At 43.7% G+C, this 72,089-nt stretch overlaps 1 protein-coding gene across 1 annotated transcript; it reads right to left on the bottom strand.

The window, feature by feature from the left end:
* Positions 1-25,807: 25,807 nt before the first annotated feature.
* Positions 25,808-69,141, bottom strand: TMEM143 (transmembrane protein 143). Its single transcript, XM_044278072.1, has 8 exons — positions 69,067-69,141; positions 65,500-65,714; positions 39,926-40,033; positions 39,225-39,422; positions 35,237-35,373; positions 34,733-35,012; positions 32,021-32,210; positions 25,808-26,648 (listed from the first exon to the last, which is right to left on the bottom strand). The coding sequence occupies exons 2-8, from the start codon at positions 65,692-65,694 to the stop codon at positions 26,476-26,478; spliced, it is 1,281 nt and encodes a 426-aa protein (XP_044134007.1). The 5' UTR covers positions 65,695-65,714; positions 69,067-69,141; the 3' UTR covers positions 25,808-26,475.
* Between the last annotated feature and the right edge of the window lie 2,948 nt (positions 69,142-72,089).

Here is a 72,089-nt window from a genome sequence, read left to right as displayed (position 1 = left end):
GTAAAACTATAACTCCCAGCATGCCCAGAAAAACCTACAGCCATCAGCAGGGCATGGTGGGAATTGCAGTTTTACAACATCTGGTGGGCCGCAGTTTTAGGATGCCTGCTTAGTGTCTCCAAAGTCTGAGAGCCATACATATTGGGCATCGTCGCGTGCGTAAAAGTCGTCGCTATAAAAATAACTTTTGACCAAACGCCTCGGATGAACGGTGTTAAAAATATAAAAAAAAACTGTGCCAAAACAACAATTTTTGGGCAAAATTTCCATTTGAATCCTTTTTGCCGGTAATAAAGCAAGGGTTAACAGCCAAACAAAACTCAATATTTATTGCCCCGATTCTGTAGTTTGCAGAAACACCCCATATGTGGTCGTAAATGGCTATATAGCCGCACGGCAGGGCATAGAACGAAGGGAACTCCATACGGTTTCTGGAAGGCAGATTTTGATGGACAGTTTTTTTTTTTGACACCATGTCCCATTAGAAGCCCCCCCTGATGTAGCCTAGACTAGAAACTCCAAAAAAGTGACCCCATCTAAGAAACTACACCCCTCAAGGTATTCAAAAGTTACTTTACAAACTATGTTAACCCTTTAGGTGTTCCACAAACTAAATAGCGAATGTAGAAACAATTTTAGAATTTTTTTGTTACATTGCCTCAAAAAAGAGTAATATAGAGCAACCAAAAATCATATTTACCCCTAAAATAGTCCCAAAACAACAACCCCCTTATCCCGTAGTTTCCTAGATGGGGTCACTTTTATGGAGTTTCTACTCTAGGGGTGCATCAGGGGGCTTGAAAGGGTACATGGTGTAAATAAACCAGTCCAGCAAAATCTGCCTTCCAAAAACCATATGGCGTTCCCCTTATTCTATGTCCTGCCGTTTAGCCAAATAGTAGTTTCTGCAGACTACAGAATCAGGGCAACTCATTTTGAGTTTTGTTTGGCTGTTAACCCATTTTTTCCAGTAATAAAGTAAGGGTTAAATTGGAAAATTTTCCAAAAAATAGAAATTTCAAAATTGTTTCTCCATTTGCCATTAACTCTTGTGGAACACCTAAAGGGTTAACAAAGTTTGTAAACCCAGTTTTGAATACCTTGAGGGGTGTACTTTCTTAGATGGAGTCACTTTTTTGAAATTTCTATTCTAGGGGTGCAACAGGGGGCTTCAAATGGGACATGGTATAAACAAAACCAGTCCTGCAAAATCTGCCTTCCAAAACCCATATGGTGTTCCCCTCCTTCTATGTGCTCCTGTTCGGCCAAACAGTAGTTTACAACCACATATGGGGTGTTTCTGCAAACTACAGAATCAGGGCAACCCATTTTGAGTTTTGTTTGGCAGTTAACCCTTGTTTTACTCCTGGAAAAAATTGATTATATTGGAAAATTTTCCAAAAAATAGACATTTCAAAATTGTTTCTCCATCTGCCATTAACTCTTGTGAAACACCTAAAGGGTTAACAAAGTTTGTAAACCCAGTTTTGAATACCTTGAGGGGTGTACTTTCTTAGATGGAGTCACTTTTTTGAAATTTCTATTCTAGGGGTGCAACAGGGGGCTTGAAATGGGACATGGTATAAACAAAACCAGTCCTGCAAAATCTGCCTTCCAAAACCCATATGGTGTTCCCCTCCTTCTATGTGCTCCTGTTCGGCCAAACAGTAGTTTACAACCACATATGGGGTGTTTCTGCAAACAACAGAATCAGGGGAACCCATTTTGAGTTTTGTTTGGCAGTTAACCCTTGTTTTACTCCTGGAAAAAATTGATTATATTGGAAAATTTTCCAAAACATAGACATTTCAAAATTGTTTCTCCATCTGCCATTAACTCTTGTGGAACACCTAAAGGGTTAACAAAGTTTCTAAACCCAGTTTTGAATACCTTGAGGGGTGTACTTTCTTAGATGGAGTCACTTTTTTGAAATTTCTATTCTAGGGGTGCAACAAGGGGCTTGAAATGGGACATGGTATAAACAAAACCAGTCCTGCAAAATCTGCCTTCCAAAACCCATATGGTGTTCCCCTCCTTCTATGTGCTCCCGTTCGCCAAACAGTAGTTTACGACCACATATGGGGTGTTTCTGCAAACTACAGAATCAGGGCAACCCATTTTGAGTTTTGTTTGGCAGTTAACCCTTGTTTTACTCCTGGAAAAAATTGATTATATTGGAAAATTTTCCAAAAAATAGAAATTTCGAAATTGTTTCTCCATCTGCCATTAACTCTTGTGGAACACCTAAAGGGTTAATAAAGTTTGAAAAAACAGTTTTGAATACCTTGAGGGGTGTAGTTTCTAGAATGGGGTCATTTTTGGGAGGTTGCTATTATCTAAGCCCCACAATATGACTTCAAACCTGAACTGGTCTATAAAAAGTGGGATTTTGAAGATTTCAGAAAAATTTCAAAATTTGCTTCTAAACTTCTAAGCCTTGTAACATCCCCAAAAAATAAAATATCATTCCCAAAATGCTACAAACATGAAGTAGTCATATGGGGAATGTAAAATCATCACAATTTTTGGGGGTATTACTATGTATTACAGAAGTATAGAAACTGAAACTTTGAAATTTGCTAATTTTTCGAAATTTTTGGTAAAAATTGTATTTTTTTATGCAAAAAAATTCACTTTTTTGACCCAATTTTAGCAGTGTTATGAAGTACAATATGTGACGAAAAAACAATCTCAGAACGGCCTGGGTAAGTCAAAGCGTTTTAAAGTTATGAGCACTTAAATTGACACTGGTCAGATTTGCAAAAAATGGCCAAGTCCTTAAGGTGAAATAGGGCTGAGTCCTTAAGGGGTTAAGTGTCCGAACGAGCTACTGCACTTGCCCCTTCTTGGGGGAATAATGGTTTGCTAGGGTGATTGAGGTGTCTAAAATTTTGCCTTTGACAAATAAATAGCGACCCTCCGAGTCAGCAATAGTGGAGGCATGCTTAAACGACAGTTGCTTATGTACAGCAATACTAACACCTCTGCTGGCGGAGGTGTGCGCACTATGAAACCATTGAGAGACTTGTCTAGGAGGTAGCTTAGGGATCTTACCCAATTTGAAGTTAGATTCTTGGAAGAAGGCGATGGAGACTTTATCTCTAGAAAGAAGTGAGACTATTTGGGATATTTTCCGTGGCTCGTTCAGACCTCTTGCCTACAAGGAAGAAACTATAATAAATGCCATAGCATCAACATAAAAGACAATGATAATGCACCATAATCTCTTACATTTATAGGTATACAAAATGTGGGAGGGAGAGAACAGTGGGGGTAGAAAAGAAAGAAAGGGTCTTGAAGAGACTTAGATTTGGAGGGGGGATAAACTATAAGTCGGGTGGTTGATGACCAAAACATAAAACAAAGCACATGCTCAAAACCTCATCTAAATGGGAAAGGAAGAAACAGTATGCCACACTAATTTTGGTTGATTAGCAGTGGGTCTCGGAACATCATCAGGAGATTGGCCATTGTCGGCTGTGTCCACAGTGAGGCCTGGTCTTCTGAGGCATCGATTGAGTGACCCGTTTACACAGAAGAATGGGTGACAGTTATTAGCAAGGAGGCCATGTAAGTATGTCTGAGGGTTCTGAGATACTGAGAAGGAACATTTATGGGAGTGTAGGTGTAAACTCACTCAGGTTTTAGGTTTCAGCAGGCAGTCTTGTTTGGTCTTGTCGGCTCTTCCCGGGGAGATCCGATGCCAGGCTTCTTGGTGAGGTGGAACAGGAAGCGGGTCTCCTTGGTCTGCAGGCATCCAGGAGGGTATATCAATAGGGGAGATTCCCAGTGGCCCCCATGCAGCTTTCAGGTCAGCAGGAGATTTGTCTCCCGTTCTTTTTAACAGCAAGGCAGAAAGGATAAAGCCAGCGAAATGGGGTAGCTGAGATCTTGAGTGCTTCTAGTAGTGGTCGCATTATACAACGTTTGGCTAGGGTGGTTGGCGCCAAGCCTTGAAAGAACAAGATATCCGCACATTCATGTTTGAGTTGTGTAGCTTCTCTGCTAGCTTTCATGAGGTCTGCGGTGTCTATATAGCTTAGAATACCACAGATGGTGTCGCGAGGCGGTTCAGTAGGCTTTGGCTTTGGTCTCAGGGCCCGGTGGATTCTTTCTATTACAATCCTCGCTGCCCTCTCTGGGCTTAGTAGGGAGGTGAATATCTCCTGTGCTGCCCTGGGCAGAGCTTCTGGAGTCACTGACTCCGGGAGGCCCCGGATCCTCAAATTGCGCCTGCGACTGTGGTTCTCCTGGTCCTCCAGATGGAGGAGAGCGTCGTTGATCAGCGCTTTGTGAACTTGTAAAACATCCCCTGTTTTTTCCCCATATGCTAAAATGGCTTCTTGAGCATTTTCTGGGGAGATGACTTTGTGGCCTAGGTGGCGTCGTCCTTCTTTAATGTCCACTAGGTCACTAGGTCTGTTTTTAATGGAGAAAGAGCTGAATCGAGTACCTCTTGGAGGACAGATTTGGAGATAGGAGAGCTTCTTCGGATTGATTTGTGCTCTGATGTTACTGAAGCGCTACCCGCCTCCGAAAGTTCATCTACGTCTGAGTGTTAGGATGCGCACTTCGCCATCTTGGACACGCCGGCGTCTCGGGCTTGCGGCTGTTTCTTAAGAAAATTTTCCATATCCGGTTGTTTTGTTCGAACCGGAGTGGACTCAGCCTGGTCCTTGGGTCTTTCTTTCCCAACTTTTCCCATTTGTGCACGGATGGAGCTTATTAGGGGGTAAAAACGCTAGTTCAGTCGAGGAGTCCTGAATCAGGCAGCCATTCAGCAGCGCGGTCAGGCTCCACCCCCCAATCTGAAGGCTCTTATGCGTTTTTTAGGGTTTACCAACTATTACCTAAAATTTATTAAGAATTATTCGACAATAGTAAAACCCTTAACGTATATGACTAAGAAAGGGACGGATGTCTCTGTATGGTCTGATTCAGCATTGCAAGCCTTTTCTGCGATTAAGGAATGCTCCCATATTGGTGCAGCCAGATGTGTCACAACCGTTTATTGTGGAAGTGGACGCATCCGAGGTGGGGGTAGGATCAGTTTTGTCACAGGGCCCATCACCTGGCAAATGGCAATCATGTGCATTTTTCTCAAAAAAATATCCCCCGCTCAGAAAAATTATAATGTGGGTAACAGAGAGTTGCTGGCCATTAAATTGGCTTTTGAGGAATTACATCATTGGTTGGAAGGGGCGATTCATCCGATCACGGTATTCATTGATCACAAAACTGGCTTATCTGGAGTCGGCGAAACAACTGAACCTAAGACAAGCTAGATGGGCCCTGTTTTTCACCAGATTCAATTTCACTGTCACCTATCGTCCTGGGATTAAGAACGTCAAGGCGGACGCCTTGTCACATAGTTTCCCTGGAGGTGGTGATTTTAAAAACCCGAGTCCTATATTGTCTAAAGGGGTGGTGATTAGTGTTGGCCACGAATATTCGAATAGCGAATATTAATCGCTAATATCGGCACTTCAAGAATTCATAAATATTTAGAATATAGTGATATATATTCGTAGTTTTGAATATTCTCAATTTTTTTAATCAGTAACCTACCTTCTTGCTTGTGGGCCAATGAGAAGGCTGCAATGTCTTTGTCTGAGCTTAGCAACATCCCTAGCAACCAATAGGAAAGTTGCCTACCCCTTACTATATAAGAACCTCCCCAGCAGCCCTTGTATGCAGTGTTTTGCAAATCTGAGAGAGACAGCAGTGTTATTGCTGTGCTCTCTGCTTTCCTGTGTTGTTACATTAGATAGTTAGTTAGGCTACTTTCACACTAGCGTTCGATCGGATCCGTTCTGAACGGATCCGATCATAATAATGCAGACGGAGGCTCCATTCAGAACGGATCCGTCTGCATTATTTTTAGCATATAACAGCTAAGTGTGAAAATAGCCTCGTACGGATCCGTCCAGACTTTCAATGTAAAGTCAATGGGGGACGGATCCGCCTGAAGATTGAGCCATATTGTGGCATCTTCAAACGGATCCGTCCCCATTGACTTACATTGTAAGTCTGGGCGGATCCGCACGGATCCGCACGCCTCCGCACGGCCAGGCGGACACCCGAACGCTGCAAGCAGCGTTCAGCTGTCCGCCTGTCCGTGCGGAGGCGAGCGGAGCGGAGGCTGAACGCCGCCAGACTGATGCAGTCTGAGCGGATCCGCTCCATTCAGACTGCATCAGGGCTGGACGGCTGCGTTCGGGTCCGCTCGTGAGCTCCTTCAAACGGAGCTCACGAGCAGACCGACGAACGCTAGTGTGAAAGTAGCCTTAGTTAGCTTATATATATATATATATATATATATATATATATAATACAGATAGTTAGTGGGAGATAGTCAGTGTAAGTTAGATAGTGATATAGTGTAGCTGATTGGTATTGCGCCAAAACATTTGCATCATTAGTGCCGATTTCGCAATCGCAAATATATTGGAGCAGTCTATACGCATATAAAGCTATTGTAATGTTCTGCCGTGCCAACTATTTTCTCCAGTCTCAGGAAACTTCTAGCAGCTTGAAAAATGTAGCTATAGTGACCCACGCCTGTATTTCGCGCGCATTACGCGAATATTACATTGCAGATTTTTCGTGATCAAGAAAATGATCTCGAATTTGCGAATATATGACGAATATTCTACCAAATATTCGCAAAATATAGCAAATTTAAATATTGACCCTGCCGCTCATCACTAGTGGTGATATCCGCCCTATACCCTGACCTTGAGGTGAAGGTGTTAGAGGCTCAGGGATACGCACCAGACTTGTGTCCCTCTGGGAAACTAATTTTGCCACTGGAATTGTGTCACAAGATGTTGGAGGAACATCATTGTACGGTTCTTACTGGACATCCTGGGAGTATGTCCACTGCCAACCTCATATCTTGTAGATTTTGGTGGCCGGGGCGGCGTAAGTGTGTTAAGGACTATGTGTCAGCCTGTACTACCTGTGCACGTGCCAAGGTGACACATACTCGACCTTCTGGATCTTTACTTCCGTTACCCATTCCATCCAGACCATGGACTCATGTATCCATGGACTTTATCACTGATCTACCTAATTCTTCTGGAAAGACAGTTATTATGGTGGTAGTTGATCGCTTTAGTAAAATGGCACATTTTATTGTATTACCAGGCCTTTCCCTAATGCTGAAACCCTTGCACAGGTATTTGTTGACCCTCTGACGTGGTCTCGGATCGCAGCACTCAGTTTGTTTTCAGGTTCTGGAAGGCGATCTGTACTCGTTTGGGAATTCAACTGTCCTTTTCTTCGGCTTTTCATCCTCAGTCGAACAGACAGATGGAGCGCACTAATCAGAGTCTGGAGACTTACTTGAGATGTTTTGTATTTGAGAACCAGGAGGAGTGGTCTTCCTTTTTGTCTTTGGCAGAGTTTGCCATAAACAATCGTAGTCAGGAGTCCACTGGTGAGTCGTCGTTTTTTTGGGCCTATGGGTTTCACCCGCAGTTTGGCACATTTTCTGGTTCTAATACTTCTGGTATCCCTGAGGAACATTTTTCGTAATGATTATTATCGATATGGCGAAAAATTCTAAATAACTTGAAAAATACGGGCAACAAATATAAACGTGTGGCTGACAGGAAACGTATGAATGTTCCAGACCTAAGTGTAGGTGATTCTGTGTGGCTGTCCACAAGAAACATTAAGTTGAAGGTACCTTCCTGGAAGTTGGGTCCAAGGTTTATTGGCCCATATAAGATCACGGCCATTATTAATCCTGTAGCTTTTCGTCTTGAGCTTCCTCAGGCCCTGAAAATTCATAATGTGTTCAATAGGTCTGTCTTTGTTGAAAAAATATGTTGAACTTTTACAGCCATCTTCCATGCCACCCGCTCTGGTCATGGTGGACGGTAATTTGGAATTCGAGATCGTAAAAATAGTTGACTCTCAAGTTCTCAGTGGATCCCTTCAATATCTTGTCCACTGGAGAGGTTATGGACCAGAGGAGAGGATGTGGGTGCCGGCATCTGACGTTAATGCCAACCGTTTAGTGAATGCGTTTCATAGATCTCACCCGGATAAGGTCGGTCCTGGGTGCCTGGAGGTCACCCGTAGAAGGAGGGGTACAGTCACGGACGTTCCCGTGGCAGGTACCAGGAGATCAGAGAGACTGGAAACACATGGGTTAAATTGACAAGTTCCTTGTGGATCTTATTGTGTCTGTGTTTTGGTGATTCCACACCCCTTGCTTCAGGTGTTGCTTGTTGGCAATTTACCCCCATAAGTAGCCGCCTCTCACTCTTGGCAGTGCGGTTTATAGATTTTCTTCCCGTCTTCAAACTAGCTGGTCGGTTGTACTCTGTGGTGCTTCTGGAGTTGCCAGTTTTCTACTTTAAGCTAAGTCTTGTCTTTTCTTATTGTACTTTGTTTGTTATATTCCCTGTTGTTTGTATCTGGGCCTGAGACAGAGACTTCCATTCGTCCTTCTGGGGAGGAATGGATTGTCTCTGGTCCTAACCTTATTCCAGGGCCTTATAGGGAAATAAGGGCCTAGGTATCCAGCATATGAATATTCCTACCTTCATGTCTATTCATATTTATAGGTAGTTAGGGCCCGGATTAGGGTTGTTTAGGAGGTGACCTGTTCCTTCCCTAGTTTCCAGGCCCAGTTACTGTTCCCCTTCCCTCCTGTGTTCAGTGTGGCGTCCCCCCCCCCCCCACACCCCACTGATCATGATGACATCGGCCAGTCTAGCCCTAGTCCAATTCTATAATAGATCACAGAAGTGTCCTCCAGATTGGTATGTTTTCTAGTATTCATCATCCCCATGGTTTGGGGCTGGTAGATCCCCTGCCTTAATTTGAGTAAGTCCGGACAGATCTCTCCATGTGGCAGAGTGTGTTTTTCTGATTTGTTCTAATGCCCTATAGAAGGGCATGGGATGTTGCTCAGGGTCTGGGAGTGAGTTCACCAGATTAGTGGCTTGCGTAGGGTTAAAGGTCACATATCTACCCTGCTGGTTCATTTCAGGGGGAGGCTTGGGAGTCTGGACTTGTCTAGCCAGGAGATCTACTTGTCCAGCTAACCTGTCCATCATTCTATCTCTCTCCCTCTCCCACTCTGCACTTTGTGCTCTCTCAGTTTCTCCCCCTGCCTTCTTCTTTTCCTGTATGCTGTGTCTCAGGAGGGGGTTGTCTTCAGAGTCTGAATCCGTAGAAGGTTTTGATTCCTCCTTCCCCTGCTTGTTCCTATTCTTCCCCATCATAATGGGCACAGGGAGGGGTGCAGCAGGGTGGGTGACTAGCCCCCCTGGCAAGTGATAGATGCCGTCCGGATTTAAAACAGGATACAGGGGGGCTATGGGCTTTAGCATTTTCCCCTCAGTCTGACTGACTGAGTTCTCACAGGGCTGTGTTGTCTCCTGAAATGCTATTGGAGGAGGGGAAAGGAAACTCAGAGGGATCTGTTTGCCACTTTGTGGCAGGGCAGAGGACCGTTTGTACTGGGGTGTGAGTATCTACAGGTCGGGGCTGCATCGTCACAGAGGTCCTCCCACTTCTGAGGGGGTAGGATCGTGGGGCACCACAAGCAAGACAAGTATCACGGGAGTCAGGGTTTTGCTGTCACAGATACACTTTCTGACCTTTATCCCATCTTTCTGCCCCCCCCCCCCCCGTAGCCCCTAATCGATTTGCAGTCCGCTGCCAAGCCTGTGCAGCACGCAATAATCCTTTGTCAATCAACTTTCCGTTACACTGTCTCAAAACACATTTCCACAGTTCAACATTTAGTTCTCCATTTGCATCACATCCTGCAATTTTCATTAACTTCTTGCAATTCTTCACATACTTGTTTCCTTTTTCACAGGCTACTAATTGGGGGACAGTATATTCACTGCCTTGCAAAGACTGTGACTGTCCCATCTCACTATGATTCAGACAAACCAAACAAAACAAACAGACTCACGTGACGTCCCACTCCCTCTGACTGAGAAACTAGTCTACCTTTCTCTGGTGAGACCGTGTTCAAAACTGGTGCTCCGCGTCCGGTCTGCCATGGCCCAGATCCACTATACTGAGTCCGTACCTCCTTCCAATACCAAATCAGGTGGATATTTTCTACCTCCGTAACACAGGGTTCCTCCGCACCTCTCTCTGATGTCAGATCAGCCAGTCTTTATTAGTAATTCTATCTCTCAGTGCCTGACGGGCTCTCCACGTCTGGTCTGCCAGGACAGCACTGCCCGTTCTCACAAGGAAGTTATGTTATCGTGTTCTCAAGTCAGGAGGAGTACACTACACAGACCACACAACGTTATATATAATTTCACAACAGAGAAATCCTTTCCTCACTTCTCATACCGAGGTTCTAGGACCGAGAAATTTCAATCAAGATGTAAGAGTCAATCAAGATGCAACATCGTCCAGCAGACGCAACCCCAGCCACGTGACGAAAACAATGCAACCTAGAGCTAGGCAAGATAAACAAGTTTTCTTACCTTCTTTTTGGGACCGCCGTTCCCCTCCTCCAGTGCGTTCGTCAAATTCCTGGGATTGTTTTAGGTCAGCTACCGGTGTTACGGGAGGCTAATATTACATTATTTCTGGCCCCACGTTGGGCGCCAAAATTGTTAAAGTCACCCTAAACAGGGTAATTAGGGTTTGCTCTGTTGTTCCAAATTTAAATGGTATTTCCAGTATATGTGCACGCACAGAAGAAATCACACTGACTCATGGTATGGTCAAAGTATCTTCTCAACTTTATTGAGGAAAAGCTGACATTATATAGGGTAGAAAATATAGAACAGGAACAAGTGGGGGGAATGTAGAGTGGCGTATACAGGTCCTTCTAAAAAAATTAGCATATTGTGATAAAGTTCATTATTTTCTGTAATGTACTGATAAACATTAGACTTTCATATATTTTAGATTCATTACACACCAACTGAAGTAGTTCAAGCCTTTTATTGTTTTAATATTGATGATTTTGGCATACAGCTCATGAAAACCCAAATTTCCTATCTAAAAAAATTAGCATATTTCATCCGACCAATAAAAGAAAAGTGTTTTTAATACAAAAAAAGTCAACCTTCAAATAATGATGTTCAGTTCTGCACTCAATACTTGGTGGGGAATCCTTTTGCAGAAATGACTGCTTCAATGCGGCGTGGCATGGAGGCAATCAGCCTGTGGCACTGCTGAGGTGTTATGGAGGCCCAGGATGCTTCGATGCGGCGTGGCATGGAGGCAATCAGCCTGTGGCACTGCTGAGGTGTTATGGAGGCCCAGGAGGCTTCCATAGCGGCCTTAAGCTCATCCAGAGTGTTGGGTCTTGCGTCTCTCAACTTTCTCTTCCCAATATCCCACAGATTCTCTATGGGGTTCAGGTCAGGAGAGTTGGCAGGCCAATTGAGCACAGTAATACCATGGTCAGTAAACCAGTTACCAGTGGTTTTGGCGCTGTGAGCAGGTGCCAGGTCGTGCTGAAAAATGAAATCTCCATAAAGCTTTTCAGCAGATGGAAGCATGAAGTGCTCCAAAATCTCCTGATAGCTAGCTGCATTGACCCTGCCCTTGATAAAACACAGTGGACCAACACCAGCAGCTGACATGGCACCCCAGACCATCACTGACTGTGGGTACTTGACACTGGACTTCAGGCATTTTGGCATTTCCCTCTCCCCAGTCTTCCTCCAGACTCTGGCACCTTGATTTCCGAATGACATGCAACAGTCCAGTGCTGCTTCTCTGTAGCCCAGGTCAGGCGCTTCTGCCGCTGTTTCTGGGGAATGCGGCACCTGTAGCCCATTTCCTGCACACGCCTGTACACGGTGGCTCTGGATGTTTCTACTCCAGACTCAGTCCACTGCTTCCGCAGGTCCCCCAAGGTCTGGAATCGGTCCTTCTCCACAATCTTCCTCAGGGTCCGGTCACCTCTTCTCGTTGTGCAGCGTTTTCTGCCACACTTTTTCCTTCCCACAGACTTCCCACTGAGGTGCCTTGATACAGCACTCTGGGAACAGCCTATTCGGTCAGACATTTGTTTCTGTGTCTTACCCTCTTGCTTGAGGGTGTCAATGATGGCCTTCTGGACAGCAGTCAGGTCGGCAGTCTTACCCATGATTGCGGTTTGGAGTAATGAACCAGGCTGGGAGTTTTTAAAAGCCTCAGGAATCTTTTGCAGGTGTTTAGAGTTAATTAGTTGATTCAGATGATTAGGTTAATAGCTCGTTTAGAGAACCTTTTCATGATATGCTAATTTTTTGAGATAGGAATTTTGGGTTTTCATGAGCTGTATGCCAAAATCATCAATATTAAAACAATAAAAGGCTTGAACTACTTCAGTTGGTGTGTAATGAATCTAAAATATATGAAAGTCTAATGTTTATGAGTACATTACAGAAAATAATGAACTTTATCACAATATGCTAATTTTTTTAGAAGGACCTGTATTAGTAAGTGGCTTGTCTACGTGATAAATGTGACTTGCTTGATTGACAGCTATCCCTGTATACACAGTTATAGATGGAAGGCTTTCAATCACTGTTAGAACAGCCAGCCCAGAATAAGCAAGAATTTAAATGAATAAATTACAAGTTATACTGAATGTTTTCCCACAAAACTAGATATCAATCTGCTCAGTTCTTGCTGCTCTATAACATGCTGACTGCAAATTATTTGGCATTTTCATGGTTTCAGGGGTTTTCTGGTTTGCCTCAATATCCTTTAAAATAATTAATTATGAAGATAACTATAATTTTGTAATTTATCTTTATTGTTCTGTGCACGTGACCATGCTCCTCTTTCTTATTTCCTGTGTTATGTCCATACAGGTTCAGTGATAGGGGAATGTCTATGTAACTAACTGGTGGGAGGAGCTATAAGCTAGCTGGGCGTTAAGGGAAGTGATAGGGGAGTGTCTATGTAATTAGCTGGTGGGAGGAGCTATAAGCTAGCTGGGCGTTAAGGGCAGTGATAGGGGAGTGTCTATGTAACTAGCTGGTGGGAGGAGCTATAAACTAGCTGGGTGATGTTAGGGGCAGTGCTGGAGCTGTGGCAGAGGAAGAAGTGGTGCATCATGGGTTTGGTTGGAAACAGGAACAGGAAGTGCTACATACAAGATATAAACAAACCAGAGAAATTTGTCTACATGGTGAAAACAGGTCAGGAAAGTCCAAGCTGAAAAATAAAAAACATGGAAAGATTTACATAATATTAAGCAACTATGGATGTAGTAGGGTTAAGACTCATGCTTTATGAGATGTGTTAACTAAACTAAAGTTAACTAAACGAGTAAAGCAATTGCTTTTCAATGGCTTTTGTTTCAAGATAACGCAATGAGATAATGCAATTTAAGTTAAGGGTTTGAGTGTTACCCCTGCTACATCTGTACATAACCATATCTGTTAAAAACCATAGTTAATCCCTTTGGAGTAAAAAAAAAAAAAAAAAAAAAAAAAAAAAACTTTTAATAAAATTTTCCCCCATGGACTAGTCTGTGTGGTCATAAAAAATCCAAATATTATGTAGATGTATTTGGCAGCAAGTCATTTTGATCTGTATGTGCTATAGACCTAATAACCTTAGTCAACCTTGAAGCCAACAGTCTCGCTGATAGTCTAGCATACATAATAATCATGGGGAATCCTGTAAAGAATTAATAAAAACATTCTAAACATGCAAGCATATCATGTGCAGGCTCAATGCTAGAAATGTACAGTGCCGGGTTAAAAGGTTCATGTTTGGAACCCCCTACCCCCATTGGCATTTGCTCCTGTAGGGTATGCTGTCATTTTAGTATTCTGTGAGGATGTGTATGAAGTTATTACCTGCAGCTTCCGGTCTCCCTCCTGTAAACCTCTGGAGAGATGGGTTCATGGGCACCTCTGCTGCCAATGGCTGCCCTCAGCAGTGACGTGTCCCCAAATGGTATGTAATCCAGAAGTGATGAGCTACTTGGAGGCACGTGACTGCTGGGATCAGTCACTGGCTGCTGCTGTGCACATTACCCCGTCCGTCCTTTAGTGTCAGCATGGGGACCAGAGGACTGCAGAAGGAAGCCAGAACAGAGCGGTGGGGAGCAGGTGAGTATAAGGTTCAAATTTAAAAAAATTTACAAAAAGCTGGAAAACCCCCTTTAGGGTCCATTCACACGTCCGCAAAATGGTTCTGCATTCGTTCCGCAATTTTGAGGAACAGGTGCTGACCCATTCATTTTCAATGGGGCCGGAATGAGATGTTCGCATCTGCATTTGCGGATCCGCACTTCCGTTCTGCAAAAAAAATAGAACATGTCCTATAAATTTTCTATGAGAGTGCCGGCGATGTGCGGTCCGCAAAATGAGGAACGCACATTGCCTGTGTCCGTGTTTTGCGGATCCGCAATTTTCAGATCCGCAAAACACATACGGACATGTGAATGGACCCTAAAGGGGTTTTCTGGGATGTTGATACTGATGACCTATACTCGTGATCATGGGGATCCGACCCCTGCAGATCAACTGTTTGAGAAGGCAGAGCACCACGGCCTTCTCCGTGCTTACCAAGCACAGAGCCATACATAGCATAGTGGCTGTGATTGGTATCGTGCTCAGCCCCTTTGAAGTGAACGGGGCTGAGCGCGATACCACGCACAGACACGTCACAATGTACAGCTCTGTGCTTAGTATGCTGTGAGAATGCCACAGCGCTCACCGGAGCGCCAGTGCGTTCTCAATCAGCTGATCAGTGGGGGTGCCCGGTGTCGGATCCCCACCGATCAGATCCTGATGTATTAAAATCCGGGAAAATCCAACTCCCTGTTTGGCCTCATGCACACGACCGTTGTGTGCATACGTGGCCGTTGTGCCGTTTTCCGCTTTTTTTCACGGACCCATTGACTTTCAATGGGTCCGTGGAAAAATCGGAAAATGCACCGTTTTGCAGCCGAGACCGTGATCCGTGTATCCTGTCCGTCAAAAAAATACGACCTGTCGTATTTTTTTGACGGACAACTGTTCACGGACCCATTCAAGTCAATCGGTCCGTGAAAGAACACGATGCACACAAGATTGGCATCCGTGTCCGTGATCCGTGGCCGTAGGTTACTTTCATACAGACGGATCCGAAGATCCGTCTGCATTAAAGCTTTTTCAGAGCAATGCGCTGCACAGACCTGTCACTTACCAGTAGGAGGAGCTCCCGGCCGGACACAGACATCGCAGCAGCCAGCAGGTAAGTATGATGCTTCTACTATTGCTAAGTAACCATGGCAACCAGGACTGCAGTAGTGTCCTGGTTGCCATGGTTACCGATCGGAGCCCTAGCGATTAAACTGGGACTCCGATCGGAACTCCGCTGCCACCAATGATCGGGGGGGGGGCAGAGGGGAGGCCGCACACTGCCACCAATGTTATTAATGCAATAGAGGGAGGGAGGGTGGTCGGGGGAGGCCGCACACTGCCACCAATGTTATAAATGCAATAGAGGGAGGGAGGGGGGCCGGGGGAGGCCGCACACTGGCCACCAATGATATTCAAACTGGGGAGGGGGGGTCTGCCCCCTGCTGCCTGGCAGCCCCTGATCTCTTACAGGGGGCTATGATACGCACAATTAACCCCTTCAGGTGCGGCACCTGAGGGGTTAATTGTGCTGATCACGGCCCCCTGTAAGAGATCAGGTGCTGCCAGCAGGGGGCAGTCATGTGCACAGTTTGTAGTATATTCTAACTAGAAGCGTCCCCATCACCATGGGAACGCTTCTGTGTTAGAATATACTGTTGGATATGAGTTTTCACGATGTAACTCATATCCGACAGTATATTCTAACATAGAGGCGTTCCCATGGTGAAGGGGACACTTCAAGTTAAAATATACCATCGGATTGGAGAAAACTCCGATCCGATGGGATAAAAGAGACTCCAGACTTTACATTGAAAGTCAATGGGGACGGATCCGTTTGCAATTGCACCATATTGTGTCAACGTCAAATGGATCCGTCCCCATTGACTTGCATTGTAATTCAGGACGGATCCGTTTGGCTCTGCACGGCCAGGCGGACACCAAAACGACTTTTTTTTCATGTCCGTGAATCCTCCAAAAATCAAGGAAGACCCACGGACGAAAAAACTGTCACAGATCACGGACCTACGGACCCCGTTTTTGCGGACCGTAAAAAAAAACAGTCGTGTGCATGAGGCCTTTGCCGGGGAAATCCTACGCCTGCGCCGTCCTGTTCAGTATTCAACCCAGTGAGGGAAGGACGCTGGGCGGCTGCCGACTTCCTCACTGCACCTGCGCCGAATACATCGCAGTGAGGAAGCCGGCAGTCAGCGAGCATCCTTCTCTCACTGCGCCTGCACCGAATACTGAACAGGACGGCGCAGGCGTGAGATTTCCCCGGCAGACAGGGCCAGCAGGAAGAGACTACTGCTGGCCTGGCCCTGTCAATCAAGAGTAGAAGGAAGTGGAAAGAGGTGGATGAACAGAGCCTCTAGGAGCAGGTGCAACACTCCCCCTGCTCTTAGAGGCTAATTAAGATATAATAAAAGTTATATTTGCACAAAAACAGTCGCACACTGAAAAAAATAATAGCAGAGTTAAATTCAGGTGACATTTCACATGTATAATGTCAGCCTGTTTAATAGTGAAAAGTGTGGTGACAGAAACCCTTTAATGAAATAGTTCTATGATAAGGATTAATTAGTGTGGCATAATGACTCATCACATACTACAGATAATTTTTTATTTCTCCAAAATATATTAACAGGAGCATTGCATTCCAATATAAAATCAAATAAAAAAAATTAAGAAACTTCTACAATAAAAACAGCTAATTTCTTTTAGTCACCGTAAATTACATGCATGACTCTCTCCACCTTTGAAGCTTGAATGAAAATACCTCACAAGATCCACTGTGCCGCATGTAGTGTTCAGCCACCATCACAAACTTGCCTGCGGCTTGATTGATAGGTTCATCTTTTAAAAATAATTTTTTTTTTTCTTGCTGTAGTGTAATAGGTTAGAAATTTGTTCTGCAAAGCTTGAAAGAGAAAAGAAGTCTCACTGAAGTGTTTCCTGCTGCAGCATTTAGCAACACTAGTCGGACCATGAAATCCGAGGCAGATGGAGTGACTGAAGATTGCAGATTTCTAAAGGTCTAGAACATTTCTGGCATAAACACCTAGTATATTAGTTCAACCTAGGGTCTAGTGGTAAATGCATTCCCAGAGAAATATCACGAAGATGGGGATGTGCTATATCTAATTCTCACGTCCTTTCAACTGGAGAATGTTTTGGGGTGCGGGGTCAGCATATGCGGAAAATATAAAGTACAGAACTAAATGTAATAATGCAAACAGCAAAAATACCAAACTGTTTCTTAAAGGCTATGTACATCTTCAGAGCCATATTTATGACGGCATTTTACTCATTTTAGGTTACAAATAATTTTTTCAATTGGTCTTTATTAAAGGGAACCAGTCATGTTGAACATGTGTGAGAGTCGAAGGTATCATGTTATAGAGCAGGAGGAGCTGAGCAGATTGATATATACTCTGACCAAAAATATAAACGCAACACTTTTGGTTTTGCTCCCATTTTACATGAGCTGAACTCAAAGATCTTAAACATTTTCTACATACACAAAAGACCCATTACTCTCAAATATTGTTCACAAATCTGTCTAAATCTGTGTTAGTGAGATCTTCTCCTTTGCCGAGATGATCCATCCCACCTCACAGGTGTGGCATATCAAGGTGCTGATTTGACAGCATGAATATTGCACAGGCCTTAGACTCCCACAATAAAAGGACACTCTGAAATGTGAACAGTTTTGCCTTACTGGTTTTAATAGTGAGCCATTTTAAGGAAATCGATTCCAGAGGTTCAATGGAACCGGAGGTTAGACCTGATAGTACTGTATTAAGGTTCCAAGGGGCTACCATATTTTTGATTGTTGGCCTAATCCTGTCTGCCACTTTAAGAAATCTGGCTATCCCGGGACACTCTGCTAGACTAGTATTGTATAGAGCTCCTAAAGCTGATACTTGGATATTAGGAGATAGCCCCATGTCTAGGCCGTCTTGTAGGAAAACCAAGATCGTTAGAGATATTGGGTTTGAACTGATTAAAGGAATTTCCGGACCACTCAGCAAATTTTTCCTGACTTTGAAGTATGCTTTGTTTGTATTCTGTTTCCTGCTGAGGAGTAAGGTGGCGACCAATTTCAATAGGATGGATTCTTCAGAATCCAAGCCGACAATTTTAAGATCTGTACATTTGGATGAGGAATGGGGCCTTGGTGTAGTAGGTCCGATCTCAGAGGTAAAAGAAAGGGGGCTTCTAGGCTGAGCAACTTCATTAATGCAAACCAGCTTTTCTTTCAGGGTGCATTTCTCTTTCAGGAATATTTGAAGGACCCTGGGAATTAGAGGAATGGGTGGAAACGCATAGACTAGGTGTGTTGACCAGTCTTGATGCGTCCACTATCTGAATGCGTCCACTACTGTTGGGAAATCCCTCAGGTTGAGAGAAAAGAATTGATTCACTTGGTGGTTTTCTCGTGATGCAAATAGATCTATTGACAGCCTGCCCCACTTTTGTGTTATCAACTGGAAAATCTCCAGGCATAGCCTCCATTCCCCCAGATCTAGAGTATGACGGCTCAGATAGTTGGCTTTTATGTTTAATGAATCTTTTAGGTGAACTGTTGATATTGACTGTATAGTTTCTCCGGACACTGCTGTTGAGTTGTCCGAGTAAACTCGGACGTGTTGATGTGTTGACAAATGTGTTTCCTTCGGAGCCTCCCAAATTGCTTGCAGTTCCCTGAAATTTGAGGATTGCTGTCTTATGGAAACTGTTCGTTTTCCCTGCTAGGTTTCGTGTTGTGTTACAGCTCCCCAACCCTGAAGGCTGGCATCCGTCGTGATCACGAGGGGTCGATCTTGATTTCAAAATACACAGTTTTTTAGGTTGTTGTTTCTGAGTCACCAGTTTAGGGAATTTTTCACACACATCTAGGAAGATCTGTTTGTCTATAGTTGTCAGATCTGTTCCATCTAGGTAAAATGAGTTTTTTTAAGGAGTCTTAGATGAAATTGAGCCTAGGATACATGAAGAAAGGCTACCTAGAACCTTTATTGCTTTTCGGATGGAGCAGAATTTCCTCTTTTTGAATTATTTTAATAGGTTTTGTAGTCTTTTTTATTTTTGGAGGCGAGAGGAACGATCTTTGAGAAATTGAGTCCCGGGATATCCCTAGGAATGCTTTTTGACTGCTTGGAGATAGGTCTGATTTCTCCCAGTTGATGATCCATCCTAGGGATTGGAGATGGTTTAAAACTATTTGTATGTGGTTTGACAATAGAACTGTGATGTCTGCAACAACCAGAAGGTTGTCTAAATATGGGATGACGCTGATTGCTTGTTGTCTCAGATCTGCCACTACCTCTGCCATGACCTTTGTAAAGATTCTTGGCGCTGAAGAAATTCCGAAGGGGAGACACGCAAATTGGTAATGCTGAGTGTGACCCTTTGACTGGATTGCAAATCTCAGGAATTTCCTCGATTTTCTGTGTATCGGGATGTTGTAGTACGCATCTTTTAAATCGATCGAGGCCATTACTGCATCCTTTTTTATTAATTTTACTGCCGATCTTAGAGTTTCCATCTTGAATCTTTGATATGTGACGTATTTGTTTAAGGGTTTTAAATTTATTATGACCCGTGATTTTCCAGTTTTTTTTAATATGAATAGACGGGAGTAATGGCCCTGTCCTAGCTGATTTTCCGGGACAGGTTCTATTGCGGCTAAGTTTAGTAAATCTTTTATGTTCAAGGTACATAGCTGAGAGGGAGGAAGGGTGGTGATGACAAATTTTTGTGGGGGGAAAGAATACCTGCCTGGCGTCATTGTTTGGGGTTAGTAGAGGAGGTTTCTCCTCTGTTGGGGTTAAAAAGAAAATTCCTTCCTTTACCCCCTTTCGCGTAACATCATCTCCCGTTTTTTACCTTATTCCTCTTATTTTCCGCTTGATACTGTCGATCACGAAAATTTTATCTTTTTGGCCTATATTTTTCTTCTGGGAAACCCTTCTTTTTATTAGGGGCAACAGCGACTTAAAAAGATTAAAATAGACAAATCACCAAGACCGGATGGCATACACCCCCGTATCCTAAGGGAATTAAGTAATGTCATAGCCAGACCCTTATTTCTAATATTTGCCAATATTCAAAAAGGGTCCATAAACAGAGCCTGGAAACTATACTACAAACTTGTGGGTAAACTGTTTGAAGGCTTTCTAAGAGATGCTATCTTAGAGCATCTCAACGGAAATAAGCAAATAACGCCATATCAGCATGGCTTCATGAGGGATCGGTCATGCCAAATTTAATCAGTTTCTATGAGTAGGTAAGTTCTAGACTTGACAGCGGCGTATCAATGGATGTCGTATATCTGGACTCCAAAGCATTTGACACTGTACCACATAAAAGGTTAGTATATAAAATGAGAATGCTCGGACTGGGAGAAAATGTCTGTATATGGGTAAGTAACTGGCTGAGTGATAGAAAACAGAGGGTGGTTATTAACGGTATACGCTCAGATTGGGTCACTGTCACTAGTGGGGTACCTCAGGGGTCAGTATTGGGCCCAATTATTTTCAATATATTTATTAAAGATCTTGTAGAAGGCTTGCATAGTAAAATATTAATTTTCCCAGATGACACTAAACTGTGCAAAGTAATTGACACGGAAGAGGACAGTATACTACTACAGAGGGATCTGGATAGACTGGAGGCTTGGGCAGATAAGTGGCAGATGAGGTTTAACACTAACAAATGTAAAGTTATGCACATGGGAAGGAATAATGCAAGACACCGGTATATACTAAATGGTAAAACACTCGGTAACACTGAAATGGAAAAGGATCTAGGAATTTTAATAAACAGCAAACTAAGCTGCAAAAACCAGTGTCAGGCAGCTGCTGCCAAGGCCAATAAGATAATGGGGTGCATCAAAAGGGGCATAGATGCCAGTGATAAGAACATAGTCCTACCACTTTACAAATCGCTAGTCAGACCACACATGGAGTACTGTGTACAGTTCTGGGCTCCTGTGAACAAGGCAGACATAGCAGAGCTGAAGAGGGTCCAGAGGAGGGCAATTAAAGTAATAACTGGAATGGGGCAACTACATTATCCTGAAAGATTATCAAAATTAGGGTTATTCACTTTAGAAAAAAGAAGACTGAGGGGAGATCTAATTACTATGTATAAATATATCAGGGGTCCGTACAGAGATCTATCCCATCATCTATTTATCCCCAGGACTGTGACTGTGACGAGGGGACATCCTCTGCGTCTGGAGAAAAGAAGGTTTGTACACAAACATAGAAGAGGATTATTTACGGTAAGAGCAGTGAGACTATGGAACTCTCTGCCTGAGGAGGTGGTGATGGTGAGTACAATAAAGGAATTCAAGAAAGGCCTGGATGTATTTCTGGAGCGTAAAAATATTACAGGCTATAGCTACTAGAGAGGGGTCGTTGATCCAGGGAGTTAGTCTGATTGCCTGATTGGAGTCGGGAAGGAATTTTTTATTCCCCTAAAGTGGGGAAAATTGGCTTCTACCTCACAGGTTTTTTTTTTTTGCCTTCCTCTGGATCAACTTGCAGGATAACAGGCCGAACTGGATGGACAAATGTCTTTTTTCGGCCTTATGTACTATGTTACTATGATCTATCCTCTGAATAGATCATCAGAATCTGATCGGCGGGGGACCGACACCCGGGACCACGGCCAATCAGCTGTTTGAGAAGGCAGCGGCGCTCCAGCAGCACCGCGGCCTTCTCACTGTTTACCGCTGGCCCAGTGACGTCACGACTTGTATCAACTTGCCTGGGTGCGGCTAAGCTCTGTTCACTTGAATAGAGTTTAGCCGCACCCAGGCAAGTTGATACTAGTCGTGACGTCAGTGGGCCGGCGGTAAACAGTGAGAAGGCCGCGGCGCTGCTGGAGTGCCACTGTCTTCTCAAACCGCTGATCGGTGGGGGTCCCGGGTGTCGGACCCCCGCCGATCAGATGCTGATGATCTATCCAGAGAACAGATCATCAGTTTAAACAAAGTGCAGAACCCCTTTAACTAGTGTTCTGATATCTTCAAGAAAACTAGAGGATTCGGCTTTGACGACATTGAAAGTACATTCCTTACATAAGGGTTTAGCCCCAGTACTGGGCAACCGCTTATAACATATTCCACATTTCCTTGTTTTCTTAGGAGCAGAAGCAGAATCCTTTTCTCCCTGGAAGTATAAGGGAGAGAAGGATCAGCTAACCAGGGAAATAAGTGAACACCATGTGCCTGATGTCCGGCTACTCACGGCACCTGGATTTGATGCAGGCTCGACTTGCATTGGGGGTCATGACGAATCCGTCTTGATCAGTTTCCCAGGACGGAAAGCAAAATACATGTTGTGATTTGCTTTCCGGTATAGGAACGCAACTAAACGGAACGGAATGCATTTTGGAGCATTCCGTTCAGTTCAGTTTTGTCCCCATTGACAATGATTGGGGACAAAAGTGAAGCATTTTTTTTTCCGGTTTTGAGCCCCTATGACGGAACTCAATACCGGAAAACATAAATGCTAGTGTGAGAGTACCCTAGGACAAAATCTTGTCAGTTTGATAAGAATTGAGCTATAATGAGTGTTTCTGAGGTCAGGAGATCAGAGATAAGAGCTACACATGAGCAGACAGATGATGGGATTAAAAAACAAAAAAAATTGACCGCTTGCAAACAGACTGACGTTTAAGTCTTGTACCTCAGAAATGGCTAAAAAAAATTTTTTATAAAGACCAATCGGAAAAATTATTTGTAGCCTAAAATGTAATCATAAAGAATGCCCCCAAAGGTGGACAAAGCCTTTAAACATTCTATTCCACATTTCTGGACTGTATAAAAGTCCCTGGCCCACAAAAAACATGCCATCTATCTTATGGCTGGGGCCACCACTGATCATGATGGTCCCATGTCCCCTATTGAATTTTAGCAATGACCACACATGTGCACTACTGCTCAAGTCAATCTCTATGGGACTGACAGAGATAGGGGATATGGGACTCCCGTTCTTGCGATTGGTGAAGGTCCCAGCTATCATAGATTTATCACTAATTCAGATTTTTTTTTTATGTCAGCAAACCCCTTTAAATATTTTTCAAAGACATGCTGCTGTTATAATGTAGAGGACTTATGAAAACCTTTTAGTTTTACATAGAAGAGTGCATGGTGGCAACTCCTGCCCTACCTAAACCTTTCTATTCTACCACATGGCTACACTATAGGCAAGTGTGGTCCTATCTACAGCATACTTCAGCTATGGTTTGGTCTCCTTAAATGCAGGATAATACATACCTACTTATATCTATCTATATGTAAAATAATGATTACCTACTGACAGGAGAAAAAGTTCTGTGTGCACAAACTGATCATAACTGATGCTCAAAATAATGAATCCGTTTTTTTCTTTAATTTTCTGTTCTTCTGACAGATCAGAAGAATGGAAAGCTAAACTGGTATGTGAACCTGGCCTTACTGGGATCACTTCCTTTAATAGGAGGAGACTTTATGAGGTCTAGTGAGTATGTCCACGGAACACTGACCACCATTTACAGCAGGCACAGACCACGATCACGCCTAGGTTTCTCCACAGCTATAAGTAGAAGCCATACATCAGGACACTGCTGTACTCACACTCCAATCATATAAAAGTGTAGATTCACCGACTAATGTGAGATACAACATGTACAAACTGCTCACGGATAAGAGAGATTTTAGTTTCATTGAACTTTTTTTATTCATCTGAATTATGGAAATACTGTACTCAGTTGGGGGTTTATAAGAAATAAATAGGCAGGAAGAATGCGGATATTTCCTTTCCATGGTACAAAGGATATACAATTTACAGTATTCTGCTAAAACTAACTGTGGGAAAATCAGGTGCATTATTTGAAGCATCAACACAAAGGGGAATAAGACGAAAATACCATTTTTAAAGTGAAAGGGGTTGGATACCTTATACTGTATATCAGGGGTGGCCAACCTTACAGACACAAAGAGCCCCAAAACCCCCCCCCCCCCCAAAAAAAACGTATGACTACCAGGAGCGACAAGCTATACATTAACACACAAGTCACCGTATTTTTAGCCCCACAAGATGCACCTACGTTTTAACAAAGAAAAAAAAAGATTTTTCATCTGATCTGAGGTCTGATGAAAATAGTTTTCTTATTTTTCATTAGCAGAAAAAAAGGAAAAAATATATTTTTCTTTAGACCTCAGATCAGAATCCTAAGTCAGATCCCCAATCCTCATCTGACCTAAAATAAGATCCCCCAAACCTCATCAGACCCCCAATGCTCGGATCAGACAACACAAATCAGACTCCCAGTGTCAGAACCTCAGTGCTCAGATCTCCCCCCCCCCCCATGCTTAGATCTCTCCCCTTCTCAGATCTGATCCCCCCATGCTCAGACCTGACCAAACCATGCTAAAACAAGACCCCCCCAGGCTCAAATCTGACCCTCATGCTAAAATCTGCCCCCCATTGCTCAGATCAGAACCCCCCCATGCTCAGATCAGAACCTCCCATGATCAGGCACTGGGCTCCTGCTACTGTGCAGGTCTGACATGCTCTCCACTGTGACCTGATAACGTCAGGTCATAGTGCATGTCTACACATACTACATCAGGACATAGTGGAGAGTGAGCTGGAGCTGCAAAGTAGCAACAGTGCCCGATCAGAAAAAGAGATCTGAGCATGGGGTGGAGAGTGAGCCGCCCTTACTGCATCCCAGCTCCACAGTTAGAGCTGCACTTGAAGAAGCATAGAGCCGCATGCGGCTCAAGAGCCACAGGTTGGCCACCCCTGCTGTATATAATCGGTACAGGAGATACAGTCCTGCAGAGTTTCCTTTTATGGCTCCTTCCCTAACTCTCCCTTCTTGCAAATGGCAGCTGATGGGAAAAGCGCCTCAAAAGAAATCTCTGAAGAACCTCTGAGGTTGCTAATATCCCCATTATCTCCGTGTCCTGTACTGATTATATATAAAGTAGTCAACCGTTTTACAATCCATGAAAAGGTTGTGATGTAATTAAATGCATGGTATAAATATATGGGGGGAGTAATGATCAGTCAGTTTTGAAGAAGTCTGTGTTTCCGTAATCAAACCAATGTATCAAATGCCTCTAAAAAACATTTTTTCGTGCATATTGATATGTTTTTTTATTTTGAGATTTATGATTTACTTTCAAACAAAAAACAAAACTGCATTTTCTGCTAATAGTTTTTGGTGCTGACCCCTGCTCATTTCCATGGTTACTACCACCCTGCAATTAATCAGTGGTAGCCATGCTTGCACACTATAGGGAAACCTGCCAACCTCTCTGGTAGCTGGGACCACTGGAGTGTGCATAGGCTGGTGCTTTTTTTCTATAGTATACAAGCACGGCCATGTAGGGGATAGTGCAGAGATCTAAATGCACTTACTATTGTTTCTGGGCGCCACTCCATTCGCCCGCTGTGGCCCCCGTTGTATTCTCCCGTCTGGTATGATAATTTTAGCATTGGAGCAATAAGGAGGAGACTGAGTCTTTCTCCGCAGGCGTCTCCTTCTCCCTGGCTGTGAGCTGTCTAATCCCAGCAGAGAGCGTCACAGCCAGGGAGAAAAAAAAACCCTCACCTTTTCCCTGGCTGTGACGCTCTCCGCTGCGATTGGACAGCTCTACAGCCAGGGGAAAAGGAGACGCCCACAGAGAAAGACTCAGTCTCCGCCTCATTGCTCCGATGCTGAAATTAGCATACCAGGCGGGAGAATACAACGGGGGCCACAGCGGGCGAACGGAGCCGCACCCATCAAAAATTGTAAGTGCACTTAAATCCCTGCACTATGCTACTACGTAGCCTGATACTTCGTTTATAATGTCTGGACCCATGAAAGGTCCTCTTTTAGTGTCTTGTATTAACTTTTTCTACATGATAAATGCCATTTGCTGAAGCAAGACAACCCCTTTAATTGGAAAACCCCTTTAAATTATTAAATTCTGCATCCACTAGGTGGTATTATTTAAGTGTTTTCCAACAACTAAATATCAATATTAAAAAGACAGAATATTTTTTTTTATACAAAAGCATAAATACATAAAGCCGCCATGATGGGAGGTGAGCTTCCATATATATATATATCTATATATATGTATAAAATTAATTTTTTTATGCACTTATATAGCGCTACTATATTCCGCAGCGCTTTACAGACATTAGCATCCAACTGTCCCCAATGGGGCTCACAATCTAAAGTCCCTATCAGTATGATGATAAATATAAACATGCTGTATATTTACATAGACATTTAATGATCAAAATACAGTAATAATATGCGCCATACAATCACACAAGTGGAGTGTAACCTGTGTTTTATCACTCAACCAAATACACATCCTTCTAATACACAGTACTTGTCTTCAGTGATGCATCAGTACAACATGTTCTTTGGAAGTGCTTGTACTTTCTTCTCTTCTATTCATATTCTTTAGATTCTCAAGTGCTCGTTCTGCAGAGAACGTGATGTCTAATCCCGCTTTTGATTGCAGCCAGGATTCTACATGCTTTTTGATCTTTAGCGTTATTGCAGGGTCTTGGCAGGAAAATAAAAGGAACAGGCTTCAGATTATATGAATGAACAATTCAAAAAACATCAGCAAATATAAAATAGAATTCTTTATTCAATTAATTTCCCTCACTTATATAGATTTGACATGTTCTGCAGCACTTTACAGATTTTAGAATCAGGCTGTCCCCAATGGGGCTGACAATCTAAGTTTCCTATCAGTATGTCTTTGGAGTGTGCGAGGAAACCAGAGTACAAGGAGGAAACCCACAGAAACAGGGAGAACATACAAACTCCATGCAGATGTTGTCCTTGGTTGGATTCCAAACTAGGACCCCAGCACTGCAAGGCACCAGTGCTAACCAGTGAGCCCCCTTGTGAACTATTATCTACACTACATAAACATGTTTTCCTCTATATGAGAGCTATAAATGTGCAATCTGCTGCACATGTATGGCGCTCCGATCGAGAGGGCACAGGAGTTGTGCCCGCTCAATCAGTACAAGAGCCTCACTGTTTCTGACAGCTGGGCCCCTAATGTATCTGTTGGCATAGCTGAAAACTCTGATGCAGTCGGATTAAAAGGGTTGTCCGGGCTTTTTATATTGATGACCTATCCGCAATAAACAGCTTAAATAAGCAAGCAATCAAATCACATGTGTATCTAATCCTATGATGTACGATACAGCCTGCTGAGCTGTGTATCTAATCCTACCTTATATGATAGTGCCTGCTGAGCTGTGTATCTAATCCTACCTTATATGATACTGCCTGCTGAGCTGTGTATCTAATCCTACCTTATATGATAGTGCCTGCTGAGCTGTGTATCTAATCCTACCTTATATGATAGTGCCTGCTGAGCTGTGTATCTAATCCTACCTTATATGATAGTGCCTGCTGAGCTGTGTATCTAATCCTACCTTATATGATAGTGCCTGCTGAGCTGTGTATCTAATCCTACCTTATATGATACTGCCTGCTGAGCTGTGTATCTAATCCTACCTTATATGATAGTGCCTGCTGAGCTGTGTATCTAATCCTACCTTATATGATAGTGCCTGCTGAGCTGTGTATCTAATCCTACCTTATATGATAGTGCCTGCTGAGCTGTGTATCTAATCCTACCTTATATGATAGTGCCTGCTGAGCTGTGTATCTAATCCTACCTTATATGATACTGCCTGCTGAGCTGTGTGTCTAAACTATTATGCACATGACAGTATCCGTTTTGCAGACTGCAAGTTGCGCATCTGTTAAATAAGGATACCGTATGTGTGTGACCCGCATTTTTTTTGCAGAGCCACTGTCTTCTATGGGTTCGAGGTCTGCATTTTGAGGACCAGAATAGGACATGTTCTATCTTTTCCGGAACTGACACACTGATGACGCCATGTGTTTTCCACATCCGTAAGTCAGTTCCAAAAAACATAGAACATGTCCTATTCTGGTCCTCAAAATGCAGACCTCGAACCCAAAGAAGACAGTGGCTCTGCAAATAAAAATATGGGTCGCACATAGAAAGTATCCTTATTTAGCAAATGCTAAATTTGCAGACCGCAAAACAGATATGGTCATGTGCATGAGGCCTAATCCTATCTCTTTTGGTCCTGCCTGCAGCAGTGTTTATCTTGGTCTATCATGTGTGATACAGCCATGATTGGCCCAGAGAACACGGTCCATGTGTCGCCGACCGACCCAAACTGACTGTATGACAGTAACTTATGATACAGTCGATCTCTTATCTCATTGGGAGGTAAGTACATGAGGTGAGTACACAACTACAGCCCCGCAGTCAGATAAAGACTGGTTGTATCATACATTGTATCATACATTACTGTCATATAGTCAGTGTGGGTCAGAGGAGCCACAGTTGGCCTGGACAATGTGGTCGACACATTGATTGTGATTCCTGGATCACAGTTATTTGCATGAGCCCCATAACTCATCCAGTGCCATCCACAGTGTGCCTCATGTGCCGTCTAGTGCCCCCTTTGCCCTCCACAGTGTCCCAGTGACATGTACAGCATAGCGATCAGCCTCTATGGTTGATCGCTATGCTGAGACTCAAACGGCGCTTACATCGTGCTACAGGCTTCTCATAGAAGCCTGTACACTCAGAAGATGGCCGGATCCCAACACATGCGCAGTAGTATGCAGTCGTTGGAACCTGGAAGGCCAGCAGGAGGTGGTGACGTCAGTGATGACTTGTCATCTCCTGCCTTCAGAGAGGAAGACAAGAAGGCCGGGAGGGACCAGAAGAGCCAAAAACGCTGCAGGAGTGGTCATGTGACAGTGAAGAGGATTCTGCGAACCCTTGTGCTGCAGAGGGTAAGTATACCTGTAATATTCTTCCCTCCACAGGTAATTGTAATGGCTTAAATCTAAAGTAGGGGCCAGAGAACTCCTTTAATAACTATTTAGTGAGCTATCACTCTTGTCTTAAAAGCATAGAAAGTTACATTTGGAAATTTTCCCCTACTTTTCCATAAATGTAGGATTTTTATATAAATAAAGGTAAAACCCAAATTTACCGCTAACATGAAATACAATGTGTCATGAGAAAATCTCAGAATCTGTTGGATAAGTAAAAGCATTCCAAAGTTATTACCACATAACGTGAGATTTATAAAATTACGCAGTCTATATTTTGAAAACTAGCTGTGTCCTGAAGGGGTTAAATCTGTCACCAGTTTTATGAGGTCCTACCTAGTGACACATGCCATTAGAAAAATGCTGGGTCACTTTCTTATACTTACCCAGCCATTCGGGAAATTTTGCATGGCGGAGAGCTGGAGCTGTTCGATACAGACCATGTGTCGGAGAGTCCTCATGTTCATGCTCTACCAGCTCTCCCCACCCCCATCACTCATCAACTTCTCTTTCCTACCGCAATCATGGCGGAGTACGGGGAGACTCAAGAGCTCATGAATATGAGGATCTTACAGACAAGACTGCTCTCAGCTTATCCTGAAGTAACTGACCCAGCGTTTTGCTCTGGGTATCTGTCACCAGTTTATAATGCACTCATGTAGGGCACAGTAAAAGTAGTTACTGAGTAAGTTTTAATATGGGCTTTGATGTTATTGTGGTGCTTAGAACACCATCCTATTAAAGGGGTTATGCTACCATTAAATGATATTTTAATATAATTCAGCATGAAAAACAAGGTACTTTTGTCATTTATTTTCTGTTACAAAAATGCTCCAGTTGTAATATATTCTCTTTACTTCATTATAATGATCCCCCTAATGTTCAATCTGTATATTGTGCTTGTCAACCTACTGAGCTGGATCAACATGGTCGCACATGCTCAGTTCCATACTTCCACTGCCAGCAGCTTATCTACTGAACAGGGAAGGTTCTAGGTTTCTTAGATAGCAATGTCATGTGCTATATGATGCCTGATTTTCATGTTTTACATCAATCATGGTATAAACCCTTTAACTGTTCAGGTTAGTACAGCTCTGAGGTGGCGCTAGGGGTTCTGGTTCTTAGTGAAGAGATGCAGCTGGTATATTGAGCCTTAAGGCCTCTTTACACTGGCTGACCATCGACCCTATAGGTGCTAACAAGCGTTCGTTTGCAATGATCAGCCGGTGTAAAGGTGCCGCTGATAACCTGACGAACGAGCAGGTAATATGATCGTTTGTGCGGTCACCTAAATCATTGTCTAAACACCACTCTGCTGCTGGCAAACAATGATTCTCTATGAGGACGAGAGATGGCAATAGTGATTGCTCCTCCCCATACTGTGGAGGAGATCGCTGCATGCACTGTGGAGGAGATCGCTGCATGCACTGACGTGCAGATGCTTGCCGGAAAGCAACGCTTCCTTTCTGACAATAGTCTGCTCTACCTAACAGTGTAAAGGCAATGCTCATTATTGCATACTTTTTTCCTATGGAGCATTTCTTGTAAATAAGTCTCTATACACCAGCTGGATCTCTTCAATGAGATGCATCAAAGGCATCTCATCCAGCCAAACAGTAACCTGCTCCCTACTATGGGCAAGAACCCCAAAACAGGTATGTACAGATGGGTGTCTGGCTAGCTAATATGAGATAGTTTTCTTTCACATAGACAGTCCAAAAGTGAAGAACATTTGCAAGGGCGGCAGATTGTTAGATTTAGGGAGGACATCAGTACAGAAATATAGCTAGTAAGTTTCTGCCGTATACCACTGCCACACAACGTAACAGATATCTCGTAGCAATGGCAAAAGAAAATGAGGATTCTAGAGAGCCCTTTTCCTTCAGTGGTGGCTTTTGACCTCAAGTCCTTTGCTAAATGTACCAGCAGTCACACTGAAGCTAATCTGGTTAGAGTCCGACATGTGTGAAGGGAGGGAATGGGAACCTATGGTGTCCCTAATAAATAAATAAAAATGCAAAAAGTGTCCCCCATGCTGTAGGCAGGTCCAAATTGACAGAAGGCAAAGCAACACAAGTAGGTGGGGTGAACACAAGTAAATGGGGCCAACACAAGTAGGTGGGGTCAGTACGAACATAGAACATCACAAGATAACATCCCAGCAGAACCAAATACCACATGACCATCAATAGCTGCCATGTTCTGCTCTCCTCCAGTTGTCTCTAACTAGGATATGGAGCAGGGGACCACAGCTCTGAGCCAGCTCTACCTTCTACATGCTGGACTTCCCCTACTTATGACCTCTATAGTGCCTCCAGTAGTATGTCCCCCAAGTGGCCAAGGAAAGAAAAAAATGAAATGCATGAGTCCCATTCCAAGATGCTGTCTCTCGTGCAGGCCACCGCTCTTTTCCAGTCTGTGGCCTGAGAAACCTGTGTCCCTGCTCTATTTGTGCACTGCCTCATATAATGAGGCCCATGAGGGTGAACAGCAGGCCAGGGAGCCATGGGTCTCATGCCCCACTGCAGTATTGCAGGCCTGTGCTTAACAACACAATTGAAAACACAGGGGTACCTGTGCCCGTTGGCCAGGTACACAAATGCCTGATGTTCCCAGAGTTAATTAACCCTGACAGGATCAGATCATTATGTACCCGGGCAGGGTCAGACTGGATTCCTTGGGCCCACAAGAGGAAATTATTCTTGGGTCTCAAACCCCATATAATCAATAAGGTCTAATGGGTTTTGATTCAAAGAAATAAATCCTAGTGGCAATTTTTGAAATCCAAAGGCAGCTCCAAATTTTTCAAATTTTAACTGCCAGATACCATTGTTTATGGGGGGACAAGCTGCTGCCAGCTGTCTGATAGTGACTTACTCCCCTCTCCCCAGAATAAACACATGTACAACCAACCAAGCATGCATGTGTATGAGACATTTGGGAGAGACAGCTGACTAAGCAACAGAGTTGCAGATAGCCAGACCCACTTGCGTGCAATTATGCCATGTTAGATCTCATAAGGCGCCCACCTGTTTTATATCCATCACATTCTAGGTTATACTGTTTCAGAAAGCTGTGGGCCAAGATGACTTCTTTAGCATGTTCTTCTTGAGCTCTCAGAATGAGGGCCCCGAGAAGCTCAGAGTTGTTGGAGGTGCTTCTGTAATACAGCATGTGAGCCAGTTCAAGAGAATGCGATTTCCTTCTCTGAGCAAATGTCTGTGGAGGACAGACATTAAAAAATTACTATAACTCCTAGTAGACGGTAGGATACATGAAAACAATAATAGAGTTAGTAATTACATTTAAAACTTTTTTTTTGTTGTATAAACATTTCACACAAAAATATTTCATGTAAAAAAACATTGTCCTGTACTATACTGCAAAAAATATCACTGCGGCTACTGCGCAATATATTTCACAACAAATGCGCACAGAGTGAACGTGGCCTCAGTGTCAAAAATAAAAAGTAAGTCCTATAGGATGAAATAAATGCTCTGGTGTGCACCGGCATGGCTGAAAGTACAAAAGGAAACGCAATTAACCCTGCAAACACTGAATATGTGGCTTATTAGTACTGGAGGACTGGGAAGCAGTGAAGGCTGTGTACTCACCGCTTCCTGGTCCTCGGCTGTCGTCAGGTCACAGCACAGGAGGAAGAAGATTGTGGGCGGTGAGGAGTGGTGGCGTCCGGAGCAGGAGAAGTAAGTGTTTTTTTAATTTTATGTGCTCTGTGGCTGGGGGCTGATGAGAGGCATGGGGCTCTTATCTGAGGTCTGATTGGGGGTCATTCACATTGGGATCTGATCTGAAAGCTGATTAACATTGGAAGTCTGATTGGTGGTCTAACAAAAAATATTTTTTTCTTACTGTCCTCCTCTAAAACCTAGGTGGACAGTATGGGCCGGTGTGTCTTATAGGGAGGAAAATACTGTACTTTTCCTTATGCCAGTTCGGTAGGTCTCTACTTTTTTGTTTTCATTGTCCATGTGGATATAAGGCTGTCTACATTTTGGACCTGCACCCTAGCTATCCATCTTTCCCAAGGATGTTTTTAGTTCAGAGAAGTATATAGCTGGAGCCTACTTTCAATAAATTAATATCAAATGAAGTTACCATCCAGTTCATGTGCAACTCAAGATCCTGGAGGAACTCTATACAAACAAGGGGAGAACATACAGATGTGTCCATCCATACTTTTTTTCTTGTGGCACAAAACATGATTTTGCAATGCTCTTTGAGAAGATGCCTATGTTATGTGCAGCCACCCAGTGGAAGTCATGTGTACTGCAATCTGTCAAGGGTTTAGCTGGCAGGTCGCAATATTGAATTTGATTTGTTTCATGAGAAATTGGAGTCCTTACCCAAACACAAGCGAAGAGTCGACACATCTGTATAACTTAAAGAGGACCTGTCATCACAATATGCAAAGCAATCTGAAGAGCAGCAGAAGCTGAGCAGATTGATATATAGTTATGTGGGAAAAGGTTTAGTATAACTTGTAATTTACACAATTATATCTTTGCTATTTTCACTTCCTGTGAACAGCTATCGGTACAGGGAGGAGGGGTTATCAATGACTGACAGCTATCTCAGTATGCACACTAATACACACAATGCTATCACTAATAACCTCTCCTCTCTGTACCCATAGGTATTCACAGGAGGTAAAAAAAGCAAATATATGAATCTATAAATGACAGGTTTTACTGAATGTTTTCCCCAAAAAATATATCAATCTGCTTGGCTATAACATGGTGCTTTTAGACTGCATTGGCTTTTGTGGGGTGCATTCACATGGCCATAGGACGGCAAATCGTGGATCTGCAAAGTATGGTCACTGGCCATATACACTCCGCATTGTGGTGTAGACCCAGTGACTTCAAATCGGTCTGCGATCTGCAATATGTGACCTAAGATAGGACATGTCCTATCTTTTATGGCGCACAGGCACGGAAACACACAGAAGGGCTTCCATGTTTTTGTGTGCACCTAGATCTGTGCCTCCACACCACAAAAGATACTAAATGTCCTATCTTCGGCCACATCTTGTGGATCGCAGACCGATTATGTCAATGGGTCCGCACCTCGATGCGGAATGCACAAGGACGGTACCCGTGTTTTGCGGGTCCACGGTCCGCAAAACAGGCATGCGCCACTTAGGGTCGTGTGAGTGCACCCTAATAAGAATGTTGCTACTGGTTAGATTCAAACCCAGGACCTCCGTGCTGCGTGAGGTGTTCTGCCAATGTACTGACTGCATAATACAATCATGTCATGGATGATTTTGCTCCATCTATCGACAGCATGTTACGGAGCAGGACATTTAAATCAACAGATTTCAAGGTATATAAACATGCACTGTAAGTCAAATGCAATAAGAGTCAAATGGAGAAGAACTGGAACAGCAATGACTCATCTCATCTCACTGGTCAGTCTGCCAAAATCACTCCAAGGTGCTGCAAGAAGTCACAAAGCATCTACGGCTGGGTTCACATCTGCGTTGTTATTTTTGCTTTTCTGATCCGTCAAACAGATGCATGTAGATCATGTGGGCACTAAGTAACTTACATGCCATGGCCGAGGAGATGGATGTGGAGCAGCAGTGCCTTGGTAATGGTGACCAGTAATAAATGTCAATGAGTAAAATATCTGACAGATTTATGCACACTGTGTACTGAAGTGGCCATTCCTTCTTATAGTTTAGAAGAAATGGAATCAGTCTGGCTTTGACTTCTTACCGTCCAAGTTCGAAATGTCATGAATCCAGCAAATAGGAAGAGCAGAAAAGATGTTCCAATCTTCAAGTCTGTGAGGACCACCATCCCGACATTGACGAACACTATTCCTCCACTCACTAGCAGCATAGTGTTAATTAGCGTGCGGTCAACACTTGAAGTCCGGACCTTTACCACAGGAAGAAGTTGCTCCAGCCCCTCCAGAGGTATGTCTTTGAAACACTTCAACACCATATGAGTATTTTTGGGGCGAGCTGCCACTAGGACTCTCTTAAAATATTGCCTAGTGAAATAAGAAAGTCACACATTACATCGCTCTTATAGGTCTAAATACCTATCCCCACTGTGCATGGAAACAATAAACGACAAAACAGTCCAATATGAGCCGCATCTGAACTGGAATGTGCTCCAAAACCTTGTAAACAATACAGCACATAATCTACTGTCCATTTTGCAACATTTCTATATTTACATTGTAAATGTTGAGCACGCAGAAACATGTCTTGCCTTTCTGGTGGGGTGCGAGGAGATCTGGTGAACCAGGAATCTTGAGGATTGGTACTAATCTGTAAGGAAAGAGGTCCTACTCTCTGTCCAAGAGCCCAGTAATGGATGTATTCATACTTGTCAAGATTTACATGCACCTGAAAAATAAATCACTGCAAATTATAAAACGTGAAAACAAGGAATTCTGAAATACCGGCAAACCATGACGCTGGGATGGATCTGTCGAAGGATACAAATGGGTTATAACAGGGTTTGTTGGTGTTCTCTGTAGGTTTTTTGGATGGCAAGAAAAGTGCTGCATCCTTCACTACTCTTGCCATCCTAAAGGAGGCTCTGAAAGCAGGTGTGAATCACGCTTTATAATTTTGCAAATGCAAAGAGCATGCCTATTTGTGGCCTAAAATGGGTTTATCCGGTAATTAATATTGCTAACCTATCCTCTGGATAGGTACATCGGTCACATGGCCTAGTTGCAGCTCAGCCCCATTGAAGTGAATGGGGGTGAGCTGCAATACCAAGAACTGCCACTATACAATGTACGGTGCTGTGCTTGGAAAGCGGTTATGAAGCTGCAGTACTCACCAGAACTCCGGCGAGCGCAGCGGCTCCCTGAAACAGCTGATCGGCGGGAGTGCCAGAACTCGGAACCCCACCGATGTGATAACGATGACCTATCCTGAGCATAGGTCATCACTATACATTCCTGGATAACCCCTTTAAAAGATGAGGACACCTTTGCATTCTTTAGTGCATTGTATGTATCATATGTAATAGAGACAAAAGCTATTTGGGTAAGATTAAGGCCTCATGCACACGACAGTGTTTTTTCAGTGATTTTTCAGTGATTTGGCTTCAGTGGTCCGTGTCCGATTTTGCTTCAGTTGTTTTTCCTTGTGTCTTCCTTTTTTTTTGTCTGACCGGGAAAAAAAGGAAGGTTAATGAAAAGTGTAATTTAATTGCACCAAGGTAGAAAAAAACGGACACGGGTGACATACCAGTTGTGCATCCGTTTTATTTGACGGACCCATTGACTTGAATGGGTCCGTCCTCCATTTTCCACTGACAAGAATAGGAAAGGTTATATATTTTTTGACGGACTGGAATCACGGACGCGGAGATAAAACTGAGGACTATCAGTTTTTTTTCACAGCTCCATAGAAATGAATGGGACCTCCGCTAAACTGTGAAAAATGACGGAATGGACGCGGATGCACACAACGGTCGTGTGCATGAGGCCTGCAAAACTCGGATGCCGCCTGTGTGCATTCCGCAAATTGCGGAATAGGCAGCACAATATAGAAATGCCTATTCTTGTCCGGGATTGCTGACAAGAACAGGACATGCTCTATATTTTTTGTGGGGCAGCGAGAACGGAAAAACGGATGTGGACAGCACATGGTGGTCTCTCTGCATCTTTTGCGGCCTCATTAAAATGAATGGGTCCACACTCGTTCCACAAACAAAGGATGCGGACCCATTCATACGGTCATCTGAATGAGCCCTTAAACAAGAATTAGATGAGAGAACATTGAGAACACTTTAGGCATTCTGAACTGCATGCTACCCTGCATGATGTAGAAACAAATCAAGCAACATGTATGGTGGAAGTCATCACTTTAAATATGGCACCCCCCCCCCAATAGCCACTGTACAGTACAATGATAGCCAAGAGCCTGCTTCAGACTCCGATAACCATCATTGTTGTAGGTGGCAGCACTGTACTGAAATACAGCGAATGGTGTTCTCTGTGATGGATAAATATCCATTGCAGAACACAAAAAACATCATAGCCCGTACTACTAAAATATAAAAGATTTATCCCATGTGGCCTCAAAAGGGCCAATTCGCCATTTGTTTGTCCCCAAATAAATTAAATGAAAAGTGATCAAGTCTTTTTTTCCAGTATTAAAACACAAGAAAAACTATACAAGTGTTTTATCTCTTTAATCGTAGTGATCTGGAGAATTAAGGTAACTTTACCAAATAGGGAAAAACAAAACCCATAAAACTGTGGCGGCATTGTGGTCTTTATTCCAATTCCTCCCCATTTCGAATTTTTTTCCAGCTCCCCGCGATATCATATGCAATATTAAGCGATGCCATTATAAAGAACAACTTGTCCAGCAAAAAACAAGCCATCAAAAAGTTATGGCGCTGGGAAGGCAGGGAGTGAAAAACAAAAAGGCAAAAATAGAAAATGGCCCTGGTTCAGTTTAAATTTGTGTCGATTCCGGCCAATATCAAGCACTCAGTATTGCTGACAAACTATGATGTTCAAACCTTTAAAACCTTTGCATTGATGAGGGGCAATCACCCCAAAATTAGCCGCTTGAAGATGAGGTCCTGTACAGATGTACTAATTCTATTTTATTTGCTCTAATCATCTGTCAGCAGATTAGTCCCTAAGACACTGGCTGACCTGTTACATGTGCACTTGACAGCTGAAGACATCTGTGTTGGTCCCATGTTCATATGCGCCTGCATTGCTGAGAGAAATGTTTTTTTTTAGAAAAATTTTACATGCAATTGTATGGGGGCAGTCGGTCAGTGAAAAACTGAGAAAATAGAACATGTGAATAACAGTCAAAAAAACTGCCATGTGAATAACCCCAAAGACTACCATTGGTCTTAAAATGGACGTGTGAACCGAAGACGAGTTCGGTTTCAAGTTTTAAAGTGGTTTTCCACTTTAAAAATCAACTACCAAAGTTATTCAACTAAGTCACACGCGAATTCATGAATAACTAACTTCGGCTCATCGGAGCCCATACATTCTAATACTGTACGGAGGCGAACCTCAGTGCAGTATTAGGCTAGTTTTACACTGGAGTTTTGGCATTCCGTTTGTGAGATCCATTCAGGGCTCTCACAAGCGGTCCAAAACGCATCAGTTTTGCCCTAATGCATTCTGAATGGAAAAGGATCCGCTCAGAATGCATCAGTTTGCCTCCGATCAGTCTCTATTCCACTTTAGAGGCGGACACCAGAACACTGCTTGCAGCTTAGCCAGACGGATCCGTCCTGGCACACAATGTAAGTCAACGGGGTCGGATCCGTTTTCTTTGACACAATAGAAAACGGATCCGTCCTCCATGGACTTTCATTGGTGTTCAAGACGGATCCGTCTTTTAAACATAGAAACATAGAATGTGTCAGCAGATAAGAACCATTTGGCCCATCTAGTCTGCCCAATATACTGAATACTATGGATAGCCCCTGGCCCTATCTTATATGAAGGACGGCCTTATGCCTATCCCATGCATGCTTAAACTCCTTCACTGTATTTGCAGCTACCACTTCTGCAGGAAGGTTATTCCATGCATCCACTACTCTCTCAGTAAAGTAATACTTCCTGATATTACTTTTTAACCTTTGCCCCTCTAATTTAAAACTATGTCCTCTTGTAGCAGTTTTTCTTCTTTTAAACGGATCCGTTCGGTTGTATTATCTGAACGGATCCGCACCAAACGCGAGTGTGGAAGTAGCCTTATTCCGAGTAGTTTTGAACGAAGCAGCTTCGGATGTAGCATTCAAAGCTTGCTTCGTTCAACTCTAATCAATTCCTTGGACATCACTTGCAGAAAAATTTGAAGAAGATTGCATTTGCAATGCTGTCTGTCTTTGGACATATTTGTGAGAGCAGATCTCACATATGAATGCCATCCTCTGCCCGTCACTGCAGACCACTCTGAGGCCTGTGTCCAGCTCAAAGTCACCTCGTATGAACCACAGCTGGATCGTCTTCACAAAGAAAGTCAGCGAATGGTAAACGTAACTGATTAGTTAGTTTCTGTCACATACACTGGCACTCCGTACAAAAAATGTTGCCGACCCCTGATGTTTTTTTTCCCTTTGTTCAACTGTTGAGCCGGTGACATTGTTTGTGCCTCAGTTTTTTTTTTTCCATTAGACCAATGTTCACAAGATCAGCTGCATTTTTATGAATATTGGTTTAACCAACAGAGGAAGGTAGCATCAAATCTTTTACCTGCACTCCATCCTGGGGGTGATGCACTATTAGGGCATATGCCAATGCATCCTCTGACAAAATGTTGAAATTTGCCTGATCCAAAATAGGCTGTAAATGCTCCAGTACTTCGTTCTCCCTGGTTAGTTTCTCTGAGTCTGAAAGTCCTGGAGTTTCCAGCAGGGCATCACGGTCAGGGTTAATAGGATCATATAGGACCTAAGAGACAAAGTATATTGCAATGATCCTATTTACCAGTAGATTTCCATCTACACAATGAAAATGAGATAATGAATGGGAAACTAGCGCAAAACAAACTGAGAAAGTATCTATCTTACAAATTCAACACATTTTCTGGCAATGTCAACTACTTTCCATTAGGAAGAAGAAGAGCTAGTAACATAGCACACCTCTCACTCTGGAAGACGCAACCCACCCAAATAATTACCTGGACAAATTTATAGTCACCAAGTCATGGTGCATTTCCCCTACAGCCTTGATGACCCTTCTCTTTCAAATAAGTAAGTGTATTTCTCCCATCACATAAACTGGGCATCATCAGCCGTCAGCCAAAATCTGAAGAACTACTAAAGCCTTGAGATACAATTCTCCAGATGATTTGCATGCTAAACAATATCCACCTCATAGAAAACAAAACAGGAAAAATAATCCTCCCGGGGATTGAGTTTGCAAACAACAAGCTGGGAAGGAAAACGTCTCACCTGAAGCTTCTGCAGGATGGAGTTGTAAGGCTGAAGGAGGGAGACTTCCAGTTGTTTCGCAAAAGAAAGGAAGGACTTCTTTTCTATTTCATTAGATGAGTGGAACTCCTGGAAGGTACAAGTGGACAGTGGGGTGTCTTTGGAGGGTAGGAAATCAAGTAGCTGGACAATTACAGGACTCCCAGAATAGGGGGATGAATAATAGAGAACATGCTCAGTACTGGTCCATGAAGCCTAGTTCACCAAACATTACATCTAGTACTTTTCTTAAAGCTTCTCAATCTACTGTTGTAAGAGAAAATAAGATATCTGCCACTCAGACTGCTATAAATGGGCTTTTCTGGGATTTTGGTATTGACGACCTATCCTTAGGTTAGGCAATCAATGTAAGATCAGAAGGGGTTCTAACAGTGGATTTAGGGTACTTTCACACTTGTGTCAAAGTTTTCCGGTATTGAGTTCCGTCACAGGGGCTCAATACCGGAAAAAACTGATCAGTTTTATCCTAATGCATTCTGAATGGAGAGCAATCGCAATCCGTTTAGTATGCATCAGGATGTCTTCAGTTCAGTCCCTCTTACGGTATTTGGATGGAAAAAAAAAACGCAGCATTTTTCTCTCCGGCCAAAAATCCTGTACACTTGCCTGACGGCATTTTTTTTCAACTGGAATGTATTAGTACCGCATTTAAATTGCTGTATTGATGGATCCGGTCTACGCATGCGCAGACCTTTAAAAATGTAAAAAATTATAAAATACCGGATCCGTTTTTCCGGATGTCACCAGAGAGACGGATCCTGTACTGCAATGCATTTGTGAGACGGATCCGCATCCGGATCCATCTACAAATGGTTTCTGTTTGCATACAGATTGGCAGTTCCGTCAAATCCAGCAATGCAAGTGTGAAAGTACCCTTAGAAGGACAGATAATTAGGTGGATTGTTGGGAATAAACATTCCTGTGAATTCTCGTTCCCGAAAATCTGCCTGTCTAAGGCTACTTTCGCATTTGCGTTGTTAAGGGCTTGAAGGCCGTGAAGGCCGTGCCCGTGCTGTGGACTGCAAATTGCGGTCTGCAATGCATGGGCACCGCAGACCCATCACTTGAATGGGTCCACCATCCGTCCGTTCCGCAAAAAGATAGCACTTGCTCTATCTTTTTGAGGTGTGGAGGAACGGAACCCCAGAAAGCACTCCGTAGTTGCTTCTGTAGTGTTCCTTCCCCCGCTTTCATTCCACATCTCCGGATTTGCGGACCCATTGAAGTAAATGGGTCAGCATCCGTGATGCGGAATGCACACGGAACAGTGCCCGTGTATTGCGGATCCGCAAATGCGGTCCGCAATACGGCAACAGGCAGCACACGTTCGTGTGAATGAGTCCTAATTCTGATATTGAGATCCGGCAGAGGATCTCAATACCAGAATTAAACAGATCCATTTTTATTTTTCACATCAGCATGCATCTGTTCCATTAGGATGCGGTTGTGTGAAATCAAAACGGGACAAAACTGATTCATCACTAAATACATTGAAAGTCAATGGGTGATTTTGTAAGCTCCTAAGTGAAGGATCCGTTTCATTCCATCTGCAGCGTTTTTTTATCCAGTCACAAAACAGAATGCTGACGGAACGGAAGACATCCTGAACGGATCTCTTTCCATTCAGAATGCATTAGGACTAAATGGAAACATTGATTTTGCCGGTATTTAGATCCTCTGCCAGATCTCAATACTGGAAAACAACAATGCAAGTGTGAAACAGGCCTAAAGGTGCAGCAGATAGCCCAATGAATAAGTGAAACACACGTTCATTGGGTGAAAACCAAATTACGTACCGGTAATTCCCTTTTCATGAATCCTCCATGACGGCATACCATGATAGATGACCCGCCTCCAACCAGGTAGAGACAGGAAGTATAAATTTGACTCTCCTCTGGCTCCTCCTAAGTGTCTTTCTGGATCGACAGCCTAGAGAGTGTTCTTTTGAATCTTTTCATTTATTCCCTTTTTTTTTGCACACCATCACCTACGTGTAGTCCTATCATCGCTACTTCTATATTATATATACATATATATATTTTTTTTTTTTTGCCGTGGGAAACCCCTATGCCGTCATGGAGGATTCATGAAAAGGGAATTACCGGTACGTAATTTGGTTTTTCCCTTTCATCCTCCATGGCAGCATACCATGAGATATAAGATATTAAACAACTAGGGGGGATTATAGCTTGAAGAACTTTCCTCCCAAAGGCTAGATCTTGACCTGCCTTAACATGGACTCTGTAATGTTTGATAAATGTATTAGGGCTAGACCAAGTGGCCGCCCTACAGATCTGTTCTAGTGAAGCGTTAGGAGGCAGAAACTGATCTTGTAGAATGGGCTGTAAAGCCTTCAGGAGGTGATTTCCCTAGCGCTTTATATGACTCTGAAATAGCCGTTTTAATCCATCTGGAAACAGTATTTTTTGTCGCTCTCTGCCCCTTATTTGTACCAACAAACTGAACAAATAAAGAGTCCGTCTTAATGAAGGTTTTCGTAGCTTCTAAATATATTAGAACTGCTCTGCGTACATCCAATTTATGAAACCTTTCCTCTCCTTCCGTTTTTGGGTCTTCACAAAACGAGGGAACTAATATTTCTTCTTGCCTGTGGAAATTAGACACAACTTTGGGAAGGAAGTAGTTATCCAATTTAAACGCAATTCTATCTGAAGAAATAATACAGAAAGGCTCATTAATCTTTAGGGCCTGGATTTAACTAACCCTGCGAGCTGACGTAATTGCCACTAAGAACAGAGTTTTTAGTGTTATATATTTTACTGAGACATTTGACAAGGGTTCAAAAGGACTTTCTATTAGGCCTGATAAAACCACATTGAGATCCCAGGGGGGAATCATGGATCTCAACGATGGACAATGGTCTCAGTCTGTCTGCCCCTTTTAGGAATCTGATAATCCAAGAATGATTGGCAATTTTCTCATCAAAAACTGCACTAAGAGCCGACACGTGAACCCTTAGTGTATTGGGACGTAGACCTTTGTCCAGCCCGGATTGTAAAAAACCTAGAACTGAAAGAATGGAAATTTTTAGGGAATACTTTTTCTTTCATACACCAGGTATTAAAAGTTCTCCACACTTTACCATAGATTTTTGAGGTGATCTCCTTTCTACTGTCCGTCATAGTATTGATGACCGAATCTGACAAGCCTCTAGCTTTTAGAATCATCCTTTCAGGTTCCAGGCTGCCAAATGCAGCCTTTCCACCTCGGGATAGTGAACTGGTCCCTGCGACAACAAATCCTGATCCCAAGGAAGAATCCACAGACTTTGAATGGACATGATCTTTAACAGTGGAAACCATATTTTTTTTTGCCCATAAGGGGGCTATTAGGATAACGTGAGCTCTGTCTTGCCGTATCTTCCTTATCACTCGAGATATTAGTTGCAAAGGGGGGAAGGCGTAAGCCAGATGAAAATCCCATTTTATTGATGAGGCATCTATCCCTTCGTTTCCGTCTTTTGGATTGAGGGAAAGAAAGCGATCCACCTTTGCGTTTGCGGCTGACGCAAAGAGATCTATCTGGGGAAGCCCCCACTTTTTTGTTATTTGGCGAAAAACTTGCTCCTTCAAACTCCATTCTGTTTGTTTTATCTCGACCCTGCTTAGGAAGTCTGCTTTTACATTTAAGCTTCCCTTTAAATGGACTGATTAAAGGGATTTTCTTCTGCCCAGGAAAAAAAAAAAAAAATCTGTTATCTGGCTCAGGCATTTGCTCCTTGTTCCACCTTGATGATTTAAATATGCCACCACTGTTGTATTGTCGGATCTTATTTGAACATCCTTTCCTCTTATGTATTGACTCGCAACTTTTATTGTCTCCCAAACTGCCATCAATTCCTTCTGGTTTGATGACCAAGTTTTTTGGTGGTCTGCCAGGGTCCCTTGGAAATAGAGATGAGAGTAATGCGCTCCCCAACCCCAAGGACTTGCGTCTGTTGTGACAAACACCTGTTCCTCCGAATTACATGGAATTCCCTGAAATAGGTGATTTACTTGTTTCCACCACTGAAGAGACTGGTTTACTGCTAAGGGAATCAGAACTGTTTGTTCCAGTGAATTCTGGTTTCTGTCCCAGCAGGTTAATACCCAATGGTGCAGAGTTCGAGAGTGGAACTGAGCCCACTTTACTGCAGGGATGCAAGTAGTTAAGGTCCCTAGTAGTTTCATAGCTTCTCGTATTGTACAAGACGGATGACTTTGAAACTTTGTGACTTTTTCTACCACTCCGGACACTTTTTGCTCTGTAAGAGACATCCTCTGACGAGTGGTGTCTAGGGAGAGGCCCAAGAAAATTATTTCCTGGGACAGGACTGGTTTTGACTTTTCCCAATTTATTAACCATCCCGCTAGATACAGTGTCTGACAGGTAACAAAGAGATTGTTCTCTAGGGACTGTCTTGTCTCGCCTACTATCAGTAGGTCGTCTAGGTAAGGGACAATCAGGATGTTTCTCCTTCTCAAATGCACCAGCTCCAGCATCACCTTCGTGAAGATCCTCGGGGCTGAGGTTATGCCAAACGGTAATACCTGGAATTGAAAATGGAAAAGATCTTTCCCCAAATAGACTGCTATCCGCAGGAATTTTTGAGACTGTTTGCATACCGGAATATGGTAATATGCGTCTCTTAGGTCTATGGAGGCCAAAAAGTCTCCCTTTTTTAGCAGATTCACAGTTGATCTTATCGTTTCCATTTTGAACCTGTTGTATTCTATGAACTTGTTCAAGTTTTTTAGGTTTATTATTAACCGTAATTTCCCATCTGGCTTTTTTACTAGAAATACGGTTGAATAATATCCCTGACCTTGTTGGGAAGGGGGAACCGGAATTATGGCCTATTGAGCCAGTAACTTCCGAATACCTTCTTCCAGATTTCCTTGAAGAACGGTTGTTCTTTGAACTGGAGTAATCCTGAAAATATTTGAGGGAGGAGGAAGACAGACCACAATTTTGTAGCCTTCTGATACTATATTTAAGACCCAAGGGTTTGTTGTAATCATTGCCCAATAGTCTAGAAAAAAACTTAATCTTCCTCCTACCTGAGATCTGGCGTCATTACTTTGACGATTCCGTATTCTTTGTAGTGAACAAGTATCCTCTACTCTTTTGTTTTTTCCCCCTGACCAGCCAGAATCTCTATTCGTTTTCTTTGTTTGAAAGGGAGCTCCTTTTTTAACTCTCCAAAAGGGAAATTTCCTTTTCCCAGAGTCCCTGGGAAAGGTTTTTTTTTTAGTCGGAAGCCTTTTCTAGGATAGATTCTAAATCCTCTCCAAATAACAAATTCCCATGAATAGACAAGGTACATAACTTCAGTTTTGAACTGACCTCTCCAGACCAGGATTTTAACCAGAGGGATCTCCTTGCTACGACCGCTAACCCAGTTGCCTTTGCGGCCATTCTGACTGATTCTGCAGTAGAATCAGACAGAAAATCCACAGCTTTAATTAATAGTGGAAAGGAATCTTTTAGACTATCATATGTATTACCGTTTTTCAGCAAGGATTCTAATTGCATGAGCCATTTCTTTAAAGACCTGGATACTGATTTTACAGCTAGGTTTGGTTTAAACAGGGCCGCACAAGCTTCCCATGTCTTTTTGAGAGTTTGATCCGTCTTTTTATCCATGGGATCCCTTAAAGATCCCATATCCTCAAAGGCATTGGGACCTTTCACCAGTTTAGATAGGGATACGTCTATCTTAGGACAAGTCGTTAATAGAGCCTCATCTTCACTAGAAAATGGAAACCGTCATCTTATTGTTTTAGGAATGAACAATTTCCTATCCGGGGTCCTCCATTCTCTTTTAACTAGCTCATGCATATTTTTATGTACTGGAAAACCTCGGTTAGACCTCTGTTCAAAGCCACTAAACATTTCATCGTGGACTGATCTGCGGACCTTTTCCTCAGAAAGATCCATAGTGGCCCTAACGGCTTTAATTAATTCTCTGGTATCCTCAGAGGAAAAAAGATAGTTTTTAAATTCTGAATCAGATCCAGAAGAGTCTCTGGAACATAATTATCCTGATTCCGAATCTTCATCTAAATCCGAATCAGAGGTTTTTGTCACCTGTTTAGAGCAGGAAGGAATTACCGAGGGATCTGACATAGCAGACCTGATTTCTTCTCTGATCGTAATTTTAAGTTCTTCTTTTAAAGACTGAACCAAATCTTTAGAAATATTGTCAGTACATTTTACACAAACTTTCCTAGTATAGAAATCTGAAAGTTTTACAGAACAAATACTGCACTTTTTTGCCCGCTGACTAGTTTTAACTTTCTGAGCAACCTCTTTCTCACTCTGCAAACATACAGAAAGAAACACATATAGGGGCGGAGCCTGACCTCGCTTCATGGCGGTTGCATCTGAATAGTGCTCCCGTCACCAAGCTCTCCATAAGCCTGTCTATAGCACGTTTTGCCTAATATGGTGAAGATTCAACCTAAAGACTTTGCTGAGAAGATGTCCAGCGTGAGTAAAGTCGCCAAGCAGGACAAATCTATGGAGAAATACCTGAACAAACCGAGACCTCGCTCAGATACAGTGCAGCCCAAGATGGCGCAGGCGGGCGCGAAGCGGAGGGACGGAGGGGCCGGTGGCCTGATTGATAGCTCGGACGCAGATGAGGATTACATCTCGCCCTCTTCAGGAGCAGTGGCCGATCCTCCGTTGACTGCAGCTTATCTGGACTTAGCCCTGAGCAAGGCTTTAGCCCCGCTAGCCGAAGATCTCTCCCTCATTAAAGCTGATATCCGCCATATTGGCGACAGGGTTGAAACCCTGGAACAGCGGAGCGAGGACCAGAAAGTTCTCAATACAGCGGTCAGACAATCATTGTCATTATGTCAAACGGCTCTTAATGACTCCATCGCGATGATAGAAGATCAAGAAAATAGGAGCCGGAGGAAGAACTTATGGATTAGAGGCTTCCCAGAAGCATCCGATAAGAAAAATCTGTTCAGCATTATGAAGGAACTGTTCTCCTTCTTGGTGGGCGCTGACCGGGCCACATCCATAACAGTGGAACGTGTGCATCGCTCCCTCCGACCCAAGCCCTTACCCTCGGAGAATCCGAGAGATATTATTTGTGGGTTGCTCAGCTATAGGGACACGGAGGCTTTGCTGAAGAAAGCGCGGGACCTTCCTGATGTTTTTATTGGCAGCTCAGAAGTCCAGGTGTTTCAGGATATCTCACCCACCACGTTGCAGAAGAGAAGGGTGATGAAACCCCTAACCGTGGCGCTGAGGGAAGCTGGGATCAACTACCGCTGGTTATTCCCATTCGGTCTCCTGATCTCCGCAAGGAATAAGAGATTTACCATACGTACCCCAAGCGATCTGGAGCAGATATGGGAACCCTTAGGGATCGCTCCGATTAAACTCCCGTCATGGCTTCCTGTCTCCATATTACCCGACTCACCTGCTGTCAAAGCTCCGTCCAGTTGGTCCACCGTCAGGAGACAAAAGATCCATAAACAGCAGCGCTCTCTTCAGCCTGACTCTAACGATTGAGAGGGACTTGGAGTCATCCTTCATATATCTTCCTACCAGTTCCAGGAGTTCCTGAGGACTTCTTTATCTAACCCGGTTGGACTCATCTTCCCTTGCTTTTATGTTTTGACTACTAATGGCCTCGGCACTTCTTCCTGCTTTATGGGTCTCTTCTTATATGGAGGTAATTGAGATCGTACCTCCCCACAGCAAATGGCTGTGTGGGCTATAATTTTGACCCGCATTGTTAGTTTTCAGGTTCAGGTATGTCTGTATTACGAAGTACTAGCCAAGTAGTTATTTGGTCACCACTGTTATCTATATGGTTGTTCTGTGCTAATACCTTATTTGTGTTTCTACATGCGCCATAGAGGCGAACTCTCCTTAAGCCTTATTGTGGAGAGTTTGGGCGGATCAGGCTTCTTTGTACCTCTATACTGATTATCTGCCCCTGCTCCAATTCCATTGGAGCCAAGTATACCTACTATTTGTTCATTTTATTGTTCGTTATGTTCATCAATATGTTGTCACAAGTCTGGATCACTTTTGGGGTGAGCGGGCGGTTACTAAGCGGATTACCTCCTGATAGATTGTTATGGCCCCATTGTGCTTAACAATAACCTCCCTTAATGTAAAGGGTTGTAACCATCCCGTTAAAAGGAGCCGTATTATGCAGTTGCTCAGGAGGGAGTCAGCGGACATCCTGCTACTACAGGAGACCCATTTTAAGAAGGGACGCATCCCTAACATGAATAAGTCAGGTTATTCCACATGGCATCACGCTTGTTTTGATAAAGCTTCCAGAGGTGTCAGTATAGGTGTACACAAAAACCTTCCATTTGTGATGACCTCCATGTTATCTGATCCTGAAGGGAGATATATCCTTCTGAGAGGTAGACTGGGCTCAAAAGAGATTACGGTCTGCAATCGGTACGCACCAAATACGGGCACGGCTAGGTGGTTGTGTAAATTGCTCACCATTATTTCACAGTTTACATCCGGCCTTTTACTAATAGGGGGGGACTTCAACCTCACCTTGAACCCAGCACTCGACTCCTCGACGGGAAGATCAGTGGTTCCAGCTACACTACTGAGGAAGTTGAACAAGCAATTGCTTGATATGGGCGTGTGTGATGTGTGGAGGTCCTCCCATGGTGACACTAAAAATTATACTTTTTACTCTGTCCCCCACAAGTCCTATCATAGATTGGACTATATTTTTATTCCTGACAGGTCGCTTATCAATGTTCGTAGGTCTGATATACTTGGGATTACGGTCTCTGACCACGCTCCTGTAGTGTGTGTGGTTACCCTTCTGGATTTGGAGGGGTTTGAGTGGACTTGGCGGATGAATCCCACTATTTTGGAGTCAGCCTCGCAGGTTACAACTTTAAACGACAAATTGTCTGACTATTTTAGGTTTAATGATACCCCCGAGGTCTCCCCAACTTCTGTTTGGGAGGCTCATAAGTCAGTCATTCGGGGAGAAATGATTTCTCTTAGTTCACATCTTAAAAAGTAGAGGCAGGAGCAAGTCACCTCACTACTTGCCAAAATAGCGGAATTAGAAGCTACTCACAAAAGGTCCTTGACCCCTGATACTCTTAAAACTTTGTCTGCTCTGAGGAATGAATTAAAATCAGTCCTAAATATTAAGGCTGCTCAAGCCTACCTGAGACTTAGGCACAGACAATATGCCCACGGCGACAAAGGCAATAAACTCATGTCTATACTAGTAAAAAAACAGATCCAACGTTCCTTTATTTGTCAAATGGTTGATGAGAAAGGCAAAAAGCATACCACCTCCTCAGACATAGCAGGAATCTTTGCCAGATTCTACCAATCCCTTTATAACATCAGGTCAGGGGAACTGGGGGGTGAGTCTGCCCATAGATCCCAATCAATTAAAACCTTTCTAGACGCCCTCGAGCTGCCGGTTATCCCTGAGGAAGCCAGGTCCTCTCTTGTGGCTCCAGTTACTCTGGATGAGGTGAGCAAAATACTATCCTCTGTTCCTAAGGGCAAAAGCCCAGGCCCTGATGGGTTACCTATTAATTATTACAAGAATTTTTTTCCCACCATAGGTCCCTATCTAGTTAAGTACTTTAACTCTTTGCTCTCAGGAGCATTACCAGCTAAACAAAACTTAGAAGCTTTTATAGTGGTCATACCGAAGCCTGATAAGAACCCTGAATCCCCAGCAAGCTATAGACCAATTTCTCTGCTGAACGCAGATTTGAAGCTATGGGTAAAGATTTTGGCTCACAGAGTGGCTCCGTTGCTGCCTGGATTGGTGTCTCCCGAGCAGACAGGCTTTGTGGGGGGTAGAGAGTGCAGAGATAGTACATTCCGAGTCCTACAGGCCATTGATTATGCTCTGAAGCACGGGTCCCCTCTTGCTTTGCTCAGTACAGATGCTGAGAAAGCATTTGACAGAGTGGATTAGGGCTTTATGCAAGCTACCCTTGCAAGGTTCGGCTTTCCCCAGATCTTCATTTCTGCTGTGCTCTCTCTGTACTCCTCCCCCCATGCCAGAGTACGTGTAAACGGGATACTATCCCCCTCATTCCCAATAACTAATGGGACTCGGCAAGGATGCCCGCTTTCCCCCTCCCTTTTCATCATGTGCCTGGAGACACTGATCCAGGCAATACGACAGGAGGAGGCGGTTGAGGGGCTGCAGGTGGGTCCTGTGACACAAAGTGGCAGCATTTGCGGACGACATGCTCCTCCTGTTGTCTAAACCTGCGGCAGCTTTCCCTGCCTTACTTAATTTACTGGAGACTTACGGGGCCATATCCAATTTTAAAATAAACCTTGCCAAATGTAACGCTCTCTCCATTAATCTCCCTCACAAAACTGTCTCAAACCTAGCCACTAATTTCCCCTTTGTATGGGCCCCTTTACATATTAATTATTTGGGGATAAAGATCACCTCTAAGCCTTCGCAGCTATGTGACCTTAACTACAATCCAATACTGATAGAGGTTAAAAAACAATTAGATGACTTGCGTATCCTATTCATGTCCTGGTTAGGCAGGCTACACATGATAAAGACCTATGTGCTTCCTAAAATTCCCTATACTATACAGACGCTCCCAGTGTATGTCCCCGAACAATTCTTCACATCTCTGCGCAAAATTCTTTCCTCCTTCGTCTGGAAACAAACTAAACCTCGTTTAGCACATGATACGCTGATACGCCAGAAACATAAAGGTGGAATCGGATTGCCAGACTTTAGATACTATTATTTATCCTCCTTCCTTAGGTTACATTCAGAAATACTAAATCCTAATAATCACAAATTAGGCTGTCAAATTGCGAGACAAGTTCTCACCACTACTGAAATTGCTAGACTTTGGAGGGTCAAGAAGGCCTCTAGTTCACCCACACAACGGCACCGCTGGGTCTTGACGAATTCCTCACCCTTCTACCAAGGTGTCTTATCAGCCTGGCAGAAGATGTCACATCTTTTAGGTCTCCAGACATGCCCATCGCCCTACATGCCGATTAAACTCCTCCCATATTTTCTGCTTAACGGATATTCAGACACATTCGGCATGTGGTCGAGGCTAGAGAATCACACTGTTGGGGATGTACTGACTAATGTGTACCATGTGAAAGGGATCTCCTGGAGTCTCTCAGGTTGGATAGTTGGTCCACATTACACTACGCCCACTTCAGCTTTTTCTGTAGGCAATTTCTGAGCATGACCCACACGACATATATCCCCTCCTGGTATGATGTCCTTCTGACAACAAAATTGCCAGTGAAGAAATTTCTTTAATTAATATATAACAAAACTCTGGAGGCTAGCTCCGAATTTACCCCCTCGTTTATTACTCAATGGGAAAAAGATTTGGGCGATCCTCTCGAGGCTACGGACAGAGGGGACATTCTTAGCCATTCTTAGCCATTCCCATGGCTTCTCTAGGTGCGTCCGTATCCAAGAGAACTCTTATAAACTTGTAACCCACTGGTACCGTATACCTGCTATTTTGCATAAAATGGACCCCAATTACTCCCCATATTGCTGGAGATGTAACAAAGATCTGGGCACGACTTACCACGTGTGGTGGACATGCTCAGAAATTGCAGCGTTTTGGGAAATGGTGTCAAAGGACATACAGGATATCTGCTCCATAAGTACCCCTTTGACTCCCAAGATTGTACTACTGAATCTGCCAACTAAAGACTACCCTCTTTCCAAAATTTCACTAGTTTCTCACCTAATAGCCGCAGCCAAGATCCTTGTTCCAAGACACTGGCTATCGACAGACCCTCCGTCTAGAGGGGAGTGGATAGATGGAGTGAGAGAGGTTTGTAGATTCGAAGAGTTATCCAGTTGGGAAACCTTCACTCATGATAAATACCTTAAACAATGGGCTCCTTGGTTTGACTGGTGTAGCTCCAATGTGTAAGATAACTCGCATTCTATCCTTCCACGCATGGTATAGCCCTCTCTGACTGCCATGACCTCCAGACAAGCTCCAACAAATTAGCTCCTTTATATTGTTAACTCAATATATGGTAAACTCAATGTAATGTAACTGCATGTATTAGGGAATTCGCTCATTTGTATTCAACTCACCAAACCAGCTGCAGCGATACTGTCTTGCCCTTTATATGTGATCCACGACTTGTGCCTAGTTTATTGTTTATTTTTACTTTATTGGTTAATTGTTTAACTGATACGCTTATAGCCTGTCTAATGGAATCAGGCATTTGATGAACAGGGATGTAACACTGCCTAGAGGATTTTCTATCGCTGTGTTGTGTATGTACAATCTGGAATGTATACCCTGTACTTTTACCATGCTTCAATAAACAAAGATTTGAAAGAAAAAGAAAGAAAGAAACACATATGGGTTAATTACAGAAAATACTGTTTAACCCTTGTCCCGGTAACGTTACTCACAAGTGTAGATCCCTGAGTGGTCTCCATAACTCCACTTGGATCCAACATGTTTAGGGTAGACAGCCACGCTTTTCCCCCTTTTTAAATAACTTACCTTAAGACCTCAGATCAAAGGACGACCTCCGTCATAATCCTGCGCAATTTTCAAATCTCCCGCCATCCCCGGCATGCGATCCACCGCCGGAAGTGCCCTCAGGCCCCAGACCGGAAGTAAGCCGTGGAACGAATGGAGCGCGTCCACTTCCGGTGACGACACTGTGAGCGCCAGCCATGCCGGATCGCAGTGTGGAGCTTGATGACTGACCGGAAGGACTCCATAAGTGTCCGGCCCCACGTGGACCTGTCTGCCCGCGCCTAGCAGCAGGTAAGAGAGACGTTCTCAGCGCCCGTTACCCAACTAGGGCTCGGACTCTGCTGCCACCTCACATGGTGATTTCCTCTTTCATTCTTCGTGGTCCGCGACCATAAGCGAAAACCCTATCTACTAACTGGAGGGACAGGTAGACACTGAGGAGGAGCCAGAGGAGAGTCAAATTTATACTTCCTGTCCCTACCATCTCTCATGGAATGCCGTCATAGAGGATGAAAGGGAAAATGATCATTAGTGCAGGCGCATAAATTATTTCTGGGCAGGTGCTGTCTAAAGAGCAATCTGCTGCCCAGAAACAATGCAGCTGTATGAGGATGAGCAGTCCCTCGTCCTCATACTGTGGAGGTGATAGATGCATGTCAAAGCAGAGCTTCACCCCCACAGAGCAAACAACCGACTGTCAGGAAAGAACACTTCCTTCCCGACAACCTGCTGCTAATCTGCCAGTGTAAATCCACCTTTACTCCCAACACCCCACCCATGATCACATTGATGGGGCCATCCCCTTCACTGCTTACAAGGCCTGGTGTTGCTGCACAGTCCCATTCACTTGAATAGGACTAAGCTACAGAGAGTGGCAGTGACATGGCCAACACCAAATGTACGGCGCTGTACCTAGTAAACAACAATGACCTAATCAGCGGTGGTGCAATCTGATATTGGGCAATTAATCTCACAGTCCGGGAAGACTTTCTGCAAATGCTGACCAGCCTGCCTCTACAGGTAACAGGCCCATCGGGACAGATTTATTAAAGCAATGAAAATGGGGAGAAGAGTCTGATTAAACAAATAATGGAGATAAATGGCACTCTGCTGGGGGTTTGTTCTAAAGACAAAAACTCTTAATTTTGGCAAAATTAAAAAGCAGGTCCATCCATGATGAAATGACAAGTAGTTATTGCCAGGGGAAGCAAATCAATGGACCACCCATGTAATAAATGGATAAGGCGGGTGATCTAGAGGGAGAGCAGCTGTTTGTAGCAGCCCTAAGGGGGCATTTACACCGACAGATTATCTGACCAATCATTAGTTAGATGGCCATTTACACACACAGATCTTTTGTTATACACACCAACTATTGGTCTGATAATGCACCCTAAGTGTTAGCTAAAGCTCCATTCAGACAGATGGGAATGGACACGGACAGTAAACGGTCCCCATTGTACTCAAATGCACTTAGAGTATTAGGACCAGTCAGAGATTGCTACATCCGTCCTAAAGCACGCCCCATAAAAACTATGGCAATGTAAATATGGTTTAAAAGAGTGTGGTCCAAAGCAGGACACTTACCTCTATTACACTCATGTTTTATTACAACCTTATCAACAGGGATTTTTTTTTAAATAGACAGAGGGGTTGACCCATGAAAAACATACATCACCTATCCACAGGAGCTGCTGGAGGCCTGACTGCCAAGACCTCCAAGACCATGTGAACAAGGATCTATGTCCCCCTGTTTGAATGGTGTAGTGGGTCACCTACGCGGAGATAAGCTGAGCATTATACTTGGCTATGTCCATCGTCAGACCTTATAGGGGTTGAAGGAAGTGTTAGTGTGCATGCACGACCACCAATCCATTCAAACGGGGGCACGGGACCTGTGTATTGGTGTTGGCCCAGCAGCTGAAAACCCAGTGATCGTATATTTATCACCAATACTGTAATAGATGATGAAATGTTTTTCAGGTGACAACCACATAAACAGCCTGTTGGAAAAATACACTCATCTGTTCCCCACCACTCAGTCTCTCTACAGCAGTCTTCCAGTCCCTGGTGTGTAAACTTCTGGATGGGGTCATGTGCCAAACCACTGGATCACATGCACCACATAGCAGTACACGTGACCCCATACAGAAGTTTACATACCAGGCACCCAAACTTACCTGCTCATAGAAACTGAATAAATAAGTTTTACATGACCAATCCTTCATGAAGCCATGCTGATATGGTGTTATTTGCTTATTTTCATCGATATATTTCAGAATAGCATCCCTTAGAAAACCTTTTACCAAAAACAGTTTACCCACAACAGATATTGAACTTACAAGCCTATAGTTTCCGGGATCTGTTTTTGCCCCCTTTTTGAATATTGGCACATTTGCTAAGCGCCAATCCTGTGGAACACACCCTGTCAATACAGAGTCCTTAAAGGGGTTATCCAACCTCTATAATGCCTCTCAAAAGGCTAGGGCACCTCATACAGGCTACACTTACTCCGCTCCCCGGCACCCGCATCGCTCCTGATGCCCGCACAGCCACCGCTGCATCTCCCCGAAGCACGGGGCAAAACATCTGCAAATTACGGTCCCCATTGCACAGAAAGGCCGATCAACGGCCGTGTGCATGAGGCCTTAGTAGCCGATTTTCTGCAGACTCTGGTATATTAGGTGGCTTATAACAAACTCCTATTAGTATTTTATTATTGTTTTTGCCTCGGTGTATTTCTATCCACAAGGACTCTACATGTTCATTTTCTTCACATACAGTACAGACCAAAAGTTTGGACACACCTTCTCATTCAAAGAGTTTTCTTTATTTTCATGACTATGAAAATTATAGATTCACACTGAAGGCATCAAAACTATGAATTAACACATGTGGAATTATATACATAACAAAAAAGTGTGAAACAACTGAAAATATGTCATATTCTAGGTTCTTCATAGTAGCCACCTTTTGTTTTGATTACTGCTTTGCACACTCTTGGCATTCTCTTGATGAGCTTCAAGAGGTAGTCACCTGAAATGGTTTTCACTTCACAGGTGTGCCCTGTCAGGTTTAATAAGTGTGATTTCTTGCCTTATAAATGGGGTTGGGACCATCAGTTGCGTTGTGGAGAAGTCAGGTGGATACACAGCTGATAGTCCTACTGAATAGACTGTTAGAATTTGTATTATGGCAAGAAAAAAGCAGCTAAGTAAAGAAAAACGAGTGGCCATCATTACTTTAAGAAATGAAGGTCAGTCAGTCCGAAAAATTGGGAAAACTTTGAAAGTGTCCCCAAGTGCAGTCACAAAAACCATCAAGCGCTACAAAGAAACTGGCTCACATGCGGACCGCCCCAGGAAAGGAAGACCAAGAGTCTCTGCTGCGGAGGATAAGTTCATCCGAGTCACCAGCCTCAGAAATCGCAGGTTAACAGCAGCTCAGATTACAGACCAGGTCAATGCCACACAGTTCTAGCAGCAGACACATCTCTAGAACAACTGTTAAGAGGAGACTGTGTGAATCAGGCCTTCATGGTAGAATATCTGCTAGGAAACCACTGCTAAGGGCAGGCAACAAGCAGAAGAGACTTGTTTGGGCTAAAGAACACAAGGAATGGACATTAGACCAGTGGAAATCTGTGCTTTAGTCTGATGAGTCCAAATTTGAGATCTTTGGTTCCAACCACCGTGTCTTTGTGAAACGCAGAAACGGTGAATGAATGGACTCTACATGCCTGGTTCCCACCGTGAAGCATGGAGGAGGAGGTGTGATGGTGTGGGGGTGCTTTGCTGGTGTAAGGGCTATTTGCTCCAGGCTGTGTAAGGGCTATTTGACCATGAATGAGAGTGATGGGGTGCTGCGCCAGATGACCTGGCCTCCACAGTCACCGGACCTGAACCCAATCGAGATGGTTCGGGTGAGCTGGACCGCAGATTGAAGGCAAAAGGGCCAACAAGTGCTAAGCATCTCTGGGAACTCCTTCAAGACTGTTGGAAGACCATTTCAGGTGACTACCTCTTGAAGCTCATCAAGAGAATGCCAAGAGTGTGCAAAGCAGTAAGCAAAAGGTGGCTACTTTGAAGAACCTAGAATATGACATATTTTCAGTTGTTTCACACTTTTTTGTTATGCATATAATTCCACATGTGTTAATTCATAGTTTTGATGCCTTCAGTGTGAATCTACAATTTTCATAGTCATGAAAATAAAGAAAAAACTATTTGAATGAGAAGGTGTGTCCAAACTTTTGGTCTGTACTGTATATCTTCACGGAGGGCGGGCTTTAGACTGGACTTTTACATAAAGGAAAACTCATTGTTCTACTGTTCAGTTACATCTGCATAAATATGGCTTTCATGGAAGAGTCATCAGAAGAAAACCTCTCCTGTATCATCACCACAAAATTAAATATCAGACCTTTGCAAAAGAACATCTAAACAACCCTGATGCATTTTGGAAACAAGTCCTGTGGAACGATGAGGTTAAAATAGAACTCTTTGGCCACAATGAGCAAAGGTATGTCGGGAGAAAAAAAGGGCACAGACTTTCATGAAAACTACACCTCTCCAAACATAAAAGGGGTTCTATAGCTTTTTCTTACTGATGATCTATCCTCTGGATATATCATCTGATGATCAGCAATAAAAAAGCTACAGAACCCCTTTAAGCATGATGGTGGATCAATCATGCTTTGGGGTTGTGTTGCAGCCAATGGCACAGGGAACATTTCACGGGTAGAGGGAGATTTCCAGCAAATTCTGGAAGAAAACAGAACACCAACTGCAAAAAAGCTGAAGTTGAAAAGAGGATGGCTTGTAGAAATGGATAATGATCCTAAACACACCTCAAAATCCACAACAGGCTACCTCAAAAGGTTTTATCATGGCCCTCACAGTCCACTGATCTGAACATCATTGAAAACCTTAAGGATAGACCTCAAAAGAGCAGTGCATGCAAAACGGCACAGGAATCTCACAGGACTGGAAGACTTTTGTAAGGAAGAATTAATGAAAATTCCTCAAACAAGAATTGAAAGATTCTTGGCTGGCTACAAAAGGCATGTACAAGCTGTGATACTTGCCAAAGGGGTGCTACTAGGTACTAACCATGCAGGGTACCTAAACTTTTGCATTGGGCTCTTTCCTTTTTATGTTATTTAGAAAATGAAAGGGCTGTTTCACAGGAGCAAGTCTATTGTGGGAATCACGCTCCGGGTGCAAGCATGATCTTCTGTTCTGGACTTGCAGAAGTGCATTAACAGCTTTATGTCACTATGATTCTGTAGAAATAAGGTCAAGCAGAGGCACACAGCATTATAAATAATAATGCCGTGAGCTCCTGCAAGTCCAGAACGGAGGATCACGCTCATACACGGATCATGATTTCCACAATGGACTCCTTCTGTGAAACAACACTAAAAAATGAAAATAAATAGTTTTTTGCTTAAAATAAAAAAGGAATATGTCATCCTTAAAGGGGTATTCTGGTAGGTACAAATTACAGTGAGGAACAGAAGTATTTGAACACCTGGGTCTGAAATTCACATTGTAGGTGCATCCCCACTCCAAGAGACAGAATAAAAAAAAAAAATCAGGATATCACATTGTATGATTTTTAAAGAATTTATTTGTCTTGCACTGCTGAACAAAGTATTTGAACACCTGAGAAAATCAGTGTTAATGTTTGGTACAGAAGCCTTTGTTTGCAATTACAGAGGTCAAACATTTCCTGTAGTTCTTGACCAGGTTTGCACACACTGCAACAGGGATTTCGGCCCACTTCTCCACACAGATCTCCTCTAGATTTGTCAGGTTTCAGGGCTGTCGCTGAGCAACACTGTTTCAGCTCCTTCCAAAGATGTTCTATTGGATTTAGGTCTGGAGACTGGCTAGGCCACTCCAGAACCTTGATCTGCTTCTTACGGAGCCACTGCTTGGTTATCCTGGCTGTGTGCTCGGGTCGTTGTCATGTTGGAAGACCCAGCCACGACCCATCTCCAATGCTCTGACTGAGGGAAGGAGGTTGTTGCTCAAAATCTCACAATAAATGGCTCCATTCATCCTCTCCTTAATACAGTGCAGTCGTCCTGTCCCCTTCGCCGAAAAGCACTCCCAAAGCATGATGTTACCACCCCCATGCTTCACAGTAAGAATGGTGTTCTTGGGATGCAACTCATCCTTCTTTTTCCTCCAAACACGACGAGTGAAGTTTAGACCAAAAAGTTCTACTTTGGTCTCATCTGACCTAGGGTTGGGCGATATACCGGCATCGCGATATACCGCGGTATTAAAAAAAACTGTGATATGGCGATATCGCTGTTTCCTAAATACTGCAGTATTTTGTGATGTCATGGAAGCGGTCATGTGCGCTGACCGCTTCTAAATCTGCGTCCGCCCGCCCCAGAATGAACCGATACTTGACATTTGCAGAGTACTTGTACTCGTGCAAATGTCCCCGATACCACTGCCGATAGATACCTGCTGGGCGCTTGCGGCGGCGCTCTTAGCAGTTCGGCCGGCGTGGGGGAAGGAATTCTGTGACTCGCATTCCCGGCACCCGACCTCTGAGAGGACGCTGTGATCTGCACAATTAACCCCTCAGGTGTGGCACCTGAGGGGTTAAGTGGGCGGATCACAGCGTCCTCTCAGAGGTCGGGTGACGGGAGTGTTCTTCAGTCTCTGCATTGGTGGCAGTGCGCCCCCCTCCCTCCCCAGTATTAATCATTGGTGGCAGTGGCCACAGGGGTCCCCCTCCCATCATTGGTGGCAGTGGGCAGCCAGGTTACCATGGCAGCCAGGAGTCATGCAGGAGAACTGAAGTCCTGGCTGCCATGGTATGTTAGTGAGCAGCATTATACTCCCGTGCGCCGAGGCCGTAGGGCGCTCCTTCTTCTCATAGGTCTGTGCGGCTCATTGCTAATGCTATAAGCATTAGCAATGCGCCGCACAGACAGAAAAAGGAGCGCCCGGCGGCCACGACGCACTTGAGTATAATGCTGCTCACTAACATACCATGGCAGCCAGGACTTCAGTAGCGTGACTCCTGGCTGCCATGGTAACCGATTGGAGCCCCAGCATTACACTGCTGGGACTATGATCGGAACTGCCTACTGCCACCAATGATGGCAGGGGGACCCTGTGGCCACTGCCACCAATGATTAATACTGGGGGGATGGGGCGCACTGCCCACTGCCACCAATGATGGGGGGGAGGAAGGGGACCCTGTGGCCACTGCCACCAATGATTAATACTAGGGGGGAGGGGGTGGGGTTGAGTTACCAGAGGGGGCTGATAAGAGGGAGAGGCTGGGAGGCACATGAGAGGCTGATCAGAGGCTGGGAGGCACATGAGAGGCTGATCAGAGGCTGGGGGGCACATGAGAGGCTGATCAGAGGCTGGGGGGCACATGAGAGGCTGATCAGAGGCTGGGGGGCAGATGAGAGGCTGATCAGAGGCTGGGGGGCAGATGAGAGGCTGATCAGAGGCTGGGGGGCAGATGAGAGGCTGATCAGAGGCTGGGGGGCAGATGAGAGGCTGATCAGAGGCTGGGGGGCAGATGAGAGGCTGATCAGAGGCTGGGGGGCAGATGAGAGGCTGATCAGAGGCTGGGGGGCAGATGAGAGGCTGATCAGAGGCTGGGGGGCAGATGAGAGGCTGATCAGAGGCTGGGGGCAGATGAGAGGCTGATCAGAGGCTGGGGGGCAGATGAGAGGCTGAGGGGCAGATGAGAGGCTGATCAGGGGCTCGGGGGCACATGAGAGGCTGATCAGAGGCTAGGGGGCACATGAGAGGCTGATCAGAGGCTGGGGGGCACATGAGAGGCTGATCAGAGGCTGGGGGCTGATCAGAGGCTGGGGGCTGATCAGAGGCTGGGGGGCTGTTTTCTGGACTTTTGGTTGGTCAGTGGTCACAAATTAAATGTGTTATTTATTTAATTGTTATAATTGGTATCGGTGAGTACTTAAATAAGAGTATCGGTACTCTTACTCAGTCTAAAAAAAAAATTGTATCAGGACATCCCTACTATAAACCACTCGTTCTGGTACAGAATTAACCCTGTAATGTTTTTGCTGTTACTAGAAGTCAATGGAATAGTTACAGATACCCGAAATGGTGAAAAATGACATATAAAAGTATAACAATTAACGTCTCCTTGTGGCTGCCTGGCTGTCCCCATACAGTATAACGCCTCCTTGTGGCTGCCCCATACAGTATAACGTCTCCTTGTGGCTGCCCCATACAGTGTAACGTCTCCTTGTGGCTGCCCCATACAGTGTAACGTCTCCTTGTGGCTGCCCCATACAGTGTAACGCCTCCTTGTGGCTGCCCCATACAGTGTAACGCCTCCTTGTGGCTGCCCCATACAGTGTAACGTCTCCTTGTGGCTGCCCCCATACAGTGTAACGTCTCCTTGTGGCTGCCCCATACAGTGTAACGTCTCCTTGTGGCTGCCCCATACAGTGTAACGTCTCCTTGTGGCTGCCCCATACAGTGTAACGTCTCCTTGTGGCTGCCCCATACAGTGTAACGTCTCCTTGTGGCTGCCCCATACAGTGTAACGTCTCCTTGTGGCTGCCCCATACAGTGTAACGTCTCCTTGTGGCTGCCCCCATACAGTGTAACGTGTCCTTGTGGCTGCCCCATACAGTGTAACGTCTCCTTGTGGCTGCCCCATACAGTGTAACGTCTCCTTGTGGCTGCCCCATACAGTGTAACGTCTCCTTGTGGCTGCCCCATACAGTGTAACGCCTCCTTGTGGCTGCCCCATACAGTGTAACGCCTCCTTGTGGCTGCCCCATACAGTGTAACGCCTCCTTGTGGCTGCCCCCATACAGTGTAACGTCTCCTTGTGGCTGCCCCATACAGTGTAACGTCTCCTTGTGGCTGCCCCATACAGTGTAACGTCTCCTTGTGGCTGCCCCATACAGTGTAACGTCTCCTTGTGGCTGCCCCATACAGTGTAACGTCTCCTTGTGGCTGCCCCATACAGTGTAACGTCTCCTTGTGGCTGCCCCATACAGTGTAACGTCTCCTTGTGGCTGCCCCATACAGTGTAACGTCTCCTTGTGGCTGCCCCATACAGTGTAACGTCTCCTTGTGGCTGCCCCATACAGTGTAACGTCTCCTTGTGGCTGCCCCATACAGTGTAACGTCTCCTTGTGGCTGCCCCATACAGTGTAACGTCTCCTTGTGGCCCCAAGTGTTTTTTTCTTCTAAATGGGCATTTATCGCGATATATATCGTTATCTCGATAAATTTCTTAATATCGTTATCGTGGGAATATTTTTGATATCGTCCAACCCTAATCTGACCACATGACTTTCTCCCATGCCCCTCTGGATCATCCAGATGGTCATTGGCGAACTTAAGACGGGCCTGGAAATGTGATGACTTGAGCAGGGGAACCTTCCGTGCAATACATGATTTGAAACCATGATGGCGTAGTGTTCTACCGACAGTGACCTTTGAAACTGTGGTCCCAGCTCTCTTCATGTCATTGACCAGCTCCCTCCCTTGTAGTTCTGGGCTGATTCCTCACCTTTCTTATCATCAGTGATACCTCACGAGGTGGGATCTTGCATGGAGCTCCAGTCCGAGGGAGACTGACAGTCGTCTTTAGCCTCTTCCATTTTCTAACAATTGCTCCAACAGTTGATCTATTTTCACCAAGCTGCTTGGCAATTGCCCCGTTGCCCTTTCCAGCCGTGTTGAGGCTATTTGGTCTTGCCCATGGTAGTAGTTGGCATCTGACTGACTGTGGGGTGGACAGGTGTCTTTAACCCCTTAAGGACTCAGCCCTATTTCACCTTAAAGACCCGGCCATTTTTTGCAAATCTGACCAGTGTCACTTTAAGTGGTGATAACTTTAAAACACTTTGACTTATCCAGGCCATTCTGAGATTGTTTTTTCGTCACATATTGTACTTCATGACAATGGTAAAATGAAGTAAAAATATATAATTTTTATTTATAAAAAAATACCAAATTTACCCAAAAGTTTTTTAAAATTGCAAATTTCCAAGTTTCAATTTCTCTACTTCTATAATACATAGTAATACCTCCCAAAAAAGTTATTACTTTACATTCCCCATATGTCTACTTCATGTTTGGATCATTTTGGGAATGATATTTTATTTTTTGGGGATGTTACAAGGCTTGACATTTTTCAGAAATTTTAAAAAACCCAATTTAGGGACCAGTTCAGGTCTAAAGTCACTTTGCGAGGCTTACATAATAGAAACCACCCAAAAAATTACATAATAGAAATCACCCCATTCTATAAACTAAACCCCTCAAGGTATTCAAAACTGATTTTACAAACTTTGTTAACCCTTTAGGTGTTCCACAAGAATTAATATAAAATAGAGATACAACTTCAAAATTTCACTATTTTGGCAGATTTTCCATTTAAATAATTTTTTTCAAGTTACAAAGCAAGGGTTAACAGCCAAACCAAACTCAATATTTATGGCCCAGATTCTGTAGTTTACAGAAACACCCCATATGTGGTCGTAAACCGCTGTACGAGCACAAGGCAGGGCGCAGAAGGAAAGGAATGCCATACGGTTTTTGGAAGGCAGATTTTGCTGGACTGTTTTTTTTTACACTATGTCCCATTTGAAGCCCCCCTGATGCACTCCTAGAGTAGAAACTCCAAAAAAGTGGCCCCATTTTAGAAACTACGAGATAGGGTAGTAGTATTGTTGGTACTAGTTTAGGGTACATATGATTTTTGGTTGCGCTATTACACTTTTTGTGAGGCAAGATAACAAGAAATAGCTGTTTTAGCACCGTTTGTATTTTTTGTTATTTACAACATTCATCTGACAGGTTAGATCATGTGATATTTTTATACACCAGGTTGTCACGGATGCGGCGATACCTAATATGTTTGCTTTTTATTTATTTATGTAAGTTTTACACAATGATTTCTTTTTTGAAGCAAAAAAAAAATCATGTTTTAGTGTTTCCATAGTCTGAAAGCCATAATTTTTTCAGTTTTTGGGCGATTACCTTGGGTAGGGTATGATTTTTTGCGGGATGAGATGACGATTTTATTGGCACTATTTTGGGGTGCGTGTGACTTTTTGATCGCTTGCTATTACACTTTTTGTGATGTAAGGTGACAAAAAATGGTTTATTTAGCACAGTTTTCATTTTACATTTTTTACGGTGTTCATCTGAGGGGTTAGGTCATGTGATATGTTTATAGAGCCGGTCGATACGGACGCGGCGATAACTAATATGTATACTTTTTTTTATTTATGTACGTTTTAGACAATAACAGCTTTTTTAAAACAAAAAAAAAAATGATGTTTTAGTGTCTCCATATTCTGAGCCATAGTTTTTTTTAATTTTTGGGCGATTGTCTCAGGTAGGGGCTCATTTTTTGCGGGATGAGGTGACGGTTAGATTGGTACTATTTTGGTGGGCAAATGCCTTTTTGATCGCTTGCTGTTGTACTTTTTGTGATGTAAGGTGACAAAAAATGGTTTATTTAGCACAGTTTTTATTTTTTACGGTGTTCATCTGAGGGGTTAGGTCATGTGATATGTTTATAGAGCCGGTCGATACGGACGCGGCGATACCTAATATGTATACTTTTTTTCCCCCCTATTTTTTACCAATTTTTTTTAACTTTATTTGGGGAAAATGCCGTTTTTGCTTATTTTTACTTGAAAGTTTTAATTTTTTGGGGGGAAAACTTTATTTTTTGTCCCACTTTGGGACTTTGGGGGGTCTAATCCTTTACAATGCTTTCCAATACTTCTGTATTGGAATGCATTGGCTGTATGAGTAATACTGTGTGTATTACTCATACAGCTTCCGGCCTGTGAGATCCATGGGGCTGGATCTCACAGGCTCGTCACCGGAAGGCAGCGCGATGCATTTAGCCAAGGTGCCTGCTCAATGATTTGCCCGGCGTGCGGTGATCGGAACAACACATGACGTACCGGTACGTCATGGGTTCTTAAGGACTTGGGAACCATGCCGTACCGGTACGTCCTAAGTCCTTAAGGGGTTAAAGAGCTCAGACAGGTGCTACTAAGTTAGATTAATGAGTGGAGTAGAGGTGGACTTTTTAAAGGCAGAGTAACAGGTCTTTAAGAGCCAGAATTCTTGCTGTTTCTCAGGTGTTCAAATACTTATGTTCAGCAGTGCAAGACAAATAAAAAAACAAAAAATAAATAAAAATCATACAATGTGATTTCCTGAATTTTTTTATTTTATTTTACACATTGTAGGAATGCACCTACAATGTGAATTTCAGACCCCTCCATGATTTCTAAGTGGGAGAACATGCAAAATCGGGTGTTCAAATACTTATTTTCCTCACTGTATATAACTAGGAGTTCGGTGGGGGTCCTACCAGTGGGACCCCCAACGATCACAAGAACGGGGGCTCCGTACCCCTGCAGGCCTTTTGGTGCTCCCCTAAAATGACTGGAGCAACCAGTCGTACATGCACACGGCCGCTCCATTCATTTCTATGGGAGTTCCGGAGATCACTGAGCGCTGTACTCAAGGGTAGGACCCCCACCAATCTGATAACTTGTACCTACTGAAATACCCCTCTAACTTTATGCCTTTTGGAGATCCTTTCATCTTCAACTAGATTAACTGTTCATAGCAGCAGTAAAGTTGACCGGGGGTGCCCAAACTTTTGCATGTCCCTTCATGCTATTTTTTGTACAGTTATAGGAGTGAAATTATAAAAAAAAAAAAACAACTCCAACAAATACTGTGCTAAACCGCTGTGACTGGCGACTGTAATGCCAGGAATGAAGATGACAGAACAAAGGGTGCCCCCCTCTTGCAGTGCCTACTGGTATAAACTGCCAGGATCAAAGTTTGCTGATAACCAGAGTTACATAGGAGCATGAGAGTCAATCATAGGGGGATTACCACAAACAGGGGCTAAAGCTTTAGAGCTAGTTGAATCTTCAGTATCATAAGTGCAGTATATAAAAAAATTTGAGTGACTCAGTGTGTACACAGAGCAGAATAGCCACCCAGTCTTACTAACCTGCGATAAATACTCTACAAGCTGTTTTGTAGAGAACGGTATATATCTCTCCTGATACTGTACAGTCCAGTCCTTGGGCTCAATTGGTTTCCACATTTTTCTGTATTCTGCCATTTTAGCAGAAATTGAGCCCATTGTACGGGTTAACGAATTCCTCATCCCAGTCCGGAGAACCCTTGAGGCTATGTACATCATGCTGTAGGCCAAGAATGTCCCTAGGCAAACAAAAAAAAATGTCTTAATGAACAAATTATTACTGACGGATATGTGAGATCCTGCAGCTAGTCTACAGAAAAAACGTAAGAGCAATGAGTGCAAGAGGACAGGGTCACCAGCATCAGTGGCACATTAGTATATGTGAGGTGGGAAACTTTTCAAGATGGGTGGTGACCATTTTGAATCCAACTTTTGTTTTTTCAATAGGAAGAGGTTCATGTGACACATCAAACTTATTGGGAATTTAACAAAAAAAACAATGGTGTGCTTGGTTTTAACGTAACTTTATTCTTTCACAAGTTATTTACAAGTTTCTGACCACTTATAAAATGTGTTCTATGTGCTGCCCATTGTGTTTGATTGTCAATGCAACCCTCTTCTCCCACTCTTCACACACTGATAGCAACACCGCAGGAGAAATGCTAGCACAGGCTTCCAGTATCAGTAGTTTCAGGTGCTGCACATCTCGTATCTTCACAGCATAGACAATTGCACCACCACATTATGGGTGTCAGGTCCGAGCATTCCTAGATGAACAGTTTCCTGGAAAGTGGATTGGTCGTCGTGGGCCAGTTGAATGGCCCCCAAGGTCTCCCGATCTGACCCCCTTAGACTTTTATCTTTGGGGTCATCTGAAGGCAATTGTCTATGCTGTGAAGATACGAGATGTGCAGCACCTGAAACTACGGATACTGGAAGCCTGTGCTAGCATTTCTCCTGCGGTGTTGCTATCAGTGTGTGAAGAGTGGGAGAAGAGGGTTGCATTGACAATCCAACACAATGGGCAGCACATTGAACACATTTTATAAGTGGTCAGAAACTTGTAAATAACTCATGAAAGAATAAATACGTTAAACCCAAGCACACCATTGTTTTTCTTGTGAAATTCCCAATAAGTTTGATGTGTCACATGACCCTCTTCCTATTGAAAAAACTAAAGTTGGATTCAAAATGGCCGAACTTCAAAATGGCCGCCATGGTCACCACCCATCTTGAAAAGTTTCCCCCCTCACATATACTAATGTGCCACAAACAGGAAGTTAATATCACCAACCATTCCCATTTTATTAAGGTGTATCCATATAAATGGCCCACCCTGTATATCCACATATTCAGTTAGGGTACTTTCACACTAGCGTTATTCTTTTCCAGCATTGAGTTCTGTCCTAGGGGCTCTATACCAGAAAATGCATTCTGAATGGAGAGCAATCCGTTCAGGATGTCTTCAGTTCAGTCTTTTTGCCTTTTCAGGACGGAGATAATACTGCAGCATGCTACGGTTTTATCTCCGTCCAAAATTCCGGAACACTTGCTAGAATGACGGATCCGGCCATTCCAAAATGGTATCAATAAAAAGAACAGATCACTCCACAAAAAATTTGCCCACACACTCAACTGGGGGCATAAGAATGCGGCAATGTAAAGAAAAATATTTTTTTCCAAAGTTAGTTTTTTTTCAGTATGAAAACACACACAAAAAAAAGCTATACAAAATGTGCATCTCTATAAGGCTACATGCACACGACCGTATGTGTTTTGCCGTCTGCAAAAAAAAAAAAAAACTAAAAAAAAACGGATTACATCATTGTTTTGGGCAGATCTATTGTAATAATGCCTAAAACTGACAAGAATATGACACGTTATATTTTTTGGGGCGGAGCTATGGAACAGACATACTGATGCGGACAGCACAATGGGTCTGCATCCTAGCCGCAAAAAAAAAACAGAACAGACACGGAAACAAAATACGTTCATGTGCATGAGTGCCACGGCCTTCTGGCCACTTAGCGCCATACAATGGATAGCGGCTGTGCTTGGTATCACGCTCAACCCCATTGAAGTGAATTGGGCTTGTGTGAAAAACGGAAGGCATCCGGATGCAAAGGGTTTTTACTGATTGTCGATACAAGATGTAGATTGTTATTTTACAGTTTTTCCTTAAACGCGTGAAAAACACATCCAATCCGGATGGAAAACCATCAGTATTTTCCTGAACAGATCCCAACCTAATCCGTATCGCTCATGTGAAAGAGGCCTGAAGCCAAAGGGGTTTGTGGCAATGACGGGTGCAGTAAATTCTGGTAGTCTAGACTGCTGGGGCTGGTGCCTCATGTGTGAACCTGCCCTTCACGGTACAAGCTCCTCCAGCTCCTCATCAGGAACCCATCACATTTCTGATGGACATTGGAGAAAAAAAAGCTTCTTCCACCAGGACAAGCCCAAGGCCCCTTGCAGACGAGCTATGCGGATTACGTCCGGATGCCTTCAGTTAAAAATAAGCGATTTTGCAAGCAAGTTCAGTTTTGCCTGCGATTTCGTTCAGTTTTTTTCACGCGGGTGAAATGCGCATTGATGCGTTTTTCATGCGCATGATAAACTGAAGGTTTACAAACATCTCTTAATGACCATCTGTGAAAATCTCACCGCATCCGCACTTGCTTCCGGATTCATTCACTTCTATGGGGCCTGTGTTGCGTGAAAAACGCAGAATATAGAGCTTGCTGCGATTTTCACACAACGCACAAGTGATGCGTGAAAACCATCGCTTCATGTGCACAGCCCCATTGAAATGAATGGGCCCGGGCGCAATGTGTTCGCATCACGCATTGCACCCGCGCGGACTACTCGCTCGTGTGAAAGGGGCCTAACCCTGCACAAACAGCTATAACCATATGCTATTCTACAACAGGCTAAACATGAGGTAAATAGTGTTAAGCAAACTTGTGTTTTAAGTTCGGCGTCTAAAGTTCGGGTTATCGAAGAATCAAGTTATGGATTCCGCTACCACGGACTATAAGTTGGTCTGTGGTAGTGGAATCCATAACGCAATTCTTCTATAACCCGAACGTAAAACACAAGTTCACTTAACACTAGAGCTAAATCCATATGTCTCCTATTCAAAAGCACCACCACCGGCACAGCTCTGGGGGTACCACCACTGGTACAGCTGCGAGGGCATCGGCACAGCTCTGGGGGTACCACCACCTGCACAGCTCTGGGGGTACCACCACTGGTACAGCTGCGAGGGCACCACCACCGGCACACCCCTCCCCCATACACAGCGCTGACTGAGACAATGTATCACCTTAGTTCATTTACACTTCCGCTTTATTTATAAACACCCCCTTGAAGACACAAGACTGCAGAGGACACGGCAGTAGTGAACGGGTTAATGGGGATGACACTGATTGGCCCGTACAACTCAGGTGGCATGCTTTCCCGGCTCATTCACACACGCTGCCGCCGGCCATAAAGCCCTGTGCGCTCACGTCTACATATATATAGGCGTCTATAGGCAAAAAGCCAATAGTCATAGCGACGTCCACCCCCCGTTATACTGAGAGCGCTAACCTCTGAGTAAGCAGAGCTGACATTGAGATCCCGGGCATGCGCAGTGTCAGCCTCTAGCGTCACGTTCACGTTACGTCACGACGTCCCACTGGGTGCACTGTTACTCTGCGCATGTCCCATAGTTCCCGCGCTTTCTCCCACCTACCCTGTATTTGAGGAGTCTGATAATGATTTTCCCTGTGGTGAGAATGGTAATGTGTACACTGTGAACGCGGTATATAGACATGCGGGAAGACAAGTATGGCTGCTGAAATTAATTTATAAGCCTGATGTGTGTAATGCACACTGTACTGCTTTATGTGTATTAACGTGGTTGTCTGACAGGCAGACGTTGTAGCACATAGGAACGTATGGGTCATTTATGAAACTGCTGTAAAGTAGAACTGGCTTAGTTGTCCCTAGCAACCAATCAGATTCCTCCTTTCATTTTCCAAAGGAGCTGTGAAAGATGAACGATAGAATCTGATTGGTTGCTTTGGGCAACTAAGCCAATTCTACTTTATACCGGGTTATCGCAAAAATCCCATTATGGATACCGTTACCACGGACCATAAGTAACGGTATCCATAATGGGAGCGGAATCTATAATGGGATTCTTTGGACGCTGAACATAAAACAGAAGTTCACTAAACACTAATTGTTGCTTCAGCAGCAGTCCACCCGGAAGTGGAGGTGACGCATGCGCACTAATCATCTGCAGCAGAATATACCATACCTCCCAGCTTTTGAAGAGGGACACTAGGTGCGGTGCGCAAGTTTTTCCAGCACTAGGCCACGCCTCTAACTCCACCTAAAAATAACAAAATCCCCTGACATGTCCTACTTTCTGATAGCCACTGTTCTTTCGCCATTAAAGAAACAGCCGTATGACCAGATCCATAGACTTTATTTGGTTATAAAAGTGGCCGTGTGACGACTGTTACTTAACCCCTTAAGGACCTCCGCCATTCACGTATGGCGGAGGTCCAGTCCCTAAACATGGTGCCCGCTCGCACGTGCAGCGGGTGCCTTAGCCGCGGGGTTTCTGCTATTTTAAATATCAGAGACCTGCAGAACATGTATGCGATCAGCCATAAGGCCGATCACATACATCTTACCCTTCAGATGGTTAAATGTAACCATGGCATCTGATCAGCCCGGTACCGGAAGTCGCGCTCTTCCGGTCCGGTAACAGCGTTTCCCGACTGAGATCGGGAAACCTGTTACATTTTGCTAATTGACCGAAGCCTCAAGCAGGCTTCAGAGTCAATTAGATGAATTTACCAATACAGGCCACTAGGTGGCAGCCTTGTATTGGTATAGTGCAATTAAAGTCTTCAATGATGGCTATTTAGCCATCACTGAACACTATGGCCAATCGGCAAAGAAGGGGTTTGTGTCGGGTGAGCGCATCGAGTTCCCGCGCTGCTGTGGCGGGGACTTGATGTCTCAGAAGGCAGCCCGATGCCGTGCAGAGGCTGCCCAATGCCTTGCACGGCATCAGGACCTGCCTTCTACGGGAGCTGAGGAGATCCAGCCTCATGCTGGGTCTCCTAGGCAACCTGTTATTGTACTACTCACTGTAGTACACGAACAGGCAATGCATTACAATACAGATGTATTGTAATGCATTGCAGAGGGGATCAGACCCCCAAAAGTGAACATCAGAAATAAAGTAAAGAAAAAAAAGTAAAACATTTTAAATAAAATTAATAAAGTAAAAAAAGAAACAAAAACGCACATATTAGGTATCGCCGCGTCCGTAATGACTGGCACTATAAATATATCACATGATCAACCCTGTCCAATAAATACCATAAAAAAATTAAAACGGTGTAAAAAAAAGCTATTTTTGTCACCTTACATCACAAAAAGTGCAACACCAAGTGATCAAAAAGGTGTATGCCCCCCCCAAAATAGTACCAATCTAACCGTCACCTCATCCCGCAAAAAATGAGTTCCTACTCAAGACAATCGCCCAAAAAAAAAAACAAAAAAAAACTATGGCTCAGAACATGGAGACACTAAAACATCATTTTTTTGTTTAAAAAATGCTGGTATTGTGTAAAACCTAAGTAAATAAAAAAAGTATACATATTAGGTATCGCTGCGTCCGTAATAACCTGCTCTATATAAATATCACATGACCTAACCCCTCAGGTGAATACCGTAAAAAAAATATGAAAACGGTGTAAAAAAAGCAATTTTGTCACCTTACATCACAAAAAGTGTAATAGCAAGCGATCAAAAAGTCATACGCACCCCAAAATAGTGCCAAATAAACTGACATATCATCCCGAAAAAAATGAGCCCAGACAAAACAGTTGCCCAAAAAATAAATAAAACTTTGGCTTTCATAATGTGGAGATACTAAAGAATCTATGATTTGTTAGGTAAAACTGAAATATAGTCATATTTGGTATTGTCGCGTCCGTGACAACCTGCTCTATAAAAATACCACATGATCTAACCTGTCAGATGAATGTTGTAAATAACAACAAATAAAAACGGTGCCAAAACAGCTATTTTTGTTACCTTCCCTCACAAAAAGTGTAATATAGAGCAACCAAAAATCATATGTACCCTGAAATAGTACCAACAAAACTGCCACCTTATCCCGTAGTTTCCAAAATGGGGTCACTTTTTTGGAGTTTCTACTCTAAGGGTGCATCAGGGGGGCTTCAAATGGGACATGATGTCAAAAAACCAGTCCAGCAAAATTTGCCTTCCAAAAACTGTATGGCATTCCTTTCCTTCTGCGCTCTGCCGTGTGCCCGTACAGCAGTTTATGACCACATATGTTTCTGTACACTACAGAATCAGGCCCATAAATATAGAGTTTTGTTTGGCTGTTAACCCTTGCTTTGTAACTGGAAAAAAAATATTAAAATGGAAAATCTTCCAAAAAGTGAAATTCTGAAATGTCATCTCTATTTTCTATTAATTCTTGCGAAACACCTAAAGGGTTAACAAAGTTTGTAAAATCAGTTTTGACGTTGTAGTTTATAAAATGGGGTCACTTTTTGGGAGTTTGTACTCTAGGG

The sequence above is a fragment of the Bufo gargarizans genome, chromosome 2, assembly GCF_014858855.1.
Source record: "Bufo gargarizans isolate SCDJY-AF-19 chromosome 2, ASM1485885v1, whole genome shotgun sequence".
In the NCBI taxonomy this organism is placed as follows: Eukaryota; Metazoa; Chordata; class Amphibia; order Anura; family Bufonidae; genus Bufo; species Bufo gargarizans.
This window is presented reverse-complemented; position numbering and strand designations above follow the sequence as displayed.

What these genes read in the sequence shown, in the direction of transcription:
- TMEM143 (XM_044278072.1), bottom strand. Translation starts at nt 65,694, where the DNA reads ATGATGTACATAGCCTCAAGGGTTCTCCGGACTGGGATGAGGAATTCG. An exon ending in CCTCGCACCCCACCAGAAAG is followed by an intron (nt 35,013 to 35,236) that starts GCAAGACATGTT and finishes TTATTTCACTAG; the next exon opens with GCAATATTTTAAGAGAGTCC. An exon ending in ATGTGATGGATATAAAACAG is followed by an intron (nt 26,649 to 32,020) that starts GTGGGCGCCTTA and finishes TTTCCTGCCAAG; the next exon opens with ACCCTGCAATAACGCTAAAG.